At 36.6% G+C, this 62,001-nt stretch overlaps 5 protein-coding genes across 5 annotated transcripts; 2 read left to right on the forward strand and 3 right to left on the reverse strand.

The window, feature by feature from the left end:
* Positions 1-7,450: 7,450 nt before the first annotated feature.
* On the forward strand, positions 7,451-8,485 carry LOC106063211 (FMRFamide receptor-like). Its single transcript, XM_013221523.2, has one exon. It carries the CDS (start codon positions 7,451-7,453, stop codon positions 8,483-8,485), a length of 1,035 nt encoding a protein of 344 aa, XP_013076977.2.
* Positions 8,486-28,689: 20,204 nt separating this feature from the next.
* LOC129924834 (FMRFamide receptor-like) lies at positions 28,690-29,607 on the forward strand. Its single transcript, XM_056022126.1, has one exon. The coding sequence runs from the start codon at positions 28,690-28,692 to the stop codon at positions 29,605-29,607; it is 918 nt and encodes a 305-aa protein (XP_055878101.1).
* A 913-nt stretch (positions 29,608-30,520) lies between these two features.
* LOC106079229 (uncharacterized) lies at positions 30,521-36,582 on the reverse strand. The gene is made up of 2 exons (XM_056018730.1): positions 36,425-36,582; positions 30,521-31,438 (listed from the first exon to the last, which is right to left on the reverse strand). The coding sequence occupies exons 1-2, from the start codon at positions 36,483-36,485 to the stop codon at positions 30,534-30,536; spliced, it is 966 nt and encodes a 321-aa protein (XP_055874705.1). The 5' UTR covers positions 36,486-36,582; the 3' UTR covers positions 30,521-30,533.
* Positions 36,583-37,610: 1,028 nt separating this feature from the next.
* Positions 37,611-42,100, reverse strand: LOC129924835 (aspartic and glutamic acid-rich protein-like). The gene is made up of 3 exons (XM_056022127.1): positions 41,852-42,100; positions 38,094-38,426; positions 37,611-37,646 (listed from the first exon to the last, which is right to left on the reverse strand). The coding sequence occupies exons 1-3, from the start codon at positions 42,098-42,100 to the stop codon at positions 37,611-37,613; spliced, it is 618 nt and encodes a 205-aa protein (XP_055878102.1).
* A 7,343-nt stretch (positions 42,101-49,443) lies between these two features.
* Positions 49,444-54,677, reverse strand: LOC106053442 (putative adhesion G protein-coupled receptor E4P). Its single transcript, XM_056022128.1, has 3 exons — positions 54,508-54,677; positions 51,369-51,664; positions 49,444-49,670 (listed from the first exon to the last, which is right to left on the reverse strand). Exons 1-3 carry the CDS (start codon positions 54,675-54,677, stop codon positions 49,444-49,446), a joined length of 693 nt encoding a protein of 230 aa, XP_055878103.1.
* Positions 54,678-62,001: the final 7,324 nt, after the last annotated feature.

A 62,001-nucleotide genomic window follows, 5' to 3' on the forward strand; every position in this document is an offset into this window, starting at 1 on the left:
TTGTTTTGTATAGGGTCAATCTCTTATTCAAAGCTCATAAAAAAAAACATTTCGTAAAAAAAATGACAGATTATTGTGGAGACAGCTTGCAGCCCAATGCGGCACGGGAGGACTAAAGCCAACATAAGGATTCCGTTATAGCTTTTCATTCATTATTACACCTAGACATTTTGCGTTTTTAGTCTGTGTTACTGGTTTACCATGAATAAAAAAAAGTAGCTTTTATTTGTTTTAGTTTTTATTTTTACTCTTAATAAATGACACTTTTCTGGGCAGAAAGATATTATTCAATTCGATTCCCTATTTCTGTAATTCATCAAATTCTCTTTGTAAAATGTCTGTATCTTGTGTTGTTTTTATTGTTCTATATATTATTCAATCGTCTGCAAATAATCTGACTTTTGGTAAATCATTTATGTAAAATAAAGATCAAGGAAGTCACGTCTTTTCCTAAAATGAAGTTTAGAATACAAGAAAATGACGTCATTTGCCGGCAAAGCAATTTAAAAAACAAGAATTACATAATCTCTAATACAAAAGTCTAGAAAGACATTAGGAAGCCATTTTGGGTCCAAGGTTTATCTCTGCTGTTCGCTGGCCAGCCAGAAGGTCGTCGAAATGTATCCTATAACTCTAGGTGTGTTTATATTTGATGAAATGTTTTTCGCTGGTAAAAGTGTAGTAAGGCGTGATAGATGAAGTCATCACATGAAAAGGAGAATTGAATATGAAAGGAAAAGCACCGCTTTCTAATACGACACTTATGTCCAGTGATATTTATTCGTAGATCTATATCAGTTGTCATTCTCCAGTGTGTAAACTACTAAACAAAATAACGCGCTGGTTACGGTGTATATATGTAAATATATATATATATATATATATATATGTATGTATAGCGACACGCTTGACGGAGCACAGTCGACTAACAAGTGCAAGGTCAACTGTGCTTAAATATCAGGCCATATCACAAAAGTACGGGGGAAAAGCGCGGGAAAAAAATTAACCTACAGATTCTTCTAGAAAAGCAGCCATATTGGTATAGTGTACGATATGATGAAAGAGGGTCTGGAACTCTCTTGGTTCAGTATTATTGAAGGTGTGTAGAACCGTTAATCAAGTTTGCTGGATCTCGTTGCTAGTTAATGTACACGGTTGGTTTCATTATATTTTTTATTGTTACTGTATCAAAACTTTATTGGCAGTTCATATTTGTTACGAGTTTGAGTTTGAAGGTATTAAAATCAAGAAAATGTTTATCTAGTTCCATCTCATAACATTGTATCATAGTATTGATGGAAATATTTTAACGGCAAATTCGAATCCGCATATCAGAAGATTGTGTAGAAAATACAACACAGCTCTACAAATAAAATCGTGACATCTATATCAATCTGATTTGTTATGATAATTCAACTTTTACCTTACCTTTACCTAACCCTTAGTCTGTTGGACCGTTGGGGCGCCAAGCAAGATTTGTCGACCGTCTTTCTCAAATTCAACTATAATGACCAAATATAAATGTTAAGTTTATTACGTAATTTGAAAACAGAGAAGTAATTAATTTATATATTTCAAAAAGTGCTCAATCCTTCAATCATATATAAGACCACACATGGACCATTTAGTCGTCTGCTCGACAAGAACGTTTCCGGTCATAAACGTCTAGTCTAAGGAGTTGTTCACTACAATGCGATAACTGACCTTCTCAGAACTGGCTGGACAGCGTAAAAGTGAGGACAGGCCTCTTTCTTGACACCCTGCTTAGAACAGCTGCTGACAGGGAAAAGTGTTGGGATGATGATGATGATGATGATGATGATGATGATGACGATGATAATGATGATGATGATGATGATGATGATGATGATGATGATGATGATGATGATGATGATGATGATGATGATAATGATGATGATGATGATGATGATGATGATGATAATAATGATAATGATAATGATAATAATAATAATGATAATGATGATAATGATAATAATGATGATGATGATGATGATAATGATGATGATGATAATGATAATAATGATAATGATGATGATGATGATGATGATGACGATGATGATGATTAAGATTGGTCTATAGTGAATTAAGATGTCTCCTTGTATAATCCGAATGTATCGTTCCTAAGCTCCAGCACGAATATCTCCATTAGGATCGCCGACTGGTTGATCGCGCGACTTGTATTTGAAAGAAGTCAGTATCATATTTTTTTTTTGCAGTTATCCGAGAAGTAGTGTTTTATTACAAATATATATATATATATATATATTATTTCGAAAACGGCTCTAACGGTTTTCTTTTTAAAATTTCAAGGTATATGTAGGTAAATGAGAATACAATTCTCGACCCATTGGCCACACGAGGAAAACTCGAAGTCGACCGTTATATCGGTTTTGAAATTATTTCATCATCGAAAAATTAATTTTGGCTAGAAAGATTTATGAATGAAAATTTTCCATATGACTCAAAAGGGAAAAAAAAATTGACACTGCTTACGCCACTAGGCTCAAAGCAAGAAATTAAAAAAAAACTTGACATGTTTACGTCACTGGCTTAATGCAGTACACTTAAAAACATTTCTTTGCAAACATAAACAAGTTTTAATGAATCACTTAGCCTAATTAAACAATTGCGCACCATCTTATTGCAGGCTCTATCAGCCTTGTCAACAAAGTAAAAGCCATCTACATGTCTCTCCGCTATTCAAATGTAAACAATTTATAAAACAATTAAAACACAATAATATAATCATACATCGGCAAATTTAATTAATTTTTTTCCTCCAAAGTTACATAATTAATCAATGTACATAAAAAGTTTGTAAGAGTCTGTGCATGATTAAAGCGCACAGTAAAAACGATTGCATATTTATGAATTGCATCGTAATACTTTAATAGTAAATCCCCTTTTTGTAGTGTAACTTTCATTCTTAAAGCACGCACACAGCGCTATGGTCAACGAAATTGGTTTTACTATAAACCTCGGAATAACGAAAGCCGTGTTCCAGAAGTGACCCAATGATATATACTCAGCGCCAAAAAATCACTGCGATTGGAACCTCTCTCCTCCCACCCCCCCCCCCTGTCGTAGAACAACTTCACATATCTGGGAAGCAAAGTTTTAAAAGACACATTGCTTTTAAGGGAGGTTGGTCACCGTCTGGTCAGGGCCACTACCAGTAGTGCTTTTGGACGCCCCCAAGCGAGAGTGTGGCGAAATAAATCACATCGCTTCAGCCCCCCCCCCCCCCAAAAAAAAAAAAAATCATTGTCAACCAAGCCGTGGTTCTGTCAACCCTTCTATATGGATCTGAGACATGGACACTATACAGAAAGCAACTAAGACTTCTTGAGCGCTTCTACCAAAGATTCTTGCGCTCCATCGTGGACATGCGGTGGCAAGACCGCACTACAAATAGCGATGTTATTACGAATGCCTTTATGGACAGTATAGAGGTATAAAGGGTCTTCTTAAAGTTCAATAGTTACGCTGGGCAGGGCACGTTTTCCGTATGGGGGACGAACGTAGGCCAAAAGCAATCTTTTTTTTAGTGAGCTTAAAGGTGGTCGTCGTAACAGAGATGTCCCACGGAAAGGTTTCTTTAGAATACTTTAGAATACTAACTCAATGTTTTAAATCTATTAGGAACAAAAGTGCGGTATTTTAATTCGTTACAGAGTGCATGTTGTACCCTATAACGTAGAGACTTTGGATCACTTGCTGTTTCGTACCAAATCCATACTGAATATATTAATAAATCTCATAATAATAAATGTCAGAAAGTAGCCATTTGAGAAGTTACACTTCAAAGACTTTCTTTCAAGTCAATAATAGTACAATAGTTTTAGACAAAAGATGCAAGATGTAAAACGACACGACGTGAGCTGCGGTTTGTCTAGAGTCTAGACCAGTGATTCCCAAAGTGGTCTATATAGACCCCCAGGGGTCTACGAAGACTTCTAAGGGGTCTACGAAAGTGAAAAAGTAAATTGGGGGTCTATGAGATGTCCATGGGGGTCTACGGTAATATATTTCATGACTTTAAAGCCAAGGCTAACGAGTCCCTCCTGCCCGAAGCTTACTGGCTTAGGCGCCAGTAACTCACCTTTGCCCCTTCTCATTAGTGAAAACAGTTCGGAAGGCCCAATATTTGAGCCAAACGTGAAAGATCAAGAAATACACGAGAAACTCATTGTGAAAACTTTTACAATAATGTTTAATGCAAATTAATGAATTAATAATTTATGTTTGAAGGACTACTTCATAGAACAACAAATTCCTATATGGAACATAATATCCGTAAAACGGATGATGAACATACACAAAAAAAAAACATGTCCAATGTGCATGGTGATTCCAACAATACATATTAATTTGTTATTTTAATAGGTTTAAATTTGAATTATATCTGTAAAAAAGATAGATCTCTCTTGAGTAACTTATGATGCAGCTTTACATTATTTTTTTACTCTTCGACTCACTGCAGCTAGAAATTAGTTTAGAAAATTAAATTCGTTTGAGAATGTGCAAAAATGCAATAGAAGTTAAGCAGGGGGTCTACGAAAAACCAGAAAACATGGCAAGGGGTCTACAAGACAAAATAGTTTGAGGACCACTGGTCTAGACTGTAGAAGGACTTAAGAGACTTTCTATTCTAATCGCCACATACAGTGTCATTTAGAACTAAAGCTACACCAAAGGAACTCTTTGAATTGGTAGTCTATAAACCTAAACTCATTCTCGTCATTACGAAAATATTTCTAACACGAGTTCCGGTACACATCTTCTTTAACAAATTATTCTAACGAGCGAGGCTCGGTCACGTGGTACTATTATATTATTTCTAAAATTATTATTATAAATGTATCATTAGTGATGAAAATTGAGCGAGAAATTAAAAAAAAAATTATTATAAATTATAAACTACAATTATATTTTGTTTAAACCTGTTAATTGTGTCGTATTAAGAGATATAAAATATACGATTCTAGAAAAATCTGAAAGTGAAACATCATGTCATTACCTATGACAACAGACACAGCGTCAATAATTTCCTGGTCGTTGGTTCCTCCCTAAATGGATACCATTTAGACCTAATTGACGTATATTGTTTGTCATTAGCCTGAAACCATCAATTAATTTTTTTATTAAGACGAACATAGTGATTTCCACCACAACAGCACAGCATATTAACGCCAGTTTCTCCCTTAAGAGGAAATCACACATTTAAACCCAATATCCACCACCAGAGCAACAAAGTGATCGAATCTGATTTCAATCGAGACTCTAAACAGCCTGACTTATGAGTTTACAGTTTGTGACTGGCGGCCATGTTGATTGTGTGCGTGGCTTTTTGTTTCGTGGCTACAGAGAGAGGCTTTTTCTTTCTTCACGTCTGGTGGCGAGTTGTTTTTGTTTTCAGAGAAAAAGAGTCTAGACATTGTAAATTGACTATTCATACTCCCATCTTGTAGTTTTTGTTAGAGTCTTACGAACTGTAACGAAATAGCGCACCAGTTTCTATATTTCAATTATTAAAAAGCGGCATAAAAATTTTACTGACTTTTTCTTATACTAAAGCCAATATTGTTCTCCTGTTTGGTAGTTAAAATATGAATGTTTTTGACTTTTGTGTAAGTGATAAATAGAGATGAAGGGGTTAAATTGAGTAAGTTACTATGTCGTTGTTACAGCCTAAAAGGTCGTTGAATAAGTAGAGAGAAACTGTACAATGACATAACCGGCACACATAATATAGATCTATCTACTTCAGATCTTTTCCTTGAGTTGTTTTTCTCAAATGTCTGATCTACCAGTTTTCAATTGTTAACTTCATGTGTCAACTTTCAGAAGTGCACAGGCAGAATGTCTAGCTTCTGACACCACAAGAATATTTAATTTTCTAGTGAATAGTTTATCAAAAGAGAGGAGAAACGACAATGACGATATGCTTTCCACCGGAACTTCTTGAGCACTCTGGTGTATTGTCAGGACAATAAGATTTTCAGCTTGAGGCGCTTCGTGGGGGCTGACAATGATAAGTAAAAAGACAGAAAGAGAACAAATGTATCACAAATTCCCAACAGAACCTCTGATTATAATTACTTTAGGGGGGAATTCAATCCTGCTAATTGTCATTTTTTCATGTTCGTAGCAAAATGGTACAGATTATTTTTTATTTAAACGCTTATATCAACTGACGCTGTCTGTCTGTGTGTCTGTCGGGCTTGTTAAAAAATGTGTACACTCTATTTATACGACACTCAATCACGGATTAAGCTGAAATTATTTCTGACAAAACAAGAATAAAAAAAAAATTAACTATATAGTATATATTAACTAGTGGTATTAAATTACTTATTTATGTATCTCGAACAAGGGAAAGAAATAGTACTTGACTGAAGTGATGATATAAGCTGAATTAGTCCCCTTTCTTTAAAGGTTAGGGTTAGGCTAACTGAACACAGACATGAAATAGTAACAGTAGACAACTAGACAATCTTCCATATTCAATGACGATTGTCTACCACAGTGATTACGCGTTGGCTTGAGAAGTCTGAGAAGGATTTAGCCCACAAGTTCCAATTCATCTCATTCACTTTTAAAAATTTATTTTTATAAATACTTTTTTATTGTAAGTCATCAACTACTACACATACAATAGCATGACTGTACTAAACTAATTAATACAATTACGCTTCTACAGGCTTGTTTTTTTTTTGTTGTTTTTTTTGTAAATTATTTTTTCATGTTTTTCATGTCAATTAATCGCTGAAACCAAGATTAATGCTTAATGTTTCGTGTACTCTGTGGATTAATTGGCTTAGAGCAGGGGTTCTCAACCTGTGGGTCACATTCCCCTTTCGGGGTCGATTGACGATTTGTCAGGGGTCTCTTAAGACCATCGAAAATATAAATAGTATTTTTGTCTATTCTTCTATTGCTACATGTATGTGTGTGTGTGTTAGTGTGGGGTCGCGGCAGAGTGGGGGATTGTAAATAGGGGTCGCCGAGCTTAAAAGGTTGAGAACCGCTGGCTTAGAGAATAAAATCGCGATTCATACAACGATTGGACCCACACGATGATCTGCTAACTGCATCTCACAAGGTAATCAGGGCTCGCAAAGACCTTCCTTCAGGGAACAGTACCAGGAAAAAGAGGAAGAGGCAGACAAAGCGTTTGGAAGACAACATAAAAGAAACGACGAGCCTGCTATTGAAAGAGACTCTAGCCAAGTCAAAAGAGAGAGAGAGAGAGGAATGAAGAAAGACTGTCGATATATCTTCTGTGGTGCCCCAAATCTATTTTATAATTATATGAATTAAAGTGACCTTAGATTTTGTAATTCTAAAAAGGTATATATAAAAAAATATCCATATATTAATTTTATTTTTCAGTGAGCTGTAATCAGCTTCTGGCAGCCTAAGCGCCATGACAGATTTGAACGTCTCACTTCTGCTGGAAGAAGTGTTGCATCCTAGCAACGATAAACAAATGACAGAATCATTGCCTTTAGCCATATTTATTGTAATCAACAACACCTGCCTCTCTTCGATCATCGGATTTCTGGGACTAGTCGCCAACGTCATCAACTTGATAGTCTTCTATCGCCATGGTTTAAACAGTTCTATCAACATCAGTCTCTTTGTTATGGCCATCTCTGACGTGTTCACCATCATCTTTGTCCTTGGGGCCAACCTCTGCTTTAATCCATACATCGGGCAGTGGTCAGTTCCGGTTAATTTCCCTGAGGTATTCTACGTCACTGGAGGATGGCCTGCAGGCGTGTCGTATCGTATCAGGCTGTACATAAATGTCTACACCACAGCAGAGAGATGCCTGTGTATCTTGTTCCCATTAAAAATTAAAACTATAATAACCCCATTTCGTTCCAGGTTTATAATCGCGTTAATAGTTATAATTAACACCTTAACTATGGTTCCGGAATATTCGTCCATTTACATGGACTGGAGATACGACAGCGTCAGAAATGAGTCAGTGCTTGGTATAGCCTTCAGAAGAGACATACCGCAGACACAAGGTGTCACATTTCTAATGCACGTCTTTCTCGTGGTAATCGGACTCCTCAGCGTCACTACATTGACCTCCATCTTGGTCAGCAATCTTCGGCGTCAGACAAAATGGCGCTTGAAGAGCAGCAGTGACGCCAGGCAGCAGTCGGCGTTCTCATCACGTGACCGGAAGTCTCAGTTGATGGTCATTGTAGTGGCTACCTCAATGGTTATCTGCTACATACCACTAACTTGTGTCTCATTGGTCAGTGTTTTTGAGCCACAGTTTTCAATTGTAGGGAAATACTCCAGCATTTTTGCTAACACTTGGGGTACGATCTTCATAATCGGAATGACCAACTCTAGTTCTAACATCTTGATTTATTATAAAATGAATTCTAAGTTTAAAACTACACTGCAAGCAATGTTATCCAGAACGAGATCTAGTATTTAACTTTAACTATGAATTTGAATCATGTATCATTTTAACAAAAACTATATTCTGTACCGTTTGTAGAGTTTAGAGCTGTACATGTTAAGGTTACTTTAGCCTTTACCTTTACCTATCCCTTAGTCTGTGTGACCGTTGGGGCACCATTCAAGATTTGTCGACCGTCTTTCTTTATTCCTCTCTGTTTGCCTTAGATAGAGTTTCTTTCAATGGCAGGCCCGTCCATTCTTTAATGTTGTCTTTCAATCTTTTTCTCTGTCTGCCTCTTCTTCTTTTTCCTGGTACTGTTCCCTGAAAGAAAGTTACTATAGAAGTGTAAACAGGAAGATTATTTTTACTGAGAAATATAAACATGTAAAAGGAATTATGGGATTTTATTAGGAACCAAAAGTGTTATTTCCGCTACACGAACTTTCGGTTTGAAAAATTATAAATAGGGTATTCTTAGTGCCTTGTACTTAAACAACAACGTTGGAGACTAGTTTAAATCCACAGTTGGAGTAAAACAAGGCTGCATACTTTCACCAACACTTTTCAATATCTTCCTTGAAAAGGATAATGGAAGATGCGCTCAAGGGCTATGAAGTACTGTAAGCATTGGAGGAAGAAGAATTACTAGTTTGCAATTCGCTGACGACATATATGGCCTAGCAGGGACAGAATTAGAATTAGATGACTCGGTGATGCGAATAGACAAGACTTCAGCAGCATACGGCATGCAAATAAATGCCGAAAAAACAATCAAATTATGACCAAAAGCCAACAGGAGCTTAAACGTGACACAGTACTGGAGTTGAAGAGATGACACGTGTCAGTAGTTTTAGATCGTCTCAGATGAAGAACCCAAACCTGAACTACTGGCTCGAATTGCACTGTCCACAGCGGCACTTACAAAACCCAAAATAATATGGAAAGACAAAGGCATAGCCTTCGACTACAAAATCAGACTGCTGCGCTCCAGGTCATGGCCACATTCTTATATTGTTGCGATTCTTGTACGCTGACTGTAGAAATAGAGAGGAGAACCATAGCAATGGAATTAGAGATGCCAAGTATCACTTACAAAGACCACATTAAAAACGAAGAGATTAGAAACAGGATTAATATCTTATCTTCTTATGTTATCTTATATAATACAGACGTTACTTCAAAAAAGAAGCGGTTAAACCCCATAATGACGTGTTTACTGACACAAACATACGAACTAAAACTCTATGGCCATATCACAAAAGAGAACAAAAGACAATGACGTCATTTGCTGGTAAAGCAATTAAAAAAAAAAATTACATAATCTCTAATACAAAACTTTAGAAAGACACTCGGAAGCCATTCTAGGTCAAAGGTAAATAGGCTGTTTTCTGGCCAGAGGGTTCTCAGAATGTATTCTATCACTCTATATATGTTTAGTATTGGATATAATTTTTTTCTCTAGTAAAAGAAATAGGTCAGGTAGTCGTGATTACGGAGACATCACTTGCAAAGGAAAATAAACAAATGCAAAGAAAAGAACCACTTTCTATTTTGCTTCTTATGCCATGTGATATTTGACGTATATCTGTTGTCATACTCTAGTGTGTAAACTACTAAAGAAATAATGGGCTGGTCGCGGTGTACAACGACACACTTAACTGAGCACAGTCGACTGACCAGTGCAAGGTCAACTGTGCGTATTATCAGATCACGTCACAAAAGCGCGGAAAAAAATTAAAGATTCTTCCAGAACAGCAGTCATTTACTTATGCCTTAGTGAAGTTCAGGGTTACGTTTGATAGAGAGATATGACGAAAGTCTAGAATGTTCTTGGTACGGATACATTTAAGGAGCGTAGAGTCGCAAATCAAGTTAGTTGTAGCTAGTTGGTCACTAGTTATTGTCCAGGGTTGGTCAGTGTTTGATTAATATTTTTAATTGGTCCTGTATCTACACTTTATCTACGCTTCATAAATGTTTCATGTTTAGGTTGAATGTATTAAGGTCTAGAAAGTCATATCTAAAACTACATTCATACCTAGTGTTATAATAGGGATTGAACTTCTTATCTTCTTCTTCTTATCTTATATAATACAGACGTTACTTCAGAAAAGAAGATGATTACGTCCTACGCGTCATGCATTTAGTCATGCATATTAAGCAATGACTTAAATTCTGCCAAGTCACTGGTTTTCCTGGCTAGCTCAGGCAACCCATTCCATGCTCTAATAGCACTAGGAAAGAAGGAGCACTTGTACACATTTGTCCTAGCATATGGGACGAAGAATGTGCCTTTATCTTTGTGTCTTTCTGAGTATTTTATTAAATTTTGTTTTTGTATTTGAAGATTATGGTTCAGTGTTTTATGTATAATTGCTACTTTACTTTTGAGTCTTCTATCCTGAAGGCTTTCTAAATTTAGTGATTTTACTAAAGGTGTTACTCTAGTCAAATGTGAATATTCCTTTTTTTTTTTATAAATCTCACTTCTCTATTTTGTGTCTGTTCCAGTTTCTTAATATTTTCTAGAGTTGAAGGGTCCCAAACGGAGGATGCATATTCTATTATTACTATATTATATTAACTATATTAACTATAACGGCACCTCCGATTCCTTGTATGTCAGATGATTGTGGACAAAATACAACACAGCTCTGTCTACAAATATAATCATGTCATCTGCATCAATCTGAATTGGTATGAAAAATCAACTATAATAAAGAAATATAAATGTTTAGTTTATTATATCATTTGAACATAAATATCAATATATATTTTTTTTTAATTATTTAACCTTAAAATCATAACACCACACATGCAGTAAGACACAATTGACGTTTGGACATTTGCGTGTGTCATTAAACATATACGTAGACCAATTATAATTTAAAAAAAAAAAAGATTATTACATTACACAAGAAAATTGGTGTAGGCTGTTTTAATTGATTTGTGAGACAAGCCTAAACCAATCTAACAATTATTATGTTATTACGATTATAATTGAAAGATACGATTTTTTTTTTACCTGCGAATAACAATGTGACAGTTACTTGTGAGTGCAGGTCGTTCCAGCAATCCTTACATGCATTAAACAAATCCATCAACATTGTTTTCTTAAGAGTGACTGATATGTAGATATGTGACGAAAAAAAATCTATTTCAGGTGTATAATTATACCCAAAAAAACACGATTGTAATTATTTTGGTACGTAGTTGATGAGATATCCAATATCAATTTTGCTAATTAAAATTTTGTATGCGTTTATGTAAACAGATTTATTTAAAAACTTAACAAAATTAACAATTAATAAGAAAAACATTTAAAAAGACAAGACCTCCATTATTAATCTTCAAATATAAGAAAATAATTTTAAAAAAATATAATTATTTTTTTCGTTCAATTTGGGTATCGAACCCGTAATTAGTCAGCTACAAAATAATAAAAGAAAATGCATTTTCTGATTCGGACAGCGAGGCAGATTTATGAGTGTCTATTTATTGATATGTTCATTATATGGACATCTAGATCTAACTATTAAAGTTTGATTTAAAACTACTAAGATCTAGCCTTAGTGTAATTAATTAATTAGGGAAATAATTCTTTCAATATTGATATATAGTCTAGCTCTTATCCTTAGACGACCTATGCTCCTCTGTTTAAAATACTATTTTGGGAGGATATTAGGATACCGGTTGTGTAAAACTATATAAAGGTTTCAGAAAATAGACTCTACACACGTAACGAAAGAGCTGAAAGGAATGCACCCTAATGTATAGCTAATGTGAAAAATACTATCCAGCCTGATCAGTTACATTTATGTTAAATAGGAACACCTTTTATATGACAATAAAATAAATATTAATATACAAGATTCGCTCTAAAAAAAAGTCAGATACCGCCAGTTAAAAAGTAATGACTTCTATCTAAACGTAAAAACTATTTATAATACTTGTAATACTTATTGGTATTAAGAGATATACTATAAACTCGATATACTCAGTGCAAGAGTTAGATAAACCAATCTATTTATCTATTTATCTACGACTATATCTATATATAAGGACTACATAGAGAGAGAGAGGTGAATAGGCCTAATTAGATAGATTGTTGGCAGTCGAAGAGATCACCATGTCAGATTTGAATGTCTCTCTTCCGCCGGAAGTAGAGATGTATCCTAGCAACGATAAACTAAGAGCCGATCCATTTCCGTTAATCGTATTTATTTTAATCAACAACACTTGCCTATGTTCGATCATCGGACTTCTGGGACTAGTCGCCAACGTCATCAACTTGATAGTCTTCTACCGCCATGGTTTGAACAGTTCGATCAACATCAGTCTCTTTGTTATGGCCATCTCAGACATGTTCACCATCATCTTTGTTCTAGGCGCCAACCTCTGTTTTAACCCATACATCGGGCAGTGGTCAGTTCCGGTCGTTTTCGCAGAGGTCTACTACATCACTGGAGGATGGCCATCGGGCGTGTCGTATCGTATCACGCTGTACATAACTGTCTACATCACAGCAGAGAGATGCCTGTGTATCTTGTTCCCATTAAAAGTGAAGACTATGATAACTCCGATACGATCCAAGTTTATAATCGCGATAATAATTATACTTAATACCTTAACTCTGGTTCCGGAGTATTCCTCCATTTACATGGCCTGGCGATACGACAGCATCAGAAATGAGTCAGTACTAGGTGTAGCCTTCAGAAGTAACAGACTCCAGACACAGGGTGTGACATTTCTATTGCACGTTTGCCTCGTGGTCACTGGACTCTTCTGCGTCACTACATTGACATCCATCTTGGTCAGCAACCTCCGGCGTCAAACAAAATGGCGTATGAAAAGCAGCAGCGACGCCAAGCAGCAAGCAGCGTACTCGTCACGTGACAGAAAGTCTCAACTGATGGTCATTGTAGTAGCTACCTCAGTGGTTATCTGCTACATACCTCTAACTTGTGTCTCATTGGTCAGCGTTTTTGAGCCACAGTTTTCGATAGTAGGAAAATACTCCAGCATATTCGTTAACACGTGGGGCACGATCTTTATCTTTGGAATGACCAACTCTAGTTCTAACATCTTGATATATTATAAAATGAACTCTAAGTTTAAAATTACATTCAGAGAAATGTTTTTTAGAACTAAATCTAGTATTTAACTTGAGCTTTGACTTTGAATAATTATATTATTTTAACTCAAACTATTGTAAACAGTTTGTATACCGTAAGCCTGAAGGTCTCACGAGAAGTGTAAACAGGAAGTTTAATTTTACTTTGTCTTTTTGAAGTGCGGTGGCTGAGTGGTTAAGCGTGTGGCTTCCTAACATGGGGTCTTTGGTTTGAATCTCGGTGAAGACTGGGCCTTGGAATTTCGGGATTTTTAGGGCGCAACTTAGTCCACACAACTCTAATGGTTCCCTGACTTTAGTTGGGGGAAGTAAAGGCGGTTGGGCGTTGTGCTGTCCACATGACAACCTGATCTTTAACCGTTGGCCAAAGAAACAGATGACCTTAACATCATTTTCCCCATAGATCGCAAGGTCTGAAAGGGGAAACTTTTTTTGTTCTTGAAGTAGCGACGGAGAAACATAAAGATATAAAAATGAGGGAATGGGTTTAATTAGACATCAAAATTGCTTCATGTTATTACTGCTACACGAACTTACGTTTCAAAGGCTATAAATGGGGGGAAACAAATTTATCTCTCGGTTTATCGTTCAGGTCGTTTTCACCTTCATATTGTCTACTTGTGTAGATCTATTCTTTGATTGATAGACATATTTATATTCTGAGTAAGATGTTGCGATATCTTCTTACCTTACCTTACCTTATCTTATCTTATCTTATCTTACATTACTTTATCTTACATTACCTTATCATACCCTATCTTATGCTGCTGGCAAAATCATTGGCAAAAAACAAACCCCATTTGGGCAGTTGTTTGAGACAAACATCTATAAAAAAGCTAACAAGATCCTCGAAATAAAGAATCACCCTTTATGTCAGGATTTTGTGATTTTACCATCACAAAAGAGATACGAGACACCGATAGCAAAGACAAACAGACACAAACACTCTTTTGTTCCCCTGGCAATCAAATCATTAAATAAGAACAATCTGGTATAAACTTTGTCACATGTAAATTATCAGTGAGTCTGGTGTGAATGTACACTTTGGTTTCTTATAGTTATAATGTTTTTTGTTTGGTGTAATGCACAAATTGTAAGACATTTCCTTACGGATAATAAAGATTATTATTATTATTATCTTGCCTTACCTTACCTTACCTTACCGTATCTTACATTACCTTATATTATCTTATCTTACATTACCTTATATTATCTTACCTTATCTTGCCTTACCTTACCTTACCTTATCCTATCTTATCGTATCTTACCTCACCATATCTTATCTTATCTTATCATATCTTAAATTAACTTATCTTATCTTATCTTATCGTATCTCATCTTAACTTAACTTATCTTATCTTATCTTATCTTATCTTATCTTATCTTAACTTACCTTACCTTACCTTATCTTACCTTATCTTATCTTATCTTATCTAATCTTATCTTATCTTATCTTACATTATCTTATCTTACATTATCTTATCTTACCTTATCTTACCTTACCTTATCTTATCTTATACACACGTTCTTTAAAAAAAAGAGGATAATTACGCCCTATGCAACTGACGTTCCCATCTAGTCAGGAATATAAATCAATGACTTAAACTCTGATAACATAGTCATTGGTATAGTCTGAAATATGTTTTTTCATAACAATAGACCTAAATAATTATCTAGATCTAGACTCTAATTTTAACTTCATCTCTGTCCCAACCCACCTTCCAGAAATATTTTTTTTTAATTAGGTCGCGTGTTCATCTGTCTTTAACAATATCTTCATATTTAAACGTAGTCCAAAGCCCAGTCTAAGATAGTGTGTAATCCATGGTTTTGACGTCACATAGAAACCCGGTGAAAATTTGACTGTTCTTTAATGCGCAGAAAAATTACGTCATAAAAACATCCATTTATTTTTTTATTTTTTTTAAATAAAATATATTCATTCTCTTGAAATGAAAACACATGTTATGTTCAAAAGTGTCAAAACTATTGGAATTTCCCTTTTAAGTGTGTTCAGGATTGTTTTTACTATTTTCGTCATATTAATTAACTAATTTTTGTTGATATCGAAAAAGGTAAATAATTATTACAGTATTGTTATGACTTTGCCATGCGCACCGCCATCCAAGATAGTGCAGAAAGAAGGTGCGCACTATTTATGACTAAGCAAGTCGGATGTTGACATTAGGAGACGAACGATTTCCGCCCAAGGAGAGAGCCAATATGGAGATGTTGTACTCAAGGCAGATGCCCTTTTGTGTTTGTCATGTCTTAATGTAAATAAACGTCTATGTCCTCGTTGAGTTGCCTCACTTAAGTTATTACAGTATTAAAAGATATGGCTTTTAAATATTGAGTTATTATTATTTTTAACAAGTTTTTTATTTTTTAAAATTTTGCTTGTTTTAATTTATGGGTAAGTGGTACAGCAATGCTAATGATTATTGTGTTAATTTACATTTTTATCAATAAACAGTAGACCTGGTCTATTGAAGTCTGCTGTCTTGTCTGTTAGTACAGGACTTTTGCAGTGAAGTAGTTAGTTGGTTGGCTCGATAACATCCTGCGGTGAGTATTACATAGTATGGAGGCTTTTGTTTTTCTCTATGATATCGTGAGTCAAAGAATCACAAGAAAGATGACGCTTACTATAAGCTATCCCAACAAGACCAACGTCTAATCTTTCGACTCAGGACCGGACACAACAGAATGCGACAACACATGTACCGGAAGCTCAAAATTGAAACCAGTGAAATCTGCCCATGGGGAGTATCACCAGAGAATGCCGACCACGTCCTCCAAAACTGCTCTCTTTACCACGAAGCAAGACACTGGCCCCAAAACACCCAAATAGAAAGAAAACTATATGGAGAGCTCCCTGATTCGGAAACCACTGCGCAGTTCATCTCATGTATTGGTCTAGTCATATGAACACTCCAACAAAACAATGAGAACGAAGAAGAAGAAGAAGTGAGTGAAAGACAAGGGGCTGGTTAATTAGTTCCTCCATCTGGTTATGGCGGCCTAGAACATCCTGACCTTTATGTGCTCAATCGCTTCTCTTGTATTTGCGACTTTCGATAATTGTCTGCAGATTAAAGCTTGCGTCTTGATAACACTGCCCCCTATCGCTTAATTAATTTTTGAATAGTGTATAAAAGAAAAGCCAAAAAAACTTTGTTGGAATTATTTTTAATCTAATGTTTTGTTTTGTAAAAATGTTGAACTTTTCTTAGGCTTTTCCCTCAGAGTTGAAGATAATTTACTTCCTAATCCAACCAGCCGCAGGGCAACGGAGGGATGGTAGCGGGCAGGGTTTGAATCCGGGACAGTCATCCTGTTCTCCTATAGACTACTACGATTTGGTGCTATTGTGTGCTAATGTGTGCTACTGTGTGCTACTGTGTGCTACCGTGTGCTACTGTGTTACTTTGATGATAATTTGTGCTACTGTGTGATACTCTGTGATACTGTGTTACTTTGATGATAATGTGTGCTACTGTGTGCTACTGTGTGCTACTGTGTGCTACCGTGTGCTACCGTGTTACTTTGATGATAATTTGTGCTACTGTGTGATACTCTGTGATACTGTGTTACTTTGATGATAATGTGTGCTAATGTGTGCTACTGTGTGCTACTGTGTGCTACCGTGTGCTACCGTGTTACTTTGATGATAATTTGTGCTACTGTGTGATACTCTGTGATACTGTGTTACTTTGATGATAATGTGTGCTAATGTGTGCTACTGTGTGCTACCGTGTGCTACCGTGTTACTTTGATGATAATGTGTGATACTGTGTGATACTGTGGTACTTTGGTGGTACTGTGTGATACTGTGTGCTACCGTGTGCTACTGTGTTACTTTGATGATAATTTGTGCTACTGTGTGATACTCTGTGATACTGTGTTACTTTGATGATAATGTGTGCTAATGTGTGCTACTGTGTGCTACCGTGTGCTACCGTGTTACTTTGATGATAATGTGTGATACTGTGTGATACTGTGTTACTTTGGTGACACCGTGTGCTACTGTGTGCTACCGTGTGCTACTGTGTTACTTTGATGATAATGTGTGCTACTGTGTGATACTGTGTGATACTGTGTGCTACCGTGTGCTACTGTGTTACTTTGATGATAATTTGTGCTACTGTGTGATACTCTGTGATACTGTGTTACTTTGATGATAATGTGTGCTAATGTGTGCTACTGTGTGCTACTGTGTGCTACCGTGTGCTACCGTGTTACTTTGATGATAATGTGTGATACTGTGTGATACTGTGGTACTTTGGTGGTACAGTGTGATACTGTGTGATACTGTGGTACTTTGGTGGTACTGTGTGCTACTGTGTGCTTCTGTGTGCTACTGCGTGCTACTTTCTACTATTGTGTGATACTATGGTTTTTTGGTGATTCTGTATTTGATGGCCAGTAAATAGATATTTACGATATGTAAGAACTGTCGACACGAAGGAACAGGGTTAGATACTATAATGGTCCAATACAAGGCTCGTAAAGACCTTCCGTCAGGGATCAGTACCAGGTAAAATAAGAAGAGACAGCAAAAGCGATGGGGATACAACATAAACAAATGGACGGGCCTGCCATTGAAAGAGGTTCTCTCCAACGCAAATGAATAGCGATAAACAGATCTTGCGTTGTGCCCCAACGGTCCAACAGTCTAAGTGATAGGTGAAGACTGAGTCACTCGACAATTGATTATTATTTTCATTAATATAACTTTCGAAGAGATTATTTCCCTTTATTTGACCTATATAAATCACATACAAATTGTACTGAAGGATCGAAACTTTCTCACATTTTTTATTTTCCCTTTTTTTTTTCATACTTAATATTTCACTTTCTTCCAATTATTGTCTTTTCTTCTTCCTATCTCTCTATTTGTATGTTTCTCTCTCTTTATCACTATTCAGTATCTTTTTCTTGAGGTACCTTACTCTCTGATTCTTTTCTCAATGTATCTCTCTTCTCTTCTCTCTCTTCTCGCTCGTTGTCTCTCCATTTACTGTTTCTTTCTTTCTAGTCGACTGAAAAGTTTGTATACAATAAACTGAAATAATCCACAGTTTAAGTCAAGGATCGCCCTGTCACTACGAGGCCATGACCTATTGTTGTGATTGTTGTGAACTTGTAGCCTATGACTTTGACATGTATACATTACATATGCAATACTTCAAGAACACCAGGGATGCGTTAGGAATAAGAAATATTTAATAAAGAAATAAGAATAAATTATAACTGTAGATAACGCCAACAAAAGCTGAATTCCTAAATATACATTAACTATCAGAACTGCCTTATAATGGCTCCTACTACGCTATCACAAAACTCCGGTCCCCGGTCAACAATAACAAAACTTCAAGCGCTGTCACTCTGTCCCAACCAATGGACCAATGAAATAATAGTAAAATTAATAAATAAACATAGAATTCTTTCAGTCTTACAACCAAGGTTCTATGACGTACCGTTTACAATATTATATACAAAACATAATCACCACACCTATTGTCGATAATAAGATGTGATTGACGTTTGACAGAGTGTGAAGTGGGTCCGGCACAGAAGAATCCAGGACGTGTCCAGGACGAAACGAAGAGGCCAGAAGAGGACAGCAGTACAGAGGTGATACGTCAGTAGGCCTACGGTTGTCCACAGTGAAGTGTACAGTAAATATTACGTGTTGCCAATTGTACAATATGATACAACTCTGATACAATATGATACAACTCTAATACAATATGATACAACTCTGATACAATATGATACAACTCTGATACAATATGATACAACTCTGATACAATATGATACAACTCTGATACAGTATGATACAACTCTGATACAGTATGATACAACTCTGATACAATATGATACAACTCTAATACAATATGATACAACTCTGATACAATATGATACAACTCTAATACAATATGATACAACTCTGATACAATATGATACAACTCTGATACAATATGATACAACTCTGATACAATATGATACAACTCTGATACAGTATGATACAACTCTGATACAATATGATACAACTCTAATACAATATGATACAACTCTGATACAATATGATACAACTCTAATACAATATGATACAACTCTGATACAATATGATACAACTCTGATACAATATGATACAACTCTGATACAATATGATACAACTCTGATACAATATGATACAACTCTGATACAATATTATACAACTCTGATACAATATGATACAACTCTGATACAATATGATACAACTCTGATACAGTATGATACAACTCTGATACAATATGATACAACTCTAATACAATATGATACAACTCTGATACAATATGATACAACTCTAATACAATATGATACAACTCTGATACAATATAATACAACTCTAATACAATATGATACAACTCTGATACAATATGATACAACTCTGATACAATATGATACAATATGATACAACTCTGATACAATATGATACAACTCTGATACAATATGATACAACTCTGATACAATATGATACAACTCTGATACAGTATGATACAACTCTGATACAGTATGATACAACTCTAATACAATATGATACAACTCTGATACAACTCTAATACAATATGATACAACTCTGATACAATATGATACAACTCTAATACAATATGATACAACTCTGATACAATATGATACAACTCTGATACAATATGATACAACTCTGATACAATATGATACAACTCTGATACAATATGATACAATTCTGATACAATATGATACAACTCTGATACAATATGATACAACTCTGATACAATATGATACAACTCTGATACAATATGATACAGCTCTGATACAATATGATACAACTCTGATACAATATGATACAACTCTGATACAATATGATACAACTCTGATACAATATGATACAACTCTAATACAATATGATACAACTCTGATACAATATGATACAACTCTGATACAATATGATGCAACTCTGATACAATATGATACAACTCTGATACAATATGATACAACTCTGATACACTATGATACAACTCTGATACAATATGATACAACTCTGATACAATATGATACAACTCTGATACAATATGATACAACTCTGATACACTATGATACAACTCTGATACAATATGATGCAACTCTGATACAATATGATACAACTCTGATACACTATGATACAACTCTGATACACTATGATACAACTCTGATACAATATGATACAACTCTGCTACAATACGATGCAACTCTGATACAATATGATAATGCTTGTCTTCGAGCCTGAAGATTAACGAGGTGATGTAAAAATGGGTCGCATGTTCCTACAGAGTGGGAGATAAATTATTCACTAATCCAAACCTCCTGCAGGACAATGGGGGATAGCAGCAGGTAGGGTATGAACCCAAAACCATCGAGACAAACCAGCGTGTATATCCCATGACCAGGCAGCCATCCACAAGATACATTATCTTTGTGCTTCACCTCCTGGTCTCCTTACCTGTCACACATCCACTATTTCTTTCATCCATCACTCTTTTGACTCTAAGGTTTAACTAAATGCATACTCTTCACTTTCAATGTATAAAAACAGACGCAATAAACATTTGAATCACAGACCTATATATATATACAATGTTATGTACGTAACTCTTTTTCAAGCTGTAATTGAAGTCGCCCCGAATCTAGGGAAATCGATCTTTTTTTTTTGTATTAGAAAAGTAATAATCTTTAGTTTTCAAAGTTTAGAAATAATGCACTACCATTAAGAGGCTTTTTAATAGAATGGGCTGTTAATTACAAAAGTAGTTGTTTGTGAAAATAAAGCCATATCTTCTTCGTTTCCGTTGAGATAATGTTGAGATAAAGTCCTAGATCGAAATAATTTAAGTTTGCTGATTTTAGATCTTCTTAGGTATAGTTAAAATAAGTTGATAACCAAGATATTTCTAGATTATGTGTCTTAAAATTGCAAAATAATAATTTTGACACGGGAGTGCTCTTATTTTCGATGTTCCATTACTAGATCTAGATCTAAACATTAAATTGTATATTACATAAGTTAGGTTTGAAATAAAAACAACTTTACTTCTTATTGATCTAAATACTTTACAAAACAACGCCTTGTTTCAGCTTTTTTTGAAGCTTTTTACATTTTTTTGTAGTTCTAAAAGATCTCCATGTCCAGTCCAGATATAATGTTGTAATAACTTAAGAGATGCAACTCAACGACGCTTTCTCTCTATTTGGTTTTCAACTTTATATCAACTCAGTCTGTCTGTCTGTCTGTCTGTCGTGTGTACTCGTTATTTCTTCCACACCCAATCTCGGATCAAGCTGAAATTCGGCTCAATTTTGTCTTTTACCTGACAACACAAAAAAAAATTAGAAAAAATAAATAATTAGTTTATTAATAATAGATAATAAATTATTTTGTTTGGTATCTAAAACAAGAGAAAGAAATAGTACTTGTCTGAAGTGGAGATATAAGCTGTGTTAGTCCCCTTTACAGATTGTCGTCTGAAGTTTATTACAAATTTAATTACATTACTGATCCAAACTAATTAATACACTTAAGATAAGCCTTGTATCTTTTCTTTTATTTATTACTTTTTATTTTTTTCTTCTCTTCTTCCTTTCTCTCCATTTGTCTGTTTCTTTCTCTTTATCTATTCTGCATCTCTTTCTTGTGGTCTCTTTATTTCTCATTTTCTATTAATTTCTTCTTTTCTCGCGTTCCCTCTCCAGTCCTTTTCTTTTTCTTTCTTCCAAGTCAACACGCTGAAAGGTCTGTACAAAATAAACTAAAACAATCCTCAGTCAAAGTCTTGGACCGACTTATTACTTCAAAGTAGATCACGTAACCGTGACGTTTGACAGAGTGTGAAGTCTGTCCGGGACAGTAGAATCCAGGACGTGACCAGGACGAGACTGAAAAGCCAGTAGAGTTTGGTAAAATTAGTACAGAGTATAAAATACGGCAGTACTGTTATCTACACTCAGTGTTGCGTGTTGCCAACTGCACAGTATTGGGTGTTAATTTATTTCACATTATAGAAATACATTATTCGGTGCTTGAGTTGTAAAGTTCTTGAGCTTGCAGTGTCGTGTTAGCTAACTAAATACACTCTCTTTCACTCTTTTTTGAGCTAACTAAATACACTCTCTTTCACTCTTTTTTGAGCTAACTAAATACACTCTCTTTCACTCTTTTTTGAGCTAACTAAATACACTCTCTTTCACTCTTTTTTGAGCTAACTAAATACACTCTCTTTCACTCTTTGAGCTAACTAAATACACTCTCTTTCATTCTTAGAGCTAACTAAATACACTCTCTTTCACTCTTAGAGCTAGCTAAATACACTCTCTTTCACTCTTAGAGCTAACTAAATACACTCTCTTTCATTCTTAGAGCTAACTAAATACACTCTCTTTCATTCTTAGAGCTAACTAAATACTCTCTCTTTCACTCTTACAGCTAACTAAATACACTCTCTTCTCACTCAATGTATAAAAACTAACTCAATAAATAGTTGAATCTCAAACATTTTAGGAACGCATTTTAAAAATTCCAAATTTGAAAGCATGTGTTGCCTCTTCACTAATGGACCTCATTCACCAAACGTAAACAAACAACATTGAGCCACGTGATACTCTATCTCTTCTATACAAATAACGATCAAATTTTAATCAACATTGGTTATCACGTGACAGTTTTTTTTAACCGTTTTTTTTTAATAAATATTATCACGTGACCTTTCGTGTCGGTGACAGTAGGCCCTGTTTCAAGAATATCTTGGTGGACTCCCCTCCCCCAAATAAGACGAATGTATAGTGGGACTGAAGAATTGAGTAATCTGAATGTGTATTAACCAAAAGACATTCCAAATACTTTCAGCCTTATGTAGAGCTTGCTTCTCATTTTTCAACATTTACAATGCAACGCTGACGTCGCTTCCAATTTAGTACTTGACAATAAGCAACTCATATTTCCCTCTAAATCAGCGGTTCTCAACCTTTAAGGCTCGGCGACCCCTTTTTACAACCCCCCACTCTGCCGCGACCCCCCCCCCCCCAGCACATACATACAGCAACAGAAGAATAGACAATAACAATCCATTTTTTTTCGATGGTCTTATGCGACCCCTGGTAAATCGTCAATCGACCCCCAACGGTCGCGAGCCACAGGTTGAGAACCCCTGCTCTAAGTGCTGCAGCTTCCAGGCGTTCTTTTTTCCTTTGAGAGACACATAGTTATTTGTATTTAACACCTTTAGTACATCAAAATATCTGAATCATGACTTGATGACCACCTTGTTGGACAAAAGTATTTGAGTGTAGTATATACTTTGCTGTTCCTATTGGATTCAAGACGCGCCTATCTTGAGATGCTATGAGCCAAAAACACCAAGTCTTAGAAATCTGCCACGTCTTGAACACAGCTGACGGCACCAGTTAAGACCAATTTTAAGTGGTGGTTAGCACAGAGAACATCATGTACAATCGGCTTCTTTTGATGAAGCAATACTCGAAGACCATTGTGGCCGTACTGTCCACTTTTATTAGAGGTACCATCATAGCCTTAGCCTCGAAGTTTAAGTAAGGACAAATGGGGATTAGTCATTACTTGGAACATTTATTCAGCCAATGGACCTCATTCACCAATCGTAAACAAACAACATTTAGTCACGTGATCTTATTGATAAAACAACGGGAAAAAAACTGTCACGTGACAACCATCATGAATTAAACATGAGATCGTAAATTATATAGAAGAGATAGAGCACCACGTGACTAAATGCTGTTTGTTTACGATTGGTGAATGAGGTCCATTATGTCCATGTAGTGCGGAATCTTGGAGTTTTCTTCAACTCAACACTATCTTTCGACCCACACACAAGTCAGCTCTGCAAGGGTTTTTATCTGCAGCTGCGCAGATTAGGCCAGATCCGACCATATTTAACAACGGAGTCAACAAAAAACGCTAGCTGTGGCATTCATACTCTCCCGCCTTGACTACTGTAACGCCGTGCTAGCAGGTATACGTGATGACAAAATCGCCAAGCTGCAACGTATTCAGAACAACGCCGCACGAATAGTCCTTAGAAAAACAAGACGAGATTCTGCTACTACGCTCTTGCGCACGCTCCATTGGGTTCCCGTGAAAGCGAGAATCGATTACAAGGTCGCCACACTTTGTCATCAGTGTATATATAACAATGAGATGCCCATGTACCTTGGCGAAATGTCCTACAGAGAGCCCTGCGCTCAATGGACTCAACGCTTTTAGTTGTGCCACGTTTCTCCCTCAAAAACTACGGTCTGCGGGCTTTTTCTGTGCACAGACCAAAAATATGGAACTCACTCCCCATTGATCTCAGACAATATGCTACACCACTTTTAAGAAGAACATTAATTAAGAATTATGTGTTTAAAACTTTTTTAGATTAGTTTGTCATTTTAGCTGTCATGTTTGTGTTTGTAATGTTATTACAGCGCCTTGAGCCTACATTTTGTTTGTTAAAAGCGCTTTATAAATAAAATTATTATTATTAATTCTGCAGACGTCTGGCTCTAACAAAAACGAAAACCTAGAAATGGCTCTCACGTGACTCTCTAATTGCTGTTGTTTTTTTAGGTATTCCGTCATCGGAGATCTCAAAACATTTTTTTAAATATGCTAATTTGATCAACTTTATATGCTTTGAGTGCTCTCAGGAAATTGTGCGGATTGGACCTTGGTATGTTTACCGGAACTGCATTGCCCAACAGGTCTGTTATCTCGTTTTGAACCTGAGGGGCTTTGTTTTCCTGTCAAATTTCAATATTCATAACAATTTAAAATAAAACCTGGTTAGACATTTTTGTATAAATATAATGGTGATAAATTTCTTTAAGAACTATGAACCAAATACTAAGCATTGGTCAGAGAAAGACAATATTCCATGATTAATTTTGATATCTTTATATCTTCTACATCTTTGTTATAAACCCGTACAATGGCTGTGTACTACCATTGTAACAGAACAAACATTTCAATTTTAACCGTATATATATGTAACTTGCTCTGGTGTATAGTGTCCTAAATATTTCATGTTATTTTAAAAATTATTTTTATATATTTCCTCTCCTTCTTTTTATTATGTTGTAATGATGACATGAACATTGTGTTTACATAATACAAGGACAACGAAACAATGTGATGAAGATTTCTGAGGACGCTGTCGTACTACACGAGTATTTTAATGTATTTTAAAGTTTCTATTTCTGTGTCGCGGATAAGATTCACATCTTTTGTGAGAGTTATATTACCTACGTCTACCCTGCCGTAATGAAGAAAAAGCGTCAGACCTCACATTTTAAATACAGAAAAAAAAAGAAACAAATTGAGCTTCGAGAAAATTGAATAATTAGCAGCTGTTTCGAAATTTTAATTCCTGAACATCAGGACTTTAATAAATCATCCGTAAGTTCTCACGTGGGCCCCATCAAGTCAAGAGTCATGGGCCCAAGTGCAATGAACCCCTTTGCGTTATTGTGGTTACTCCACAGGCTGTGGGCCCCTAATGGTCGTGGGCCCCTTCGCGTCATGGATGCTACCTCACTGGTTGGTGAATGAGGTCCATTGTCATAGAAGGTCTCGTTTTCTCTGAAATAATGCTCTGCTAGTATAATCTCATGACGATTTCATTTGGATTATAATCCACAGTTAGGGGGGGGGGGTGGAGTTCAGGGTGGATAAAAACAAGGGAGAGCAGAGCGCGCTAATGATTTGATCCAGATTTTAATTAGCGAATTGCTTTGCTCCGTTTTAGCAAGCTGATCGATACGTCAATTAAATCAAGGTTATTATTTTTTAACACCAAGAAAATCGAAAAAAAAAAGTAACATTATTTAAATGTGATTATATCATTGCTACACACTGTAATTATTCTGGTAAATGAGTAATGACATAATATTTCTTTAAAATCGGAAACACAATTTGTCCTTACTTAATTGATTTTGTCTTTATCTTAGCAAGGAAAAAAAAGGCATGGTCTATATCTAGGTATTAAGTAGACTTTTAAGAGGACAATGAAGCATATTAGAGTCATGGTGAAGTTGTCGGCTTTTTTCTTTTGTAAGTGAGAGAAAAGAAGTCTGTCTGTTTGTTTGTCTGTCTGTCTATATAACTATATAACATAGGAGGTGCTGTGGATGAGTGGTAATGCACTTGGCATTTGAAGACTGGGATTTTAAATTTCGGGATTTTAGGGCGTCTCTGAGTCCACCCAGCTCTAATGGGTACCTGACATTAGCAGGGGAAAAGTGAAGGCGGTTGGTCGTTGTGCTGGCCACATCACATCCTCGTTAACAGAAACAAAAGTCCTTTACATCATCTAAACATAGATCGCAAGGTCTGAAAGGGAAACTTTACTTTCTTTTTATGAGATTCATGAAAACTTGTGAATGGAATAGTTGAAAGTAGGAACACATCAGACGTGGTCAATGCTTACATTACATCTAGTTTAATGAGTTAAACCATTTAGGATAATGTTTTCCTCTTGTGATCGAACTACTCCAGTTGGGATGAAATGACTCTATTTAGGATAAAGTAACTCAATCAGAAATAAGTCATCACCACTTTGAATAATTTGACTCCAGTTGAGATAAATTCACTTCATCTGGCATAAAATAAGCTCCATTTTAGGACCAACTCATCTTATTTTAATACACAAAGAAGGCGTTTTTTTTACAAAACAACCGGCAAGTGGATCTGTCACACCACTGCAAGTTTAGTGTTGCTGTCAAAGAATTACAATTTACACAATTGCAGTTTCAGGTGTCTTTTCTAACATCCATCTCCATTTGAATAATATAATATCCAGAGCCGTCGCGAGGGTCTTCAGTAAGGTCTTGTCTTTGTCTTCAATAAGGTCTTGTCTTTGTCTTCAACAAGGTCTTGTCTTTGTCTTCAACAAGGTCTTGTCTTTGTCTTCATCAAGGTCTTGTCTTTGTCTACAATAAGGTTTTGTCTTTGTCTTCATCAAGGTCTTGTCTTTGTCTACAATAAGGTCTTGTCTTTGTCTTCATCAAGGTCTTGTCTTTGTCTTCATCAAGGTCTTGTCTTTGTCTTCATCAAGGTCTTGTCTTTGTCTACAATAAGGTCTTGTCTTTGTCTTCATCAAGGTCTTGTCTTTGTCTTCAATAAGGTCTTGTCTTTGTCTTCAATAGGGTCTTTTCTTTGGGTCTTGTCTAGCATCTAAGCAAAGCTAAGTTAATCTATAAAAAAAAGCAACTTTAAACTTCTCAAATAACTTAGTTATTGGTACACTACGAATGACTGCGCCATTTTTTTTTTTCTCATAACTCAAAATTTATGAAAGTTAGATTTAAAAACAATGGCAATTTTTTTTTATTAATTAACCTCTTCAAAACATAATGCCTTACATTCGGAAATTCCAAAAGCTATAGACCTTTCAAAAATACGATAACTCTATCAAAACGGAAATCGGATCTAGATCTAGTTCTCGTTCCAGCCAAACAGTGAACCCTTTTATTATACTAAACAAAATTATAACGATCTAGCTAGAGTTTCCTCAATATAGCCAGCGAGCTATTTATTCCTTTCTCACCGATATGCAACAATAGTTAAATTTATAGGAATATTGTTAGAGCCGATTTTGAGATCAGCGTTCCAGGTTCTTGGTTCCATGAAGTTCTGACTTGAATAGAGTTAACGTCAAAATATCTTTTAACCCTTAAAGTGCTGAACTGTTTTACTATGAGTGCATACACAATTCTGATGTTTAGAGCCTAAACTACCACACGCGTTTTAAGGGTCAAGAATGTTTTCCTTCTATTCATTTTAATCTATTATATAATTATATGAATTAATGTGAACTTTCACTCTTATGAATTTGCATATTTATTTATAAATATATCTAATTATTAAGTTAATTTTTCCTTCATCTTGTAATCCGTTTTATCAGCACGACATATTTCCACGTCTCACGACTGCTGAAAAAAAATGCAGTATCTTAGCAACGATAAACAAATGGCAGACTCATTTCCTTTAACATTGTTCTTTATAATCAACAACACTTGCCTATGTTCGATGATCGGACTTTTGGGACTAGTCGCCAACGTCATCAACTTGATAGTCTTCTACCGTCATGGTTTGAACAGTTCGATCAACATCAGTCTCTTTGTTATGGCCATCTCAGACGTGTTCACCATCATCTTTGTTCTAGGGGCAAACCTATGTCTTAATCCCTACATTGACCAGTGGTCAGTTCCGGTTATGTTCGCTGAGGTCTACTACATCACAGGGGGATGGCCATCGGGCGTGTCGTGTCGTATCACGCTGTACATAACTGTCTACATCACAGCAGAGAGATGCTTGTGTATCTTGTTCCCGTTAAAAGTGAAGACTATGGTAACTCCGATACGATCCAAGTTTATAATCGCGTTAATAGTTGTACTTAACACATTGACTCTGGTTCCGGAGTATTCGTCCATTTACATGGCCTGGCGATACGACAGCACCAGAAATGAGTCAGTACTTGGTGTAGCCTTCAGAAGTAACAGGCTCCAGACACAAGGTGTGACATTTCTATTGCACGTCTGCCTCGTGGTCACTGGACTCTTCTGCGTCACAACATTGACCTCCATCCTGGTCAGCAATCTTCGACGTCAAACAAAATGGCGTATGAAAAGCAGCAGCGACGCCAAGCAGCAAGCAGCGTACTCATCACGTGACCGAAAGTCTCAACTGATGGTCATTGTTGTGGCTACGTCAGTGGTCATCTGCTACACACCGATAACTTGCGTCTCACTGGTCAGTGTGTTCGAACAACAGTTTTCTATCGGAGGACAATATTCCAGCATATTCGTTAACACCTGGGGCACGATCTTTATCTTTGGAATGACCAACTCCAGTTCTAACATCTTGATTTATTATAAAATGAATTCTAAGTTTAAAAGTACACTGAAGGAACTGTTTTTCAGGACTAGACCTAGGTTTTCTCTTTGAGGTTAGTGTTGACTAGTCCTATCACCAAACACTTGACTTGTACATAAAACATGTTTTAAGCTTGCGTTCTGTTTTTCTACAAGTTGGTGTCCGAAGTAAAAGAGTCTAAAAGTCGATCTAAAAAATGGTCGACGTAACAGAGGTGCCCCACGGAAACGCTTTAAAGACCAGCTTAGGCGCCAGCTTGCCTTAGCTGACATAGAAGAGAGCACCTGGTTGCATGCGGCCTCAGATCGAGACAACTGGAGGTCACTCCCAAAGGCCGCGTGATACACATTGAGACCAAAATAAAATCCACTGCCGAAGACAAACGCAGACGGCAAAAATAAAATCTTAATCGACCACCGTAGGACAATGCTGGCAAAATATGTAGGTAACAGCTGGGGATGCGTAGCCACGGGAAATACTGCATTCTCATTAATCTTAGGGCTGGAAGACAAGCCTCTTTGTAGCTGCATATGTAGCTGTAAATGTGCCATTCTTTCCTTTATATAAGCTTTGTTGTTCTTTTATATTTTAGTTACGTTTTTTATTATATAAGGATATTAGTTTGTCTACAATATTGGTACACATGGTTTCTACACTTTATTATATGTTTCTATTTTTTTTTTTCAATGTTACTGAATTTTAATGGTTGAAATTAATGAAATCAGATCTTCAAAATCGAAAAGTTAATAAATATAAGATTACTATATTTTACTATGGTGAAAATCACAAAATTCTTTATACGTACAAATGAATGACAGTCAAAGTAGAAATAAATCTCTCCTATCAATTTTTAACCTTTTTTTTTTTATTACTTTTAGTAACAGCGGGGAACAACATAATGATTAAATATTGTGGATTTCCTTTTTTTTTTTAATTAATTTTTTAAAATAAATGATAAAGATATCAAAACAGCTTAAACTACAAATAAAAGTTATGATTTATTCAGCATAGATATCTGGGATCTCGCAGACGAATGACCAATCGTATGTCATCAAGGGGACGCAATCACTCATCAGGTAGTTCCCGTCTCTCCAGATACATTGGTTATTAGCTCCCCTTCCTGCGTCAGGCTGACCGATGGTCCAGTTAAAGTATTTCACTGGTCTGTCCGTGTATGGGAAAACCCATTGACCCTCTTGAGCCTCGTCTGACCCGCCCAGAAGCATTTCGTAGAATCTCGGGTTCTTGGTCTTCAGGAAGCTCCTGACGAACTCAAACTCTTCCGCGTCGTCTATCTCCGCCAGGTAGCCTCCATACATGTGGCACCTGAAGTGGGCATCGTTTGGTGTGAAGAAGTAGGTACGGCTGTTCAGGTAGTATCTGTGTCCTCTAAAGGAATCGGAAATTATAAACTGCGTCCTTAAAGACGCCGAGACGTTAATCTTCTCCTGCAAGTACGTTGTAAAATCTCCCCAAATCTTTTGGAGTGTCTCAACTTTCTGGACAAGGTTGACCATTTCGTCTACGATTGTAGTGACATCTGGGGTCACCGCTGTCACGATATTATCCCTAGTTGCCTCTTGTAATTGCCCGACGACGTTGACTCCGTTGGCTTTGCATTGATACCTTCCGGCTCTTTCCTCTGGTCGGTTCGTCCAGACAATTCTAATGTAGGAGTCCCCGTTCTTGTCGTAAGCTCCGACTACAGTTGCTTCCCTGCTGGGGATAGAGGAGCGTACCTGACCATCATTGGAGTTGAGTTGGGCCAGCAAGGTCTGGTTGAGGCTCAACTGTAGAGATATGAGAGAGCTGATGGTAGCATCTGGCCTGAAAGAACAAATTACATCTAGGGTTCTGGTTAGACCAGTCCCGATTGTTGAAGGGTTAGTAGTCAGCTGAAGAGCTGTAGAACCAAAACAAACAATAATTTTGAGGTTTAGATATTATGTTAATATGTTCAGATAGATAGATAGATAGATAGATAGATAGATAGATAGATAGATAGATAGATAAAAGATCGTTATGAAAAAATATAATATATTTATATAATATTCCACAAAATGAATATTTCACAAATGAAGCAAATATATGTTTTTTTCTCCTAACAAGTACAGAGATATTTAGAATAACACTGGCATAATAATAATAATCTAAACCTTACAGAGCAGAATGTTGTAGACAGAAGATCTGTAATAATGAAAAAATGTTATTTGACCCCTGCAGAAATTGACGTGATAAGAAGGGAAGTAGGTCATGAGCTTCATATACAAGAGCTCATCTCAGATATAAACGACACGCCCACACAGCCGACCAACGAAGACATTAGTAGAACTCCCAACCAACAAGAGAATGACCCAACATCGGCAATAAGCAATGAGCTACACTCAAAATTTTCTAATCTTATAGACCGATATAAAAACACCAATCTTAACTCTAGGCCTCGTATCCCCAAGCTAAACGTCAAGAAAGAGACAAACACATATATTAATGAAATAAATAAAGTCTTAGCCAACCATTTTGAAACACCAAGAAACTTGTTTGAGACACACCTCGCTATATACTGCGCCGCTGTGGCTGTCACGGAGCTCTCTGGACAAAAGACCTTCGAGCTAGGCCCAATTAATCAAAGACCAAAACAACATGTGCCAGCATGGAAAAGGCGCCTTGAAGACAATATAAATCAACTGAGGAGCCAAATGGATACAATTGGACAATATCTGGGAAACAATCATTCCGCGAAAATACTTAATAAAATAAAGACAATACTAAGAACAACTGGAATCAAATTGACGGACTGTGATAGCCACGCACGACTCTTATGTTTGAAAGATACTCTGAGACAGAAAGCTAAACTAAAGGGAGCTAGGTTAAAGCGCTACAACGAAACCACCAAAAGAAAGGAGCATAACGCTTTATTTCAGCACACGAGAAAACAGTTCTTTCGTAAACTAGCTGATAATGGTGCTGACAAAATTCAAACCATTGATAGCACTAAACACGGCTCCTTTACCGACTACTGGGCGGCGCTTTGGTCCGACCCGCTACATTACAATGTGCAGGCTGACTGGATCGAGGAAATCCAAACTAAAAACAACCTAATACCAGAAATGTCTGATGAGGATTTCACAGCTGAGGAAGTCTCCGCAGCTATTTCAAAAACCCACAACTGGACTGCTCCTGGACCGGACAATATACACAACTTTTGGCTGAAAAAACTTACAGCCGTACATGCACCACTAACATCAAGTTTTAACGAGCTAATATCAGAACCGTCTTCAATGCTGTTAGAACTCACTGAAGGGAGAACATCTCTCCTCCCCAAAAAAGGGGATCCGAACCAACCATCAAACTATCGCCCTATCACTTGTCTGTCAGTGGTGTATAAACTATTAACTTCACTTTTAAAAAGTAAAATGTATAAATTTTGTTCTGCCCATAAGCTACTAGCAGATGAACAACAAGGTTGCATTGAAGAGTCGATGGGCTGTAAAGTACAGCTAACTATAGATGGTATTATATTGCATCAAGCTAATAGAAGAAAGAGAAATTTACACATGTGTTACATCGACTACAAAAAAGCTTTCGATTCAGTTCCGCATGATTGGCTATTAAAAACCCTGGACATCCATAGAATCAACCCAAGAATAAAACAACTATTGAAAGTCTGTATGAATAATTGGAAGATAAACCTGCACCTAAATCGTGATAAACTAGGTTCTGTGCACATAAGAAGAGGTATATACCAGGGTGACTCACTATCTCCACTCTGGTTCTGCCTAGCGATTAATCCTCTATCTACATTACTCCAAGACTCTACAAACGGTTTTAGGGTTGACACTAAAAGTACAAAATGTGTGTCCCACTTATTATACATGGATGATCTAAAGCTATACGCAGAAACCGAGCAAAAATTACACACCTTAATCAAAACGGTAAAATGCTTTAGTGACGATATCTGTATGTCTTTTGGCCTGGATAAGTGTGGCATCATAAGCATTAAAAAGGGCAAGGCAACGAACACCAACATTGAATTTGAAGGCATCGAGGAATTGAACTCCGCCTCTATTTATAAATATCTTGGAATAAACCAGAATGCCAAGATAAACCATAAGAAATTAAAAGAGGACTTTCTTGGCAAATATAGGCAAAGAGTTAATAAAATCCTCAACACCAAACTGTCTGGCAGTAATCTCATCACTGCAATAAACAGCTGGGCCGTCCCTGTGCTCCTTTACACGTTCGGTGTGATCAAATGGACTGACACCGACCTACATGACATTGACAGACTCACTAGAAAATTACTAACCAAGTTTCGATGCCTACACCCCAAGTCCTCCACCATAAGGTTATACCTGCCAAGGAAAGATGGGGGTCGTGGATTGCAGAACATCTTCAAATTGTGTAAGATGCAAGTTTTAAAAATACGATCAAAACTGCTCGCCTCCAGCAACAAATTAGTTTCCTTCCTACGGAAATACGACTCCGATGCAACCCCCCTGAACCTACACAATGCTGATGTCAATATAGGTTTGGACGACGTAGGGCATGAGATTCGCCAATGGGAAGAAAAAACACTCCACGGAAAATTTCCGGCTTCATTACATGGGGACAACATCGACAAGGCTGCTTCCTTAACATGGCTCAAAGCAGGTCATCTCTACCCTGAAACAGAAGGCTTTGTTACAGCAATACAGGACAGAGTAATCAGGACAAAAAATAACGAGAAGCATATCCTGAAACTCAATGTTGTCGACAAATGCCGAAAATGTGGAAATGTGGGCGAGTCGATTGAACACATTATGGCAGGATGTCCAGCCCTATCAGAATCAGCCTACCTAGGTCGCCATAACCAAGTTGCAAAGTTAATACACCAACACTTGGCTTTGACGTACAAATTGATCGGTAAGGACACTCCCCCTTATTATAAATACTCCCCGCAAGAGGTTCTTGAGTCTACTGATTATCTGCTGTACTGGGATAGGCCTATTCTGACCGACAAAACGGTAGATTTCAATCGCCCGGATCTGCTGTTCATCGATAAAAAAGAAAAAACCGCTACCATTATCGATATCGCTGTACCACTGTCTCATAATTTAAGAAAAACTGAGATAGAAAAACAAAGAAAATATGGGAACCTAGGCTTGGAGATTAAGCGTCTATGGAAATTGTCCAAAATAACAATATACCCCATTGTTATATCAACCGAGGGGATAATAACAACTGACCTCACAGACACCTTCAAGGCCCTTAACATTCCTAGGAACATCTTCGTTGCCTGTCAGAGGGCGGTACTGCTGCAGACCTGCCACATCACCAGAAAATTCCTCAGTGGAAACTGTTAAAGGGACTACGATGAATTTTGTTTCTCTTTAGCGAAACTCGACCCTGGCAGCGCCAGAGAATGACTACTCGTTCATTTCTAACATAATAATAATAATAATAATAATAATAATAATAATAATAACAATAATAATAATAATAATAGTAATCCAATTAGTTTCCTTTCTACGCAAATATGACTCCGAAGCAACCCCTCTGAACCTACACAATGCCGATGTCAATGTCGGTTCGGACGACGTAGGGCATGAGATTCGCCAATGGGAAGAAAAAACACTCCTCGGAAAATTTCCGGCTTCATTACATGGGGACAACATCGACAAGGCTGCTTCCTTAACATGGCTCAAAGCAGGTCATCTCTACCCTGAAACAGAAGGCCTTGTTACAGCAATACAGGACAGAGTAATCAGGACAAAAAATTACGAGAAGCATATCCTGAAACTCAATGTTGTCGACAAATGCCGAAAATGTGGAAATGTGGGCGAGTCGATTGAACACATTATGGCAGGATGTCCAGCCCTATCAGAATCAGCCTACCTAGGTCGCCATAACCAAGTTGCAAAGTTAATACACCAACACCTGGCTTTAACGTACAATTTGATCGGTAAGGGCACTCCTACTTATTATAAATACTCTCCACAAGAGGTTCTCGAGTCTACTGAACATCTGCTGTACTGGGATAGACCTATTCTGACCGACAAAACGGTAGATTTCAATCGCCCGGATCTGCTGTTCATCGATAAAAAAGAAAAAAACCGCTACCATTATCGATATCGCCGTACCACTGTCTCATAATTTAAGAAAAACTGAGATAGAAAAACAAAGAAAATATGAGAACCTTGGCTTGGAGATTAAGCGTCTATGGAAATTGTCCAAAATAACAACATACCCCATTGTTATATCAACCGAGGGGATAATAACAATTGACCTCACAGACACCTTCAAGGCCCTTAACATTCGTAGGGACATCTTCGTTGCCTGTCAGAGGGCGGTACTGCTGCAGACCTGCCACATCACCAGAAAATTCCTCAGTGGAAACTGTTAAAGGGACTACGATGAATTTTGTTTCTCTTTATCGAAACTCGACCCTGGCAGCGCCAGAGAATGACTACTCGTTCATTTCTAACATAATAATAATAATAATAATAATAATAAATCTCACAATTTAAGAAAAACTGAGATAGAAAAACAACGAAAATATGGGAACCTAGGTTTGGAGATTAAGCGTTTATGGAAATTATCCAAAACAGCAATATACCCCTTTGTTATTTTAACCGAGGGGATAATAACAACTGACCTCACAGATACCTTAAAGGCCCTTGGCATTCCTAGGAACATTCTCGTTGCCTGTCAGAGGGCGGTACTTCTCCAGACCTGCCACATCACCAGAAAATTCCTCGGTTGAAACTGATAAAGGGGCTACAATGAATTTTGTTTCCCTTTAGCGAAACTTGACCCCGGCAGTGCCAGAGAATGAATGCTCCTTCTATTCTAACGAAACATTAACAAGACGTAGCTATGAGCTATAGTCACTGATCTATGAATCTGTTACCTGCAAAACAGCCGTGCAGCAAGACAATGGCTGATAGAGCCCCCACACTTAGACTCCACATGACTCTTGTTGACTTGGATTTGACTTCTAACCACCAAGTGTCCTCAGTCTAGCCTGTAACCTAAACTGAATGACCGGACCACTTATCATTATAAATCTCATTATCTAAGACTCTATGACGAAGGCACTCAGGGGCGCTGCCACTCATTGCACAGCTGACACCCGAGTACAAAATGACAAAATGTTCTGCAGTGTGTGTATGAGTACTTGTATTAGCAGATGTATTCTGATGTTACCAAAACTATAGCAGACGTATTTATAAAAGGGCTTGAACGAATAAGAATGAATAAAAGCAGTTGAATGGACCTCATTTACCAATCGTAAACAAACATTTAGCCACGTGATTCTATCTATCTTCTACACAAATTATGTAATCCATAGTAACTGTCACGTGATACGTAATTTTCATTGTTTTTTTCAATATTTTGACGTGGCTAAATGTGTTTATTTACGATTGGTGAATGAGCTCCATTGCAAGACTGAGACTGCGAGACAATGTGCCTTGAATGTGGTTTTGTAAAGTAAAGTTCTCCATTCAGACATAGTGATCTATGAGGCAGGTAACCTTTTTATGTGTCCCACGGTTAACGAGGGTGTTATGTGGCCAGCACAACGACCAACCGCCTTAACTTTTCCTCAACTAATGTCAGGTACCCATTAGAGCTAGGTGGACTCAGATTCCAAAAGTAAAATTCTTAGTCTTCACCAGGATTCTAACCCGGGACCTCCGGTTTGGAAGCCAAGCACTTTGCCACTCAGCCAATGGGCCTCCTAGTTTTGTATTAAGCTGTTTGAAATCTTGTTATTTTATTGTGTTACTACATACATCCACATGTAAGTTGATAGCTGTATTTATTGTCGATAAACGAGAAGTTCTATTTCTTGACAATGAAATTTTAAAATAGTTGTTGCAAGCTTTAGTTAGGACTTAGGTATTAATGGAATGGAATACCCCTACAAAGGTTTGACCAGCTGTCTGAAGCTATAACCAATCAATGAATATACCAGCTGTCTGGAGCTATAACCAATCAATGAATATACCAGCTCTCTGGAGCTATAACCAATAAATGGATATACCAGCCCTCTGGAGCTATAACCAATCAATGGATATACAAGCTCTCTGGAGCTATAACCAATCAATGGATATACCAGCTGTCTGGAGCTATAACACATCAATGGATATACCAGCTAGTTGGAGCTATAACCCAACAAAGGAAGAAACTATCTGCTTGGCGCTACAACCCAACAATGGATGGACCTTAAAGTATACACCAGAGTCCCTAGGCCTAAACTTGATGTACAAACCTGGGCCCCACTAACTTAAGAATGACAGCCACGCCTTTACTTTTTAAACAATGGATTCTATAATTTAATTAACTTAGACTCGTTCCTTAGTGTCAACATGTGAAAATTGCATCGATTACTCTCTTAACAACTCTGTAGGCTTAGTAGTCAGGTTTCAGCTAATTCAATAAAAGGTTCTAATTGTATAATTTGTAACCGTCGTTTAGTCTGACAGATTTAACACGAACCCCCCTCGCACTCCTCAGCCAGATGGGGATGGGGGGGGGGGGGATGGAGAGAGACAAAGTAACTTGGATGTACTAACGGAGCTCTCCTGGGCATCATCCTGGGCATCCTCCTGGGCATCCTCCTGGGCAACATCTTGGGCATCCTCCTGGGCATCCTCCTGGGCATCCTCCTGGGCATCATCCTGGGCATCCTCATGGGCATCCTCCTGGGCATCATCCTGAGCATCATCCTGAGCATCATCCTGGGCATCATCCTGGACATCATCCTGGGCATCATCCTGAGCATCATCCTGGGCATCATCTTGGGCATCCTCCTGGGCATCCTCCTGGGCATCATCCTGGGCATCCTCCTGGGCATCATCCTGGGCATCATCCTGGGCATCCTCATGGGCATCCTCCTGGGCATCATCCTGGGCATCATCCTGGGCATCCTTCTGTTTCTCTCTTTCTGTTTCTCCCTTTCTGTTTCTCCCTTTCTGTTTCTCCCTTTCTGTTTCTCCCTTTCTGTTTCTCCCTTTCTGTTTCTGTCTTTCTTTTTCTCTCTTTCTGTTTCACCCTTTCTGTTTCTCTCTTTCTGTTTCTCCCTTTCTGTATCTCTCTTTCTGTTTCTCCCTTTTTGTTTCTCCCTTTCTGTTTCTCCCTTTCTGTTTCCCCCTTTCTGTTTCCCCCTTTCTGTTTCTCCCTTTCTGTTTCTCCCTTTCTATATCTCCCTTTCTGTTTCTCCCTTTCTATATCTCCCTTTCTGTTTCTCCCTTTCTGTATCTCTATTTCTGTTTCTCCCTTTTTGTTTCTCCCTTTCTGTTTATCCCTTTCTGTTTCTCCCTTTCTGTTTCCCCCTTTCTGTTTCTCCCTTTCTGTTTCTCTCTTTCTTTTTCTCTCTTTCTGTTTCTCTCTTTCTGTTTCTCCCTTTCTATATCCCCCTTTCTGTTTCTCCCTTTCTGTTTCTCCCTTTCTGTTTCTCTCTTTCTTTTTCTCTCTTTCTGTTTCTCTCTTTCTGTTTCTCCCTTTCTGTTTCGCCCTTTCTGTTTCTCCCTTTCTGTTTCTCCCTTTCTGTTTCTCTCTTTCTGTTTCTCCCTTTCTGTTTCTCACTTTCTGTTTCTCTCTTTCTGTTTCTCCCTTTCTGTTTCTCTCTTTCTGTTTCTCTCTTTCTGTTTCTCCCTTTCTGTTTCTCTCTTTCTGTTTCTCTCTTTCTGTTTCTCTCTTTCTGTTTCTCCCTTTCTGTTTCGCCCTTTCTGTTTCTCACTTTCTGTTTCGCCCTTTCTGTTTCGCCCTTTCTGTTTCTCACTTTCTGTTTCGCCCTTTCTGTTTCTCACTTTCTGTTTCTCCCTTTCTGTTTCGCCCTTTCTGTTTCTCACTTTCTGTTTCGCCCTTTCTGTTTCTCCCTTTCTGTTTCTCTCTTTCTGTTTAATCCCTTTCTGATTATTTCTCTCTGTCTATCTCTTTTTCATCACTTTCTGTCTCTCTCTCTCTTTCTGTTTCTCCCTTTCTGTTTCTCTCTTTATGATTAGGTTTTTTCGCTTTCAGAAAAAAAAAAAATTAGCCGTTGCATCAGAACTTTGAATGGTCTAAAATATTGTGATGTCGGATTTTCAATATCTTTTCTAGTTTACGAGATCTAAACGGGACGGACAGACAGACATTTCGCACAAATATTTATTCTACGTGTCTCTCTCCTACATCCATTTCGTCTTTCGTCATTCTAGCAGGATCTCTTTCAAATTAACTACAGGATAAGCTCATTGATTTGTAAGCCAAGTTTAATTAGTCAACTCACTGCTGACTCATGGCCTGTTTTTTTTTTAAGCGTTGGTACTCCTATCTTAGTTTTAATAATTTGTTCAATATATGTTGGCTTCTTTCAGTGGACCTAGTACGTATAACATTTGTTGTTTAAAATAATTATCTGTTAATAAAATATTACTATTTATAACAATTTGGCTATTTATAACAATTTATAACAATTTGGCTATTTATAACAATTTGGCTATTTATAACAATTTGTAACAATTTGGCTATTTATAACAATTTGGCTATTTATAACAATTTGTAACAATTTGGCTATTTATAACAATTTGTAACAATTTGGCTATTTATAACAATTTGGCTATTTATAACAATTTGGCTATTTATAACAATTTGGCTATTTATAACAATTTGGCTATTTATAACAATTTGGCTACTTATAACAATTTGGCTACTTATAACAATTTGGCTACTTATAACAATTTGGCTACTTATAACAATTTGGCTACTTATAACAATTTGGCTACTTATAACAATTTGGCTAATTATAACAATTTGGCTACTTATAAAAAAATAAGAAAAGTTCATTTCTACCCTCCCCCCCCCTCTCCTTTGTCAGATCTTGCAATCTAAGGGGCAAGTGATGTGAAGGTCATGTGTACCTTTAGCTGTCGGTTAACGAGAAGGTCATGTGTACCTTTAGCTGTCGGTTAACGAGAAGGTCATGTTGCCAGCACAATGTGCCAATAGAATTGAGTGGGCGCAGGGGCGTCCTAAAAAAATCCCAGAATTAAAAAAAAAATCCTAGCCTTCACCAAAATTCGAACCGAGACCCCTTTATAATAATATTTTGATGTTTATAAAATATTGCTATATCTATATACTTTTTGCTAATCGTAGCATTTCGCTATTTATAACGTTTCGTTAGTTATAATGTTTCGCTAGTTATAACTTTTCTCTATTCATACCTTTTTCTATTCATAAAATTTCACTATTAATAACATTTTACTATTCATAACATTTCGTTATTCATAACATTTGGATAGTCATATCATTTGGATAGTCATAACATTTCGCTATTCATAACATTTTACTATTCATAACATTTTACTATTCATAACATTTGGCTAGTCATAACATTTCGCTATTCATAACATTTGGCTATTCATAACATTTTTCTATTCATAACATTTTACTATTCATAACATTTTACTATTCATAACATTTCGCTAGTCATAACATTTGGCTATTCATAACATTTGGCTATTCATAACATTTTGCTATTCATAACATTTCGCTACTCATAACATTTTGCTTTTCTTTCCGTATGTGATCGAACAACAAACGACGTAACATTTTAGCAAATAGCAACACCTGGTCATTTGTATTGAATTACTGATTTTTTTTTGTTTTCTTAAAATATTTAAGAAATTATTTTTTAATCCTTCAGTCTTTAAATATATAGGTCTAGCAGCTTAGAGCGAATTGGACATTTTTCCAACGCAGTATTTGACACTGACCTATATATAAAGTAAATATCAAACTCTCTCCAGGCTTCAATGTTTCCCTAAGTGTGCTCAATCTACTGCTGAGAAAATGGAGAAGTGATGTTATAAACACAACTGCTCCAACGGCATAGTCATTGTAGATGAATTTTAGATCACAACAACGCATTAGCTTCGTAGTGCCCAACATTGAATCTCTAATAAATGTCATTTAATTTTAATGTTTCTAAAGCAATTGGACGCGAGAGAAAGATGCTTGGCTTACGGACCGAGGAGTCTCGGGTTGGAATCTGCATTTTGAATTTTCATGATTTGTAGGCCACCCTTTAGAGTATTTAACATTAGTTGGGGTAGGTTAGGGAGGAGGGTTGTTGTGCTTGGTCACATGACACACTCTTTAGTGAAATTTTACATCATCTGCCTTATAGATCGCAAGGTCTGAAAAGGGCTTTGTTTAATGAGAATAAGTTTATTTGGCCCAGAGAAGCTTCTCTTAGAAACAGTAGGGATACTTGAAGTCTCTATATCAGAAAGCTTTGAGTGGCAATCCAACCACTGTCTTGCGACTTCTAGTGTTCCAGAGTCACAGGAGTGGATTCCATTGGGGCTTTGGGGCTGCCAACTATGGTATCTTTCTCATCTATGGTATCTTTCTCATCTATGGTATCTTTCTCATCTATGGTATCTTTCTCAAATATGGTATCTTTCTCATCTATGGTATCTTTCTCATCTATGGTATCTTTCTCATCTATGGTATCTTTCTCATCTATGGCATCTTTCTCATCTATGGTATCTTTCTCATCTATGTTATCTTTCTCATCTATGGTATCTCTCATCTATGGTATGTATCTTATCTATGGTATTTATCACAGCTATGGTATCTCTCATCTATGGTATGTATCTTATCTATGGTATCTATCCAAATGCTATGTCTATTGAGTCGGTGGTAAGAGCTTGCAAATCTTTACGATCACACCAAGGAGTTTACATGCAACACGTGATCCCCTTTAATGTAGGGTACAGAGTTGTCCTCCGAAAGTGTAACGTTGTACTACCGAGTAGCTTGTCTCCCTTTTTGTCTTTCTAGATAGGGGAAACCACTGAGTATCAAAGTTCAGGATAACTTATGATGATATTATAGGGGTTATGTCGCCTGCTCTCTATCTATCTATCTATCTATCTATCTATCTATCTATCTATCTATCTATCTATCTATTTATCTATCTATCTATCTATCTATCTATCTATCTATTGATCTCTCTATCTATCTATCTATCTATCTCAATATAAATATTATGAATGAAGTGTTTATATAGGCCTATTTGTTAAAAGCAATGTATCTCAGGAATTAAATGAAGAGATGAGTTTGGAAAAAAATATGAATAAATGGTTACGGCTTTTTTTTTTAAATTTAGAGATAAATGAAAAAGATTTTAGACTTTTAGACCATTTCTTTTTCGGTCAAAAGAAGACCAGCATCAGAACTACAACATTATTGTACTAACAGCATAACATGTACAACATTCCATTAACGGCAATAAAATAACAACATTCAAATAACGACATTAGAATTACTTTTAACAAAAAGACATTACAATCTTGACATTACTACACTTTATATATATATATATATATATATATATATATATATATATATATATATACTATATTACTACAACAAAATTTAAAAAAACGACATTACAAATAAAAACTTCTCTCTAAATGTAGATAAATAAAATCTAAAATGAAATGTAAAATATTGATTTATAGGCTGCACATATGACGTCAACTACAAAATATGCCATATGTAAAAAAAAAAAGAAAAGAAAAAGCATTATTCCTTCAAGTTAGAAGTACTGTAATGGACCTATTGGAAGCAAACTGTGGCAATTATGTAAATGTTAACTTGTCTATTATTTTAAACAAGCTGCCAAAACTAAAAAATAAAATGATACATAACTTTAACTTGATTATTGTTTCCGAATACAGGAATCTTGTTTGGGCTAGCTGGCTCAAATGTCTACATAATAATAAGGTGTTTGATCCTAATCACTTGGAATTAATATTTTGAAAAATAATGGACTTTAGGGTAGAGAATTATCTAGTTTGATTTTCATATACCTGTACAATGCTCATGTAGTTTTTCAGAAATAGGGTGTTGGGGGTCAGGGATATCTGATATTGGAGTAGAGTATACTTGTATCATTTTTCTGTCTTTAGGGGGTTCATTGGTTAGGTAGTATGTCTTTGATATTAAATAATATTTCTATTACTGTTAATATATTTTTAGGTTAATCACTTTTCAGTTGTTTATGATTTAATACTTGTGAATTATGAGAACTTACAAATAAAAACATTTCAAAAAAAAAAAAAAAAAGCCCACAAAAGAGGCAAGATGGCCCAAAAAAGAGGCACATAAAGCCCAAAAAAGAGGCAAAGAAAAGAGGCCCAAGGCCCAAGGATTCCTATGATGATAAAGCTAAAACTGAATAGTGCAAATTCTGAGGTTTCCTTTAAAAAAAAAAAAAAAAAAAAGCATTAGGAGACTTATAAAAAAAGAAAAGAAAAATATAACAAAAATAATTGAATCGGTCATAAACATTTTTAGTACAGCACTTCTAGTCTCTTCTGGTCCATGCTCCTTTTTGTCCTCACCAAACTAATTAATGCGCGTAGACCTTTTTTTCTACAACAGGCCCATCCCCACCACTGTGACGTTTCTTTTGGTTGAACATTGTAAACAATAGACCTACTAGCCAAAACATACAAGGTACATTATTATAGAAAAGGTGGGACGGATTTATACTGGATTTTATGAATTAAATGTTTATTTTTTGGCTTGTGAGATTTATTTTGTTTATTTGGCGTATGAATACACGAACCGCCTTAAAGTCTGCTTGTTCAAATGGTGTTTTGCGATAGCCTCTAAAATGACCTTTGACCACTGGTTATAATCTGTTTGTCTTGAATAGCGTCTGGTTAGTCTCTATCTCTTTTTAATTGCCGTTTTTTTGTTTTCGCGCATATACCCCCGCGTACGCGCATAACCCGCACAAATTACAAAATAATTAAAAACAAAATCGTACAACCCGCGCCTTTTTAAACCAGCGCGTAAATTGGCGCACCGGAACTATTTCTTCTCTTGAGGCTTAAAATGAGATATCCATAAAGCTTTTCACCGCTCAATAGTTATTTTATCTTATGTTGTCTATAATACAGACGTTAATTCAAACACAAATAGTGAGAAGCTCTACGCGTCATGCATTTAGTCATGCATTTTAATCAATGACCTAAATTCTGCCACGTCACTGGTTTTCCTGGCTGACTCAGGCAACCCATTCCATGTTCTAATAGCACTAGGGAAGAAGGAGCATTTGTTTTTGATGTCACATACAATCTAGTACAAATTACATTAGTTTAGCTGTTTTAATATTTTAAATATGAGAACTTGTTAATTTCATTCAAATGGACCGAATTAATTGCTGTTAGATGGTGTAGTAATTTCGTCTGAAATACGATGAATGGTTTTCCATTAAATAAAAAGTGTAATCTAAAACTTTACCGAAAAATCAAGTTTTGAAAAAACATTCTCCAAAAACAATTATTGGTAGCATGGTCAGTCTTTTACCTGTTTGTTTTAAATCAATGGACTCCTAACATTCTTTTTGTTTGAATAAAATCTGGTCAGTTTATATCCTGTTTGTTTAAATTTAACAACTGGTCAGACTGTATCCCGTTTTATTTAAAATTAATAGGTCTCTGGTCTGCCTACTTCCTGTTTCTTTACATTGAATGGCCCCTGCTTAGTCTATATCCTGTTTCTTTAATGGCTTATCATTATCACCTGCTACCGTGGTCCTGTCTAGGGCAAATGCGTTGTCAGCTTCTTCCAGGACTCTCGGTTCTGGGCTAGTTTTCAAACTAATGGTCTCTGGTCAGTCTAGAGTTTATATTCTGTTTGTTTGAATTAAAATGACCTCTGGTCGTCTATGTCCTGTTTGTTTTAATTGAAAGGCTTATCATTATCACCTCCTATCGTGGTCCTAAAGCATGGGCCACCAGCCATCCTCCTACAGGACTTTCAATCTGGGATACTCTTTAAACTGAATGAAAGTCTAAATCCTGTTTGTTTGAATGAATTAAAAAAAATGACCTCTGGTCAGTCTATGTCCCGTTTTTTTTTAAATTAAAATGACCTCTGATCAGTCTATGTCCTGTTTGTTTGACCTCTCCGGGATGATCCTGTGACTGAAATCTCTCGCCAAAGTGTTCTGTATAAATCCGAGACTCTCCTATTGCAGATAAAGGAACTTAGTATGGCCACACCTTGCAGTCCGTTCAGCATGACCGAGAGGAAACTAGTGGAGAGACAATTGCGTCACGAATTAGTTTTGTATCACAACATGGAGTACAAAGAATTGAAGCTGCTTCAAAAACAGTGGTTCCCAAACCTTTTTTTTAACGGAAGAATTGAAGCTGCTTCAAACCAGTGATTCCCAAACCTTTTTTTTTTAAATGGAAGAATTGAAGCTGCTTCAAAACCAGTGATTCCCAAACCTTTTTTTTTTAAATGGAAGAATTGAAGCTGCTTCAAAACCAGTGATTCCCAAACCTTTTTTTTTAAAATGGAAGAATTGAAGCTGCTTCAAAACCAGTGATTCCCAAACCTTTTTTTTTAAAATGGAAGAATTGAAGCTGCTTCAAAACCAGTGATTCCCAAACCTTTTTTTTAAAACGGAAGAATTGAAGCTGCTTCAAAACCAGTGATTCCCAAACCTTTTTTTTAAAACGGAAGAATTGAAGCTGCTTCAAAACCAGTGATTCCCAAACCTTTTTTTTTTTAATGGAAGAATAGAAGCTGCTTCAAAACCAGTAATTCCCAAACCTTTTTTTAACGGAAGAATTGAAGCTGCTTCAAACCAGTGATTCCCAAACCTTTTTTTTAAATGGAAGAATTGAAGCTGCTTCAAAACCAGTGATTCCCAAACCTTTTTTTTTAAAACGGAAGAATTGAAGCTGCTTCAAAACCAGTGATTCCCAAACCTTTTTTTTTAAACGGAAGAATTGAAGCTGCTTCAAAACCAGTGATTCCCAAACCTTTTTTTTAAAACGGAAGAATTGAAGCTGCTTCAAAACCAGTGATTCCCAAACCTTTTTTTTTTTAATGGAAGAATTGAAGCTGCTTCAAAACCAGTAATTCCCAAACCTTTTTTTAACGGAAGAATTGAAGCTGCTTCAAACCAGTGATTCCCAAACCTTTTTTTTAAATGGAAGAATTGAAGCTGCTTCAAAACCAGTGATTCCCAAACCTTTTTTTTTAAAACGGAAGAATTGAAGCTGCTTCAAAACCAGTGATTCCCAAACCTTTTTTTAACGGAAGAATTGAAGCTGCTTCAAAACCAGTGTTTCCCAAACCTTTTTTTTTTAATGGAAGAATTGAAGCTGCTTCAAAACCAGTGATTCCCAAACCTTTTTTTTTAAAATGGAAGAATTGAAGCTGCTTCAAAACCAGTGATTCCCAAACCTTTTTTTTTTAAATGGAAGAATTGAAGCTGCTTCAAAACCAGTGATTCCCAAACCTTTTTTTTTAAAATGGAAGAATTGAAGCTGCTTCAAAACCAGTGATTCCCAAACCTTTTTTTTTAAAATGGAAGAATTGAAGCTGCTTCAAAACCAGTGATTTCCAAACCTTTTTTTTTAGACGGAAGAGTTAAAGCTGCTTCAAAACCAGTGATTCCCAAACCTTTTTTTTTAGACGGAAGAGTTAAAGCTGCTTCAAAACCAGTGATTCCCAAGCCATTTTCCTTAACGGAACACTTCGCACATTTTGAGTATTTAACGGAACACTTCGCACATTTTGAGTATTTAACGGAACACTTCGCTCATTCTGAGTATTTAGCGGAATACTTCGCACATTTTGAGTATTTAACGGAACACTTTGCTTATTTTTTTTTTTAAGAGAGATTAAGTCACGTGGTGACCTACTAGTTAATTATTCTAGTAGTTCGTGAAGCACCTCTTCGGGCCTCGCGGAACACAGTTTGGGAAACACTGCTTTAAATCAATCTACACTTTTAGTATTTCATTTTCTTTTAATTGTCTTTCAGTATATAGACCAATTCTTTACTTATATATTTTCTGCAGACCTGATAGGGACAAGCCCATAATTAATTTGTTTGGTACCTACTTGCCTGTTACATAGAGATTTTCTTAATTTTTCAAGATTATCATAGTGTGTGTGTATTAACTGTGTATGTATGTATGTATCCAAGATGTATGTATGTATCCACGATGTTTGTATGTATATATGTATGTATGTATGTATGTATGTATGTACGCATGTATGTATGTCTGTTTGTATGTATTGACCTGTGCAGTTCATGTACTTTGTCTATGAAGCAATTTTTTTAAAACTCTGTCTGTCTGTCTGTCTGGTACAGTTTGAGTACACGTTTATATCTCCCACTTCCCCTTCTCGGGTCGAGTTGAAACTTTTAACAGTTATTCATTATTTCTAACAAAATATAAATGGTTAATTAATTAATTAATTTCGATAATTAATTATTTTGTTTGATGTCAAAAACGTAAACAAATGCTACTTATTAAAAGATGTGGCTGTATATGTGGAGTGATTCCACATATTACGTTTTGTATTTGTTTTTCTCTCACTTCTCATTCTCGGATCAAGTTAAAATTTTGCAGAATTATTCACAGTCGACTACAAATCTATCCATCTAAATATTTCCCTGTAATATTAATAAATATATGGTAGTGATATTGCGGTTTTTCCTATTAGATAAGCATTTGTTTTTGTTATTATTTTAAAATATTGTTGTAACCATAGACATACATAAATATAAGACTGGCCGATTAAAGAGTTTTATGAAACGAAAATTTGTGACTTGCAATTTTGTGTACTTTATTATATTGCATTTATGAGCAGTATAAAAGTTAAGTATTCATATCTATTTCAGTCATAACCTATATAAGTATTACATTATTTTCACTAGTGTTTTTTTTAAAATCTCTCAGCGTGAAGATCATGCAATTTTTCATAATTCGGAAATCCGAATACAATAGATATACATGTTTTCAAGTTGCATGAAGTTACTTCCTTTTTCCAGTCTATATTTATTCATGTCTATGGTTGTAACCCATCATTGCACCAGTGCTTGTGGTGCGTACGAGCGCATTATTAAACAATGACGGACAGACTGTATTAAAGAAAAGAACAGTGTATTAAGTAATTAGGAAGATTCTGAATTGTTGGGAATTAAGAAACCGTCTTTTGTGCTGCCTGGAGACTGTAATAGGGACATGGAACGAAGCGGAGAAGGCTGTCGTTGGTCCGTATTCAGGGTTGGTGGAGAATGGTTTGGTAGAATTAAGAACAAAACTCTTGGAATGCAGAAGGCTGTTAGGTGTTTGTCCTGGGGGAATAAACACACTTATTGAGGGAGGGCTGGAGAAGGAGCAGACATGTTTAAAAATTAACTATGGGGGGGGGGGGGGTCAGACAGGCCAAATACGCTTGAGATTGGCTTGGCTACCTATCAAAGGGGCTGGAAGTTTGACACCCGACTCGAGCGGAGATTTGTTTACTCAGCGCCTTGGACCACAGCCTGTAGATATTTAAGATAAAAAGTACTCCCAGCATTGCGATCATTAGGGCAGACGAGGCAAAGGTCATCTTTTTTTTTTTATTGACGACGGTTAACGAGGGTGTCTCTCAACGACCAACAGCTTAATTTCCCCCAACTAATGTCAGGTCTCCATTAAAGTTGGGTGGACTAAGAAGCGCCCTAAGGATTCCGTTTTACAAAATTCCATTATTCACCGAGATTTGAACCAGGGACCCCTTCGGTTCGGAATCCAATCGCCTAACCACTCAGCCGCCTTGCCCCATTTTAAGGTAGTATTTAAGTTTGTATGCAAAAAAGATGTGGTTTGGATCTGGAGCTACACCTCAGCACACACACAAAATACCATGGATGGCTGCCTGGTCGAGTGATCTGCTCCTGGGTCTGTCTCATGATGGTCCAGGGTTCGAACTATGTCCGCATCCACCCCTTTCCCCCTCGACTGTTTGGGCTAGGATGTAATCATCTTTAATCGTAAAGGAGCATCATTAAAAAAAAAATCATCTAAAAAAAAAAGGCAAAGATTTAGGATCGAAAACTTACTGCAGTGGCTGGTTGTTAAGAACCTCAGCCAGGATAGCAACAAGCCAAAACGCCCCGGTCACAGTGGACAGCTTGACGTAGACAGTCACGTGGAAGTCGGAGCCAGACGTGAACAAAGAAAAAGTCTGAAGTCGTCGTATGCCGTAAATTTTGTAAGCTGCCACCAGAAAGAAGGCCACGTTGACCAGGGTGATAACCAACAGGGGAACTGTGACAAAGATACCTGAGGTTAGACAAAAACAACAAAGAAGTTTGTTAACGCTTCTATAACTTGTGCTTAAAATTGTTAACTAACGCTTTATACTACTACAGTCTAAAAAGTAATAGTATAAATTATTTAAAGTAGAGTCTCAACACAATCGTCATTATGCATGTGAGACATGGAAGTCATCTCTTAAAAATTGAGGAAAGACTAAATGCGGCTCAACAAAAATGGCTGAGACGGATTTTGGGAGTCAGTTACACAGATCGGGTCTCAAACAAGGAAATCCTATGCCGAACTGGGAGTCGAACACTTAGTGAGGTTGTGACAGAGCGTCGCATGAGGCGGGACATGTTCTACGTCAAAATGAATTACGCACACCAAGAGTTGCGATGACATGGAGGCCAATACGAGGAAAGCGCAAACAGGGACGTCCTCATATTACTTGGCGCCACACCTTCATGGAGGACCTCAGAACAGTGGACACCAGGTGGGAGGAGGCTTCAGACATTGCCAGTGACAGATCTTTATGGAGATAATGCGTCTTCCAATACGACGAAGGGCGCTGGAGGACCTAAGTCTAAGTAAGTAAGTCTCAAAGTAGTGGCCTTGATTAATGTGATAGTGCCCAACTGAAATGAATAGCCCTGGATTATTATCCTTAAATAAACTACAAGTGTAGTCTGAGTTATTAAAAAAGTGGTTTAGCTTTCCACAATGAAGTGATTTAGAATATGACAAAGTATTGAAAAAGTATTATAGATAGCTACAAAATAATATTGACATAACCTCTGTTATTAATATCATATACTGTATCGGTTATCGTTCTTATGTTTACATGTGCTTGTAACTCGTCCGTAAGAATGTGTTCACGAAATGTGTGTTGTGTAGTCATTCAGTGTATTAAAGACATACTATACAGACATGGTTTTTGACTCTCTTATCTTTATGTTCATAAAAACCTCAAAGTAATGAATTAATTTACTACACAGAGCATTCAGATTGCTACAAAGTAGTGCTATAGATTAATATAAATGAAAAAGGAATGAGTAAAAAAAAAATTGACATTAACATTTGGACAAAGTCTTTAGCTTTAGCAAATATGCTGTCATAGAATTAACTACAATTGAGAGAAAGATTTCTTAAACAAAATTGCATTGGTGTTGATATTACATTTTTCTTCAAAGTACCATCACTTTGCTTGGTTTATTAAAAAGCTTGTATCCACTAAAAATCCTGTCTGGCTGGTACAAATTTTGAACAGGTCACTTCTCCGGCTTTTCCTTCTTGGATCAAGTTTAAACTTTGCACAATTATTCATCATTCTTAACAATACATACATCGATCAAAATAATTAACCAATTAGTTAAGTTAATAGTGGTTAATGTTGTTTGATATCAAAAAAGGAAATAAATCATATAATATTGAAATATGGGGTGTAAATCTTGAGTTCTTCCATTCAAGATAAGCTTTCGGATTTTTTAAAAGTATTTTTGTAATATTTTGCTTGTTTGATAAATGGTTTCGCTTGATCCAAGCGTCAAAACCTATGAAAGGCTTTGTCTCTTTTAAAAGAATATGTCCTCTTTTCAGAGGCTTTGTCCTCTATTGAAAGACTTTGTTATATGAGTCTGATATTCCTATTTATTTATCCTAAACGAACTAATCAATCTAAAAGAAAAAAAACAACAACAGACAAACAATTAGATCTCTTCCCACCTCTGAACAAGGGCAAATCCAAATAACACATAACATTTCCATAGCCGACTTGTCTCCCTTGAGTAGCCCAGTAGCTGTACACTATCACTACAATGACTGCAGTGAATGGCAACACAAATGATCCACATACAGACTTTCTTAGCCCATGAGTTGTTGAGCCGGCACTGTAGGTTGGAGTGTTGGCTGTGAACACGTGATACATGTGGTAGCTGCACATGAAGCTCCAGGAGAACATCCAGAGCCACAGGAAATGAGTCACGACTCCAATCACTTGGCAGAGAATGCTGGGCTGAGATCTGAATGTAAACATGCAATATTACAGTTTAATCTTATGTAATAAAGTCGTTAGTTCAAAAAAAGAAGATTGATAAAGTCGTTAGTTCAAAAAAAGAAGATGATTACGTCCTAAGCGTCATGCATTTAGTCATGCATGTTAACGTATGACTTAAATTCTGCCAAGTCACTGGTTTTTCTGGCTGGCTCAGGCAAGCCATTCCGTGCTCTAATAGCACTAGGGAAGAGCATTTGTACCAGCCGCTTATTGGAATAGTATGTTATACATACCAAAACCATACCATGACACATAAAAAGTTCTAGCAATCACATCCGAATTTTTTAAAAGTGAGATTCATCACATATCTATTAGATTTTTAAAAAATTCCTGATTGTGATATCAGATTATGTCTTTTGATTACAAACACCAGATTCGAGTTTGTATTTCAGTATTTTAATGTTACATCTCTACTATATCAAATGGAGCTCAGTTCTAGACAAATCACACTCGTATATCGTTCAGATCCTACTGGAAATCGATTAAATAATGAGTTTGTTTTAGAATCGTAGGTTAGCTCCGGCCTTATAAGTTTGTTTTAGAATCGTAGGTTAGGTCAGATCTAATAAGTTAAAATCGTTTTAGAATCAAAAGTTAGATAAGGCCTTCAGGCAACTTCGAAAAAAGCTCAATCTATTGTACCTGGCGACCGCTCGCTTGAATGATTTGTTAATATATACCCGAACTCACTTTGGACACATTTTTACAGTGAAAATGAGCTTATATGTTCTGTTAGTTCGAAACGTAATTGTTCAAGTTAATTTGAATAGAAAATATTTGTAAGCGCCCCTGCAGTCTAGATAAAACTTTACTCGCGTCGAGACGTTTTCCATTGCAGCTTTAGCGAAAAACTCTGGGCCTGTTATTAGCGGAAAATAACTCTGTCCCAATGTAAATACAAACTTTACTGTGTGTTCCGTTGCATCTCACTGCCTGAAACGTAGACACTTCCGGTCACTCTCCCATTCATTTCAACTGACATATACAAGTAAAATTAAACTATATAGACACACACACTCATCCGTGACACATAATGAGATATTACTTGTATTTTTTTTTAAAATACGACAGTTTTGCCAAAAAAACCGATACGTTATCGCACGAGGTGTTGTTGAGCTCACCTTTCTCTGTTTAAGAAGTATCATTGGGAATGATAATCTTATTTTTTTCCAGTAGATTTATAAATTACAGCTAAACACCAAAAACTTACTAAAGCCACGCCCCACTGAACATCTCAGCTACAAAAAGTTTTAGCTTTGATGGGGATTCGAAGTCAAGATTGTCGGCAAAGAGGCTAAATGCGTTACCAAAGAGCCACCATCATTGCTTACATATTAATATAGCGGTTTTGTTTTTTTTTCAATCTGGCAATGATATTTTGAAAAATGGTATCTTATATTATATTATTTTATATCATTTTAAAAATATTATTGTTTAGCTTCGTTACATGTTACATGTTAGCTATTGATATGATTGCTACAAGCTGCATATTAACTATTTATATGATTGCTACATGCCGCATGTTAGCTATTCATATGATTACTACCTGTTGCATGTTAGCTATTCATATGATTACTACCTGTTGCAAGTTAGCTATTCATATGATTACTATCTGTTGCAAGTTAGCTATTCATATGATTACTATCTGTTGCAAGTTAGATATTCATATGATTACTACCTGTTGCAAGTTAGCTATTCATATGATTACTACCTGTTGCAAGTTAGCTATTCATATGGTTACTACCTGTTGCAAGTTAGATATTCATATGATTACTACCTGTTGCAAGTTAGCTATTCATATGATTACTACCCGTTGCATGTTAGCTATTCATATGATTACTACCTGTTGCAAGTTAGCTATTCATATGATTACTATCTGTTGCAAGTTAGATATTCATATGATTACTACCTGTTGCAAGTTAGCTATTCATATGATTGCTACATGCTGCAAGTTAGCTATTCATATGATTACTACATGCTGCAAGTTAGCTATTCATATGATCGTTACATGCTGCAAGTTAGCTATTCATATGATCGTTACATGCTGCAAGTTAGCTATTCATATGATCGTTACATGCTGCAAGTTAGCTATTCATATGATCGTTACATGCTGCAAGTTAGCTATTCATATGATCGTTACATGCTGCAAGTTAGCTATTCATATGATCGTTACATGCTGCAAGTTAGCTATTCATATGATCGTTACATGCTGCAAGTTAGCTATTCATATGATCGTTACATGCTGCAAGTTAGCTATTCATATGATCGTTACATGCTGCAAGTTAGCTATTCATATGATCGTTACATGCTGCAAGTTAGCTATTCATATGATCGTTACATGCTGCAAGTTAGCTTTTCATATGATCGTTACATGCTGCAAGTTAGCTATTCATATGATCGTTACATGCTGCAAGTTAGCTATTCATATGATCGTTACATGCTGCAAGTTAGCTATTCATATGATCGTTACATGCTGCAAGTTAGCTATTCATATGATCGTTACATGCTGCAAGTTAGCTATTCATATGATCGTTACATGCTGCAAGTTAGCTATTCATACGATTGCTACATGTGACTCATACGTACATGTGCAGGCTGGCCAGCAGAGAAACTTGTGCCATGAGTAGACTGCAGCTGAGGAACATGTTATTTCTACCAGCCACAGTTCTCAATACAGAGAACAGTAAGTAGGTCAACAGAGTCACCAGAAGACATACAATGGAAATACTAAAACAGACTAAAGTCAAGATGTATTCCACCCAACACAATATCGCTTCACATTCTTTGTTCGTACTTTTGAACTCTGACCTTTGCTCTTTCAACTTTCTGTCTATCAAATCGATGCAGACGTCGAGCCCTCCATTGTCGTTGATTTCGACCATGACTAGATCTTCGCTGTCTGTGATGTATATCTGAGTGACTTTGAAATCCAACGTTATATTGACTTTTGGTGGTATAGCTATTTCATTAATAGTCATCTTGTAATCAGATTGATTGAAACTTATAAACATGCATATCAATATTCCGGAAAGTTTTACAAATTTAAACTTGAGATTTTCTTGTGGTTTGTATTTTATTTCAGAGATACACGTGAGGTTTTTCTGAGTAGAGACTCCTGGAAGAACTTGTGGACTCAAAGACAGATAACTGGTAGAAGACAATTTGAATATAAATTCACGCTGCATAAACTGTTCCAGAAATCTTGTCTCAAACTCTGATCGTGATAGAGTGTCAAGGGCATTAACTCTTCCCGAAACCCAGAAAGTGCGAGTTATCGTTAATGCCTCCCACAGAGTTGTGTTAGGCTGTGATTCTAGTACTCCTAATTGAAGCTCACAAAGTCTTGATAAGAATTGAATGTAAAACTCCATCTGCGACATTGAAATAAGGAAAATGATTAGATTTTTTCAATATATATGAAAATATGATAATCAAAAAGGTTTGATAACAATATTTATTGTGTTTTAGCGATGGGCTGGACACACTTGCAGGATGGAAGACTCCTGTATCCTTAAACGACTCCTTTATGGTCAATTAAACAAAGAGAAGCTTCACAAGGTGGACAAGGAAAACGCGTCAGGGACAACTTCAAAGCTTCTCTAAAAGGCCTTCAACATTGACCCAGTCACATGGGAGACGGAAGCACGTGAGAGACAATCATGGCGTCGCGATGTGAAAACTGGCACACAAATTTGCAAAAGGGAAAAAGAAACACGCTTGCAGAAGAAAAGCGTCGGAGAATCAGATCAAGGCCGATGACACTAGCTCGGGCTGGAATAACCTGTCCAGTGTGCAGGCTCACATAGGTCTTACCAGCAAACCTTAGTCAGATTATACTACCACTGCAAGCCAACATAGCCAATGTTGTTTGTGGCAATGCTGAACAACTGGAGAGAAAATCACACTGTTTTTTTTTTTGGTGTAACTTTTTTATGGTCATGTCTTCAATGTAACCTTTAGATCTATATGTAAAGAAAAATGTCTTCTTTTCTCTTGGTATCGCAGTGTCATGTAGAACTTCCACCTTGAGTAGCACACAGCAGATATTAAAATTCAGTAAGTAACAAACTCATAACAGACAATACATTTATTGAATAAAGATAAATTGGCTGATAATCCAGTCACAGGATCATAGTCATCGTCTTTTCTTTGAGTTCCTGGTGGAACATGGGGCCTCAGTAAAAACACGCCACTCTCCACGGTCTCTTGCTAGTTTTTTAATGGCTTCCCAGCTCTTTCCTGTCCTCTCGGCTTCATCTAGTATACTGCGTCGCCACGTTCTTTTTGGTCTTCCTCTACGTCTTGTTCCCTGGGGGGTTCCACTCTAAGGCCTGCCTAGCTCTGTTGCTGGTATCTTTTCTAAGGGTGTGACCAATCCATCTTCACTTCCTCTCTAAGATCTGCACTTCTATATTTTTCTGTCCACTCATCTCCCACAGTTTAATGTTTTCTATTTTGTCGTACCTGTGTACTTTTAGGATATTTCTCAGGCATCTGTTGATGAAGCTCTGTATTTTTTTTGTTGTGGCTTCAGTTATTCTCCATGTTTCAGAACCGTACAGAAGCATAGAACACTTTTGAATAATAATATCAGAAAAAGTCACAAGATATTGAGAACGAAACTATAGTAATATCATTGCTCTCTAATATTAGGAATTAGGAATTAGGCTGCCAGAAAAAATAACTACTATTGATTTGTGGGAGAGAACTAGACAAAAGCCCATATCCCAAGACAACACAAAACGAAAATGGAGCTGGATAGGACACACCCTGCGAAAACCAGCTACCAATGTTGCAAGGCAGGCACTTGACTGGAACCCACAAGGAAAGAGGAAAGTGGGCAGACCCACGCAAACCTGGAAGAGGTCAGTCATCAGTGAAGCTGAGGGTACTGGAATGACATGGGAGCAGATGAAGAAAGCAGCTCAGAGCCGAGTTCGGTGGAGAGGTGTGGTTGCGGCCCTATGCTCCCCTGGGAGTGCACAGGATTAAGTAGGTAACTACAAAACTACATATTCCAGCAGAAAAAAATAAAAGTCCATCCTCTCCCAGGACCAAGTAATAACACTTGTTCTACCTCGTGTTTTTAACTCTTTCCCTCCGTAATTATTTTTTCCATATCCTGACGAATTCTTCAAGTTGCTCCTTACTATTTCACTACCCTGTTATGATTAAGCTTCAATAACTTTTTTATTTGTTATCAGAAAATGTTTTAGTTGGTATAGAATTCAAGGGGAATGCATGCTATTGTTATAGAACACAAAATAAAGTTTATAAAATCTAACATTAACTTAGTTTAATGAGGTCGAATCAACGATGGTATCGTAAATTAGGAGAGAAAGAGTTAACTCAGACCGACATCTTTTTCCACGTTAGAAAAATACGAGATATTATCAGTGAATGTCACAGTGAGTCTCAAACGAGGCTGTGATACTTAACACAGTCTGCAAAAGCGCTTACAGTTCAGCAGCGAAAAAGCTAGCTGGAAGCAGAAGAATACAAGTATCTTCGGGCCAGAATTAAAAATTTACTCATTAGACTTAACTATACATGTGTAGTAAGATATCGATCAAACTTGATTTCATTGAAACAGTTTACCTGGGTCATGAGGAGGTACATGAGGTTGTGAGTTGAAGAGATCTCATCTCTAAAACGCTTCGCCATGATGTCTACATCCTCATCTTTGACTACCAAAGAGAAGTGAAATGAATAGTAAAGGCTCTTGACTTCTGGCAAATACTCGACGCATTTACCTCCCTTCAGATGCTTGCCGGGTGTACATCGAAGCTCGAGACATCGACCCTAAATAAAGAATAAGCGAAAACGATATATAAAACCGAAATTTTGTGTTCCAATTTATTTTTTAAAAAATATTGTATAACTAGCTGGATATGGGCCGCGGCCTAAGGGCCTAAGTTTGGGTATTGCTAATCTACAGGATTGGATTTAGATCGATGTCAAACATACAGAATGTTTGCTTCACATTTGTTAAAATTTTGCTAGGAAAATAAAAGTACAGTGTGAAAACGGGTTTGCCCGATTTAAAAAAAAAATAAAATTTCTTTCTTTAACTGAGATATAATTAGGTGATTTTTGTCTATTTTTATGGCCCTCTGGTAGTGGGAAAGACATTTATAAACACCGCCGTCTTCGACATAAACTAAGGGACATTTATATGAAGTTTTATGTAGATTGGTAAAACGGTTTTGATTTCTATGCGGGACATACATACATATATATGGCTCTTTCTGATTTATATATTGGATATTACATTACTTGAACGAGTTTAATATATATTTCACGTTATGGAAAAATGTCAAGAATAAACCACTTCATCATAACTACCGGTGCTATTTAAAGAACAATAGAGTAGAAACAAAGGGCGACAACAAGTAGAATAGAACGATGTAGTCTAAATCAATTTCAACTGTTTGTCTCCCTTGTGCTATATTTAAGTACTGGACATTTTTTTTGCTAATCTCTCTTACTTACATCGGGGGCTGACCATTCCCTGACTGAACAGTTAGCAAGTGTGGATTCGAACATTAGCCCTTCAGCATCTTCGTCTTGCTTCGAGCCACCTCTAAAGTTGAGCAATAGGGAGAAGGATCTGTCTGGTATGTGTGGCATCAGTTGAAAGCATCGCTCCTTGTCCAGTGGATCCTCTGATAGATAGGGGTCATAAAACTATAAAGAAAAAATCAAGAACAATGTAAAAATGTTTTTAAAAACAAAAAACAAAGCTTATCTAATGGGAAGAACTCCACATTTGGGTCGTCGTGTTTAAGCATGTAAGACTACAGAGAAGTATTCACCATCCTTTTCCATCGTAACAAAATATAGGCTTCTAGTATTTATGATAAATAATATGCAAGAAATTGTAGAGCCATTTAGCTTTTTATTACAAAGTGTGACCTAGAATTAGGATAGGTCATAAGACCGCCGTCTCCTGCCGTACTAGCAAGTTAGTCTAGTGATATTTTGTGGTCCCAAATTATACTACCCAGGCTATTAATTATAACCTCTAGATATATAACTTACTAAGACATACACGTAATAACTTTGAGATTTCAGTATAACTAATAAAGAGTTTATTTAGGAACAAAAGAAAAAGATCATTAAAAGAAAATGGGCATAAGGGCCAACAAAGGCAAGTCAAATAATTTTTAAAAAAATCAAAATAGTAGGGCCGGTTCAGTTCAACATAATCAAAAAACTGCCATCATAGAGGCACAATAGTGTCTCAGCTCAAAACAATGGATTGCTATTATATAATACAGGTCCTAACAGTCAAATGACAGTCATCCATGAGACACACAACTGTCTCGTATCAAGACAAAAGTTTGTCTTTTACATACTATACGACCCAAATCTGGTCTTTATAAAAAAAAAACACGTACAGGAAAGGATAAGAGACTAAGTAGGCTAGACATAATATTTACATAAACCAACTTATTAACAACAAATAAATAAAGTCTACTTAGCTCGTTAGTGAAAGATACATTTCCATAAAGTGGCACACTCCTCTTGAGTAACACAGTCAGAGCAGAACAACACAACTATCATATAAACATTAAGGAGATTTAGTTCACAATAATGTACAGTGGTCAGCTCAAAGACTCAAGAGGAAGTGGCCATTGTAAACAGTTAATTAACAGGAACATAAATAAAGGGGACTAACTCTAATAAAAAAAAATAAAGGTAGCCACCCTTATTGTCCCTCTTGTCACACAAAGCCTATATCAAGTCACGCTGTCTGTCTGGTAAACTGCGCGTATGCATTATGGCTTCCACACGCATTCTCGGTTCAGGTTGAAACTTTGCACAAGTATTCCTATTCGTAGACACTATATGAATCAAGAATAAAAAAATAACTAATCATTTTTTTTTACACCAGAAAGACTAAGACTAAGACTAAGACTGCTTTATTGATCCTAACGAAAATTTGTTGTGATTACAAGGACTCGTTTCTCATATAAAGACAACACAACAGAAAAATACACATAAATACAACAGACAACATAAAGAGTTCATTCAGCGACTACACACAGGTATCTTGGTGCATTTCATGTTCCCTGATCAATGAGTGGCGGTGATAGAGTCTGACCGAGTGAGGTACAAACGAGTTTTTGTACCGCTCCGTTCTTGTTTTGATTGACAGCAGTCGCCCACTTCGCGACGACCTGGCGTAGTTCTGATGGAGCGGGTGGCCGTTGTCTTCCAAGATTTTTTCGATTTTTCTTAGGCACGTTTGTTCAAAAAGTTCCTTTAAATTTGGTAATGTTGTGAGTGTAATTTTTTATGCTTTTTTAATGATGTTTTCTAGACGTCGCAACAGTTTAGATGAGGCGTTGCCTTGCCAACAACTTATTCCGTATGTTAACAGATTTTGTACAGTCGCGCCGTAAAATGTCTCAAGGATCTTCTTGTTTAATTTAAAACTGTTGAGTTTGTATAGAAAAAAGAGTCGCTGGGCTGTTTTCTTTGTCAGAGTTCCAAGGTGGTCTTCCCATGAAAGCTTGTTGTTGATGATAACGCCTAGATATTTATATGCCTTTACTTGTTCTATAGATGAAGTGTTTATTTGCAGTTCACGTATAGTTTGTTTTTTCTTTCTAAAATCTATTATAAGTTCTTTAGTTTTTGTGACATTCAGTTCTAGAAAGTTGTCGGTGCACCAGTTTGTAAACTCTTCTATCGAGCTTCGATACTGAGTTTCGTCCATGAAATAAGACCGACTATGGCAGTATCATCAGCGAATTTAATGAGTTTAACTGAGTCATAGATGCTTCTTATGTCATTAGTGTAAAGAGTGTATAGTACAGGAGAAAGTACACAACCTTGTGGAGCACCCGTACATAGTACGGTAATTAATTCTTAGTATTCAGGTATATCGCTAAATATGTAGGGTTTTGCCCCCTTATATGATTGTACACGTCATTTCTCTGAACCCATTCTCGGATCAAGTTGAAACTTTAAACAATCATTTATTGTACCTAATAAAACATGAATAAATTTTAAAATTAACCAGTTAGTCAATTAATTATGGGAAGCGTGGTCGAGAGGCCAAGTGCGCTTGAACTTGGCAGCACGGAAAACCTACTCCTAGATACCCCATCCCCCCCCCCAACCGGTCCACAAATGAGATTGGACCAAAAGCGCTCTGAGCATGCTATAAACATGAAAGTAGCGCTATATAAAAGCTATAGTAATAATTGAAACTTTAACTCTACATTATAGAGAGGTACAGTTGTAAGTGAGGAGTCTGTCATCTTGTCGTCTGTCTTATGGGACATGTATGACTGGATGGACCAAATGACACGCGTAGGTCGTAAACATCTTTTTTTTTTTTAATTAACGTCTGCATTTTATAAGATAAGTGTCATTGTCATAATGATAGCTCCGAAGACAATTTATGCAAGAGACTTCGTAATAAGGATTGCGTAACTTTCCTGCTTAAAGCATTTTCAGTGCGCTATACTAAGGGCAAATCACTCGTTCCCTATGCTAGGACAAATTTGTTCAAATGCTCCTTCTTGGCACACATAAAGTCATTGGTTAACATGCATGACTAGATGGATGAATTGTAGGACGTAATCTTTTTTTTTCTTTTTTGAAGTAACGTCTGTATTTTATAAGATAAGATAAGACAATATCTTTTGTGAACCAGTATCTGGGAGGAAGTTTCCACGCTGCCCTTAAGCGCTCAGCAAGCACCACTCTGCTTGAGTCTGGATTTGATCTTGAGTCCCCTTGTTGACTGGGCAAGGTTAGGAGAATAGATACATCCCATAACTTTACGAAGAACTGTGACCTACATTTTTTGCTACCCATCACGAAGACCAATCGTTTTTTTTTATTAAATTCAGTAATTCGTCGTTTACCCGAGTTAAGCTTAAGAGTGTAGACAAAAAAAAAACTAGATTGTAAGACTACAAAATAACGTAAATAAACAAAAATAAATCTAAACATCTTGTTTCTACTCACTGGCAACACAATGGCACAGAAAACATTTTGTTTCTACTCACTGGCAACACAATGGCACAGAAAACATTTTGTTTATACTCACTGGTAACACAATGGCACAGAAAACATTTTGTTTCTACTCACTGGCAACACAATGGCACAGAAAACATTTTGTTTGTACTCACTGGCAACACAATGGCACAGAAAACATTTTGTTTGTACTCACTGGCAACACAATGGCACAGAAAACATTTTGTTTATACTCACTGGCAACACAATGGCACAGAAAACATTTTGTTTATACTCACTGGCAACACAATGGCACAGAAAACATTT

This window comes from Biomphalaria glabrata, chromosome 2, assembly GCF_947242115.1.
Source record: "Biomphalaria glabrata chromosome 2, xgBioGlab47.1, whole genome shotgun sequence".
Taxonomy (NCBI): Eukaryota; Metazoa; Mollusca; class Gastropoda; family Planorbidae; genus Biomphalaria; species Biomphalaria glabrata.

What these genes read in the sequence shown, in the direction of transcription:
- LOC129924834 (XM_056022126.1), top strand. Translation starts at nt 28,690, where the DNA reads ATGATCGGACTTTTGGGACTAGTCGCCAACGTCATCAACTTGATAGTC.
- LOC106063211 (XM_013221523.2), top strand. Translation starts at nt 7,451, where the DNA reads ATGACAGATTTGAACGTCTCACTTCTGCTGGAAGAAGTGTTGCATCCT.
- LOC106079229 (XM_056018730.1), bottom strand. Translation starts at nt 36,485, where the DNA reads ATGTGGAGTCTAAGTGTGGGGGCTCTATCAGCCATTGTCTTGCTGCAC. An exon ending in GCTGCACGGCTGTTTTGCAG is followed by an intron (nt 31,439 to 36,424) that starts GTAACAGATTCA and finishes TTGGTTCTACAG; the next exon opens with CTCTTCAGCTGACTACTAAC.
- LOC106053442 (XM_056022128.1), bottom strand. Translation starts at nt 54,677, where the DNA reads ATGACTATTAATGAAATAGCTATACCACCAAAAGTCAATATAACGTTG. An exon ending in AGAAAGTTGAAAGAGCAAAG is followed by an intron (nt 51,665 to 54,507) that starts GTCAGAGTTCAA and finishes GTTTACATTCAG; the next exon opens with ATCTCAGCCCAGCATTCTCT. An exon ending in GGATTTGCCCTTGTTCAGAG is followed by an intron (nt 49,671 to 51,368) that starts GTGGGAAGAGAT and finishes GTCTAACCTCAG; the next exon opens with GTATCTTTGTCACAGTTCCC.
- LOC129924835 (XM_056022127.1), bottom strand. Translation starts at nt 42,100, where the DNA reads ATGAGAGATACCATAGATGAGAAAGATAACATAGATGAGAAAGATACC. An exon ending in CCCCAATGGAATCCACTCCT is followed by an intron (nt 38,427 to 41,851) that starts GTGACTCTGGAA and finishes GATGATGCCCAG; the next exon opens with GATGATGCCCAGGAGGATGC. An exon ending in ATGATGCCCAGGAGAGCTCC is followed by an intron (nt 37,647 to 38,093) that starts GTTAGTACATCC and finishes GATGTGTTATAG; the next exon opens with CTCCAGACAGCTGGTATATC.